The sequence below is a fragment of the Vanellus vanellus genome, assembly GCF_965231255.1.
Source record: "Vanellus vanellus genome assembly, chromosome: 3".
In the NCBI taxonomy this organism is placed as follows: Eukaryota; Metazoa; Chordata; class Aves; order Charadriiformes; family Charadriidae; genus Vanellus; species Vanellus vanellus.
In genome coordinates this window covers 30518759-30590847 of record NC_138907.1, presented here as the reverse complement: position 1 = coordinate 30590847, position 72089 = coordinate 30518759, and the positions used below count along the sequence as shown (strand labels likewise).

The window sequence follows — 72089 nt, the reverse complement described above, 5'->3', positions numbered from 1 at the left end:
AAGCTTCCATAGTATGAACAGGCTTTGCTGTTTTATATTCGAGGACCAGGCCTTCTCCCATTTTGGTTTTAATTAGTTTGGTATTGACAGCTTTACCGGCATTGCTAAAATTAGTGCTTAGTCTTATAATAGCTTCAGATGGAAGGCTAGGAACTATAGCTTTCAGGTCTATTGTCGATTCCTGCCCAAAATTGAGAACCATCATGAAGACTCTGTCTAACCCATCCAATTCCCTCACATACACAAAAACATTGCTGTCATTCCAGACGTAGCACATCCACCCCCGATGAAGGGGCAGCTCGTTGTTGCGAAGTAAAGTTAGCTCTCTGTACAAATTCAGGGTTGAGTTGGACCAGGTCATCTGGATCTGCAACAGTCAGGGTTAACAGGGTCATTTCTTTGCACTCAATGTAGGAACCATTACTTGCCCCCTCACACCCACACAGTCTGCTGAGAACACACCTATCAGAATGCCGGTTCGACAATTCTCTCTCTCCAAATTTGTCTGCAAATTCCACTCAAAATCTGCTTTTTCTCATGCACTTCCTCAGCACTAGCGGAGTGGCAGAGACAGAGGTTCTCGAGCAGAACAGAATCTCCCCAGCACTGACACCGTTTCTTCCTCCCACGGTGACCTTATAGTACTGTTTATTCAGGAGAAAGCCACAGCCATCCAAAGCTTGATACTCAACTTTTTTCATTGAGCTTAATCTACTGAAGGCACGGGGTTTGTTTTCTGTTTTATTTTCCCGGTCTTCGATTTATTTTTTTGTGTCTCCAGTTCTGATCAGCACTATAGATCAGCAAAATCAGTTTGATTCACTGCTCAACTGCCTTGAAAAAAGTTTGTATTTACTTATGCTAGAGATGGTCTATGTTAAGTTCTCGTTACAAGGCCAGTGCTTTCTATAGTAATAGAAGTGAAAAAAAGGCCAGATTTCCATTTAATATTAACATCCTTTTAATAATTTTAAAGAGCCATATTGCCACACCTACATTCTAATTGCCATTGCCTCGCTTAAATGAATATAGATGAAGTAGACCCCTTGCTTGTGCAAGGATTTCCTTTTCTCATAAAATTCGTTGGGATTCAGTGCCTTTTTGTTTTCCTCCCTCAGGTTTGTTCTTACTAGCTACGCTACCAATTCCCACTAAGCAAAAGAAGTCAGAGCAAAATAGATACATTAAAATAATCTTTAAGCCATTAGAGTTAGTCACACATACAGATACTTACTTCAACATTTACACTTTGGTAGTCAGAGTTAACGGGTAACCAGCTACTGTTGCCTTCAGTAAAACCAGCGTTAACTTTGCCGTCCCACTGCATGGGGGATTTCTCTGGAAAGGTCACCTAGAAAATAAAGTGGTGTCAGAGCCATTTACCAAGAAGTTACTTGTTTTGATTAGTACATTAAAAAGTTATCCCTTGAAGAGCACGTTCTCACATCTTCCAAACGATCACCGTTTCAGTATTGCTTTCTTCGGTTTAAGTTAGATTTTAATAAGGAGGGTGTAATGCAGCTCCAAATCTAAAGAGGAAATAAGAATCAAGACAGTTCCTGAAACGGAGGAGAATGGACAGTCTCATGGACACAGCATCACCAGGTAAAATGTGGAATTCCCAAATGACTCCACCAGAGTTGTCTCCCCTTGCAACACCAGATGGTTGGGTGAAAGTTTACGAATGACAGCTGGGATATTCTGATAAATGTCTAGACATGCAGTGAGTGCATACCTGAGGCGATGAGTCCTAAGAAGAGATGCTGTTAAAATAACAGTAAACAACTAGGAAATGCCGTTCAGTGTCTGTTCTTTTGTAACCATCACATCTTTCACCTTAGAACTCTTCAAGCTTACATTTGCAAGGGGTACAATTTGAACAGGATTATTTGCGTTAGAAAGATAAAATTATTTCCAAGTGCAAAAACTTCATTGAAAACCAGCTTTTAGCTGATTAAAAAGTGTCAACGTAGAAAGTCTGAAGTTCTCACTTTAAAGAACTCAGAAAAATTCAGAAAAAGCTTCCTCATTGTTATCGAGGAGCTTGCCAAAACATCTGACACTTAAATTTAATGATATAAGAGGGCATAAAATATTTTGCACATACTTTGAGTGTTTGTTTTCAGTGAAAACTGTTTTTCATATAAAGGGCACTTTTCAATACAATCTGTCAGAACCGCAGCTCAACAAAAGAAATTGTCACTTTGCTTTGTGACATTATAAATAATGGGTTTCTCCTTTTAGCGTGTTCTGAAAAGCAGGGGGAAAAAAATTTTCCTAAGTTTTCAACACTGGTAACACTCCCTTTCATCTTTACTTCTTTCAGCTTCTCCTGAAGCATTTCAAATGCTGGGGCTAAAAACGATATACACCCTGAGCAAATACTCTCCGTCTTTCTAAGACATCCGTTAATCAGGGGTTCTTCTGCTACAGACTGGATGAAGAGTGGTTTTGCAGTGTTACAAAGCCGTGAGCTGCAGGGCAGCCACTAAAAGAGAGTAAAAACCCTGCGGAGCCACGGGCAAGCCATTTTTCTGAAGAGTATCATTCTGTCAGCAGTCAGCAGCAGTGGGAAGAAAATGCTGGAGGTATTTTGAGCTAGGTGTTCCTCAGAGGAAATGAGATTTCCTTTTAAATCAGAGAATCATTTCCTCACATCTGAATCAGACAAACCCGGCGATGATCCTCTGCTTCTTCAAGCACCTCTTTCCCTTCAGTACAAGATAGCCAACGCCGCTGGTAACATCAGCAGAGGCTGTCTCACTCCCTAACAGAGGCTTTCCACAGTGAAAACAGCATCTGCCATAGGACCATGTTCTCATGGTACTCAAAAGTGGTCATAGAAGGCAGAGCTGAGCTGTTCCCTTTTGGGCACGACCTTTTCCAGTCACGCCCATACATCTTGGACAGCGAGACACAACAGAAGTCAGGTTTGGTCATAGAAGTGGCAAGAAATTACAGGGGCTGAACGTGAAAACTTTTAAGTTAGGCAGGTCAGCACAGTGCGAAAGGCACAGACACTTTCTTTTAATCCCCTGACCTTGAATAAACTTACTTCTGAAAAGTTGTGTAATCTAACACACACCACCATCCTGTCATGTCTGTCTTGTAGCTATGATCAAGTGAGCCAGGCACCTGGTTCCCAGGCTCGGGTACCTAAATCCTTTATAGAAAGGGGTCTAGAAGACAAATCAAAAAACCCTACACGACAAGCAAAAGCCACTTCTGCTTGCCACTAGGCAATACTAAGCAGGGGCTGGTCAGTACACCCACACCTTTCTGGAGATACCTTCTTCAGAGCTTGAGCACACCGTAGAGGGCTGTGGCTCAGCCGGGTGCCTGGGCATAGCGAGAGCAAAGCAGTCTGCAGGAGATGGCGACTGCAGCCACCGTCTCTCATGAACTCTGATTTCCTTTAAATAGCAACCAGGAAATAATGGACTTTGACAGAGCGATTAGGGTACTTCCGTGGAAGGAAGGAGATAGCGACTCGGTTCCTCTTGCCTCGGGTGACTGCAACACACCTCTCCTCGCCACTTGTGCAGGCCCAGTGTTGGCACTTGCTGCCCCTTCTGCTGGAGCGAAGCAAAGCAGCGCTGCGGCAAACCACGCAAGACTGCTCTGGCAGAGGACTGAAATCGGGGGGCCACGATTACAGTGCAGCAGTTCAGACACATATCAAGGCCCCCGTTCTGGTTTCTGGCCTGGCCACTTCCACCTGCCGTCCAATGGTTTTGCCATGGGGAACACTGAAAACCATCTACACAGCGATAAAGGCTGGGTTCGGTTAACTAAACAAGAGCTCGTGTATTTTTGCAATTTCTGTTACTTGGAGCTAAACAACGGGATCAGAGTGTATAAGGCCCTTCACTTACATTTTCTGAGGCAATGTTCTCCATGCCTATTTCTTCACCATAGTAAGTTACAGGAGTCCCAGGGAGGGTTAAAAGCAGCATGTTTATAACATTGACATACTCCTTCCCAATCCGAGATGAAATCCGAGCAGCGTTAGGGCTTCCAACCTGAAGAAACCATCATTCTGTTAAACACACATTAGACAATTCCATGTATATGTGAAATTGGTTAACTAATTTAACAAGGTAGTAGGTTGTTTGTTTTTTTCCCCTCCAGGCCTGTGAAGGCAATTATCTTTATCTTGGTGCCAGTGCAAACTTCAGACCCAAATAATTCAGCACACAGGAGCCCGTGCCAGCAGCACGAGGCAGAAGTGAGGACAGATGACAAACAGCAACTCTCCACGATTCCATTTCCCTCAGATTTCTGCCATTTTCTCTGCTGTGAGAGGGTGGTGCTCGGTTTGAAAAGACCTCTTGCACATCCCAAACATGCTTCCTAACTTAAAACCTTGCTGGTCTTTGCTAACTGCCCTCGGCTGCCTGTTCGGCTCCTCCGTGACCCTGGGAGGTTTCCAGAAACCATTGCACTGAGTCACTTTATGGCCAAAGATAATTGTACCAATCCCATCCTCACTGGTGGTTTAAGCCAATGCCCCATACTACATTGGAGACACCAAGGGAGAGGCATGATTGTAAATTCCTTTGTCACCCTCACATGGAGGCTGTAACTGTTATCACAAAATCACAATCACAGAATGGTCAGGGTTGGAAGGGACCTCTGGAGATCATCTAGTCCAACCCCCCTGACAGAGCAGGGTCACCTACAGCAGGTTGCACAGGAACGCGTCCAGGCGGGTTTTGAATGTCTCCAGAGTGGGAGACTCCACAACCTCTCTGGGCAGCCTGTTCCAGTGCTCTGCCACCCTCACAGTAAAGAAGTTCCTCCTCATGTTAAGATGGAACTTCCTATGTTCAAGTTTGTGCCTGTTACCTCTTGTCCTATCACTGGGCACCACTGAAAAAAGACTGCTCCCATCCCCCTGGCACCCTCCCTTTAAGTATCTATAAGCATTAATAAGATCCCCCCTCAACCTTCTTTTCTCTAGACTAGAAGGCCAGGAGAGGCAGCCGGCTGGCCAATGCCAACAACTATAACTACAGCAGCTGAGAGTTTCACTTGGGTATCTGCTACAGCTCAGCCATGGGCTCAGCCTGCTGCTGAGCCCACTGAAATCAGTGTTTGGGGGTGGGGAGAGGTTTCTATTACCTACAGGTTTCTATCACCTACAGGAACAAGCCCTTCCTATAAGAATCAGTCTAGAACTCTTACCGCCCAGTTTGGCCATTTTCCTGCAGGCATGTTTTTCATCCACAAGTTGACAGCTTCAAAAATACTGTTGCCCGATAGATTTTTCACGTTAATGAGGTTGAAATTGAAGGGAAAATCTGCTTCTTGGATAAAAGTTGTTCCATAATACATCATTGTTGCTTCAATGTCTTCCTTTTCATCACCATCGGAACCCATAAATCTACAAAGAAGTATACAGATACCTTTTCTGGCCGATTCTTGGTTTGCACAGAGCAGAAGGAAGCTAGGAATGGTGTTGGACATACATATAAAATAACACAGCATTAAGAATTATGTTTGCTTCCCTCCTCCCCATCAAAAAGGATTAACACAGAGAAACAGTATTTTGTAAAGCAGACAAGGAGAACTATTTCTTGTAGATTTTTCTCCAGAAATTTCCAAGAGTCAACGCACGTAAGTATCAGAATTAAGTCTTATCTTTCTGAATCCACATCCACACACTCCATTCCAGCAGTTTCCATGCTTTGCTTTACAGAAAATGGTCTGGGGGTCCCTCAAGTTGAACGTGGGCCCTCAATGTGTGCTTGCAGCAAAGGTGGCTAATGGTATCCTGGGCTGCATTAAGAGGAGTGTTGCCAGCAGGTTGAGGGAGGTGATCCTTCTCCTCTATTTAGTGCTGCTGAGGCCACACCTTGAGTGTGGTGTCCAGTTCTGGGCTCCCCAGCAGACTGAAGAGGAGGCTCAGGGGGATCTCATCAATGTATACAACTATCTGAAGGGAGGGCGTAAAGACAACGGAGGCAGGTTCTTTTCAGTGGTGCCCAGTGCCAGGACCAGAGGCCATGGGCACAAAATGAAACAGAGGAGATTCCCTCCGAACATCAGGAAATTTTTTCACTGTGAGGGTAACCAAGCCCTAGCACAGGTTTCCCAGGGAGGTTGTGGAGTCTCCGTTCTTGGAGATGTTCAAAAGCCATCTGGACAAATTCCTGGGCAACCAGCTCTAGGTCGCCCAGATGAGCTGGGGGGTTGGACCAGGCAGCCTCCAGAGGTCCCTTCCAAACTCAAATAGTCTGCAATTTTAACAATCTGTGTCTGACATGAACTGCACTATTAATACTATACAATAAGTCAGCCACAGGGCTGATTAATTACAGTGTCTCTGTGATCCAAATTGTTGCCCATTCTGCTTACTTTTTTATAGTTCATAGATACAGCAGAGCTACCAAGGCCAGTTTATTTCCTTTCCCTAGCACACTGGGGAAGAGATAGTATAGCCTGTGCACTGCTATTTACATCTGAGGAAGAAAGCTTTTCATGGCATATTATGTTATTAAAAAACATTTATTGCCAAGGTGACAAACATTAGAGAAAAAAAATCACCAGCTGTAATAATGATTACCTGTATCGGCCAGGTTCACTGCTGAACTGATTCATGGTTTGACGGAAGCTACGGATGATATCATGCATTCCAACTTGCGTGGTTGTGTAGTCATGGTAAAGCTGGGAATAGGCTGTGATACTTTCCTTAAAGAAGAATACAATATTCCCCGTTAGTTGGCCAATATTTTAGATTTCCGAACTCTCCAAATTCTTCCCATCCTTTTCTGAGATGTCCAGATAAATTTTATCTGAAATGAGTTTAGCATACCAGCACTAACAGCGTGGATCTGAACCGCACTTGGGGAACCCTGAAGATGTGATTGCAGAGCAATGATTACTTTGAATCCCGTCTTTCAAGAGGGAGAATCCACCAGCAGCACTAACCAACTGATCCCATCAGGAGCAGGGAGCACAGCAGGTGCTGTGGCCGCACACCAAGTTGGAAAGATGGACAACATTATTGTCCTAACTCACAAAGGCAATGACACCTGCAGAGCTGACCAGTTTTATGCGATCCCCATCTCCGCAGGGGAAGAGCATCTTAGTACTGACGCTATCTGGGAACGTCGCCCAGTTCACTGCCTCAGCAAAAGCAAACAGCATAAATACGAGGGTGCATGTGACTGGCCACCTCTCGCTGTGACACACCACCAGTATGAGGGGGTTTTGTTTTACTCCAATTCCTACTAGTGACATAGAAGAAATATGTGCTGCCACAGCATCCCAAGCGAGCAAGAGCTCTGAGCTTATGTCCTATAATGGGTTCCCCAAAGATAACCAATCAACTATTAAAATCACGAGACTGATCTTTTTAGAACATAAATTGAAAAGCAAATTATTTTAAACAAAATTCAAAGCAACTATGTCAGAAGAGAAATACAAAGGGTCTATGGACAATTCTCCTCCCACCCACAGGACTCCTGCCTGCAGGTATCTCACTGACGTACACCCTTAGCCCAGGGGCTTCTTTCTTGTGTGCGCTCCTTCTGCAGAGCGCCCAGGAGCCACCTGCCTTCCAAAGGACACAACTGACTCAGTCTTCCTAAAGCCACAATTAAGACCCAAAAGAACAGAAACATACACTCTTTCCCCAGCAGGAAACACAGGAAAAAAACAAAGACAGAACATATACATTACTGGATTTTGGGACTTGTTCACTTGAGGCTCATCCCGTAGATGTGTTGCTTCTAAAAGAAATTTAACAGCGCTGAAACTAAATCCATCGATTCCTTTGCCGAGCCAAAATTTGATAATATCCTAGATAAAGGTAAAAGTTGAGAATTCCAAGTAAGCCCACCCCATTCAAAACAGTACATACTTAAAGAGAAAACTCAACCTGTTACCATGTAATAATAGGTAACAATCTATTTCTTAATTTAACTTATAGTAAAATTTGAAGTACAAAGTGAATCATGTCGATCTAAGGTCAAACTAAAATTTAAATACAGCATTTTTTACTATTCCATCCAGTATAAAAAAGAAACAGACTGCACATGACCAAAGCCAAGGCATGCCTCACTAAAAGCCATTCCTAATCTCGTCCATCAAAACAATCGGGCTTGTGCTAAGCGCTGTTGCTGGTGAACACCCGTCACGGCAGCACACAACTAGAACACATTGATTCAAACATGCAAGTATATGTTGTTCTGCACAGACCTTTGGCCACCAATTTTCTATTTATACAACAGAGCTCTTAAAATGTTTTTCTATACTTAAAGGGGCCTTATAAGAAAGATGGGGCCAAACTTTTTAGTAGGGCCTGTTGTGATAGGACAAGGGGTAACGGCTTTAAACTAAAAGAGGGTAGATTTAGACTGGATATAAGGAAGAGACTTTTTTACAACGAAGGTGGTGAAACACTGGCACAGGTTGCCCAGAGAGGTGGTAGGTGCCCCATCCCTGGAAACATTCAAGGTCAGGTTGGATGGGACTCTGAGCAACCTGATCTAGTTGAAGGCATCCCTGTTTGTTGTAGGGGGCTGGACTAGATGACCTTTGAAGGTCCCTTCTCTTTCCTGATGTGAAATTTTTAATTTTATTTTCAGACTTATTTGTTAATTTGCAGGAACATAAAAAAATATTATCCAAGTTAACTGCTATTGATTTGTAATTTCACTATCAAATTCAGAGGTTATTCACTATTGATAAAATTATATCCTACTTCAGTAGCTATTACATTATTACAGTTTTAATTGCTCTCATTTTAACAAACAACTCCAAAGTTCAGCCCCTCCCGAGCGGTTTCTGCAAATGTTCTTTTAGACCAGGTAGTTTTCTTCATCTGAGGACAAAAACTTTTTTTTTTTTTTTTAAAAGACACTGCTGAATTGCCTTTCTTAAAATGTACGCACACTTGCCTGAATAGGCTGGAGTAGGATTAGTCCACACTCAAGCTTTACAGATTTTTGTTTGGCAAATAGAGACTGCACCTTACTGAGTTGTACTTTATCGTAGAGCCATCCCGAAAGCAGCAGCTCTCGCTATGGTGTCTGTCCAACACTGAATCCACCAAAAATAAATTCATGTTTATGCATGTGCTCACCACAAAAGCAACATCAGGTATCAGCAGCGCAGGTATCGAGCACTGACGCGGTGCTCACGGAGACTGATCTACTTTTGTTTATGCAAGAAAGCTACAAGGTGCTGGCTCCTACGTTTCATTGCTCTCGCTTGCCCTGTGTCTAAACCAAGGACCTGAGCTTCTCTGGAAGAGCTGGTTTGCCTCCTACTCGTTCCTTCTAACCTTCTGAAACAGGATTTTGAATTAAAATACTAGACAAAGATTAGCCTTTAACATGCTGGAGCAATTAAAGATGTTCATAAGTATTTACCAAAGGTTAATGTTATCAGGCCAAACTTGGTAGTTTTAATTTCATTTCTTTGCATAGGAAAAGCAGCATCTATTTGCTACTGGAGCTACAGTAACGTATCAGATACCATTCAAAAAAAAAAATTAGCCAGTACCATTGAAAAGTATGAGCAATGCCAGCGAAAAAAGGTGTGAGTGGAAATACGTGGCATTAAGGGAAGCACCAAGATGCAGAGAGGTTACGAGTGGAGTCCTTCAAGGATGAGTCTTGAGAGCAGCCTCATTTCTTGCTTTAGTTAACAAGCATGACCAGAAGCCTTTTGTTTCTTCATGCACATGCGGTACCCTCCATGAGGGGAGAGGGCCCAGAGACAGTGAGACCATGGCAGTAGAACTGGGCAGCTGTGAGGACTACTGCCAAAGAAATGCACCAAAATCCAACACTTAAGGACTAAGTCAAAACACTTGAGGCAGCTGTACTACCTGATGGGGTATAACTTAAGGAAGGGGGGAGAAAAAAGCAGCAATTGTCAGACTCCCCATGCTCCCTACGTTCAGGCTGACTTCCCCATATTTTAATTAATTCTACTTTGTCTGTTGGGAGGCGTGATGCAGACAGGCCTGAGGTTTCATCAGAGCACCACCTTGCCTGGCAAAGCACTCCCACAGTGACAGCTGTCCATCTGTCTCTCTCTCCTCTGAAGTCATCAGAGACGCAGACAGATCAAAACTCGCTGTCTCCCCGTCTCCACGAGCCCAGGCATTCCTTGTAATTCAAATCAGCATTGCCTCCCTTTCCTGAAAATGCAAACATCTCTCTGCTAAAACAAGGTGCCATCCCCACATTTGACTGGCTAATTAACAGCTCCTTGTATCAACAGAGATAAAAACCTCTCTCCACTTGGGCGACTCAGCTCTGTTTCAGCACAGGCTTCAGCGCAAGAGCTGCTTTACCTTCTACGTCAATCCTTCAATTAATTGTTGTCCTCGATACAACATCCAAACGCGCTAAGTGCCTTCATCCTTGACTCTTGATGGAGACCAGAGCTGAAAGCAGTTAACTGCTTGCAGACAGCGGTCACGTGTGATTATTTGACTACTAGCACCAACTCCAAAGAAAATAACAGCAATCTCAGGATGCAGAGGGAGAAGTACCTATGCCGCCGTAAAAGATTTTGCCCAGCCACCTTTTCTCTTAAATTTGTTTAATTCTGGCCATCTGCATTTGAGAAAAACCTCAGGCTGGAAGTGCTGTGAGGAATAAGTAGCAGCTAAACAAAGGGATGAAGAGTCTGTCTCTCACTTCAGGGAAAACTGGAAAAGCCTACCCTGTTTAATTTAGCTGAACAAAAGCTCAAAGGGGATGTTGTCAGAGCTGAAAAACAAATAAGCATAAACAAGGGTGGGAAAAGCTATTTCAGCTGAAGGGCAGGTTTGGGGTTTGGTTCAGAGAGCGCTAAGTGCGGACAGTTTGCGAATAAGGTTAGGCTGAAAAGTAGAGGGCTCCTGAAGCAAAGCAAAGCAAAGAAATTTTAGCGGGAAGAGAAAGCGAAAGGGAGGTCCTTTAAAACTGTAACAGCCTGTTCCAAAACCCCACCAGGATCTTGCCAGGCTCTTGTGAAAGTGGGGGACTTAAGCCAGTTAAAAAAAAAAAAAAAAAAAAAAAGCAACAGTCATACCTTCTTGAAATCCAGGGACTGCAACACCACCCACCGCCAGTACTTCCACTCAAGGACAATTTTATTTGGATTTTTTTTTTTGGTTGCTTGTTTGCTTTTAAATGAAAGACTTGAACAAAGTAGCTCTGATACTGGAAGTATCATAAGCAAAATTCAAGCTTTATCTTGTAAACTTAGTGTTTGTCTAGACACCTTTTTGTTTCAATAGTTTACATAAGCTGCAATCCTTGAATAACTTCCAACTAGACTGTAAACTGTGTAGCACAAATAATCAGAGAAATTAAGTGTAGAAATAGCCGCTTTGCCGTTGGCACAGCAGCAGTGGGTTACATACTTACGTGGATTTCTTGTTGGACAGCAAGGTTGCGAAAATTTAAGTCTGGCTGTTCTTTCCCAAATTGATGAAAATAACACTGCTTTCTCACATCATCGTACTGCCAGCTGGAATTCCCAAAGACGCTCACCTGCTCGTATAAGGGAGGGGATAATCAGAGCTCTTGATTTAACAAAACTTTAAGATGTAGTGCATTACAAGCATATAATAAAGCGCAAAACGCCTAATCAAGGTACTAAATTTTGAGTATATTTTGGTAGTTATGTTTCGCATTTCCTTCTGCTAGTTGTTCTCCCTTTAGTTGTGCTTCACAATATGCATTTCTTGTTCAATGTTCGGTTTCATTGTGGTTTGTGGGTTTGTTTTTTTTTGTTGTTGTTGTTGTTGGTTTTTTTAAGTGGACTTTCACAGGGAATTACTCAGAATAGAGTGGAAAAGATGGGTGGGAACATTTATTTTGGAATTGTTTTTCCTAAAGCTTATTAAAAATAGCTTTAGTTAACATAGCGCTTTCTGCAATCTGGTATTATCCCTTTGAAAGTGTTGACAGTCAGCATGTTAAAATGTTAACTTAATCATCTGTGTAATAAAAGATTCCAAAAGTTAAGATAGCTCTTAAGACTATGAGTTAAAAAAAACAACACTAGCTGGTCCAAAATATTAATTCCACCTTGAGTTTTCAGAGTATACAAGTTGCTAATAATGCACCTATCAGTTCAAATTTTCAATAAATATATTTGAAATGGGTGACCCACTCTTTGGCCTGATCGGCTTCCAGAATAAGGAAAAAAAAAAACAACCAAGAACACACTCTTCTGTTTCCTTCCCCACCAACTATGATTTCAGAGGAGCTGAGATGAAGTTTCTAGAGCAGAGTACCCAGACACAGAAGGGTTCACCATGTGAACAACTGGTGCACAACTATCCCTTTTTTGGTTTGCTGAATGAGTGAAGATTTAATGCTGAGGGAAAGAAAAGTCATCTTTTAAATTCTGCTTGAAGTAGGAACCTCTCCACCCTGAGCCGGTTTAAATCTCAATCTGCACTAACTCATTTAGTAACATCAGTTTGTACCTCTCAACAGTCATTTATAACCCAGTGTACATCGGGAAAGTTCTGTTACAGCCGCTTTTGCCATATGGAAACCTGCATCCAGCTTAGGATTTGCACGTGTCCCTTCCCGTGCTTACCCAGTTGTTTGGAGGAGCGACCGAACCAGCAGCCTGCGCGCAGTCGTGCCAGATGTAGTAGTCCGTGTACTTCCCAGTCCGATTGCGACTCAGCTGAAACCATCGGTGTTTGTCACTTGTGTGGTTTGGTATTAAATCCATTATCACCTTCAGCCCTTAAAAATCAAACCATTAAATTCAGTCTTTTAAGACAAAGCACACTTTTTTTTTTTCTTAATGCAGTATCAGAATCATTTGGGCTTCTCTTTTGCCAGACCTCTGGAAAGGAGGAAGGGCTCCTGCCAGAAGGGTTTAGGCTCAAGGGACTGGTGGTCCCATTACATTTGGAGTCAGCACAGCCCCGCTGGCTGCTGACATGGGAATGCACAAACACAAACAAAAAACCCCCCAGACTACTGATGCAGGTAGTCTAATGAGAGCCTGCAAGTAGCTGCAATGCATCTGGCTGGTCCTGTTCCCCTCTGCCCATTGCTGGGGAGGGAAACGAGGGGGAAGAACAATCAGAAGAGATTTCTGCTGTTATGAACCATTTCCAGTAACTCTGACTTCAACATCTGTCTCCCACCTCCCAGGTGGGACAGGCTCTTCACCACTCTAGCACCAGTGAACACGTTCTTCCTCAGCCTTCTTGGAGGCTAGACATTTTTTGATATTCCAAATGTTTTTGGGACTGGCAAACCATTTTCCATTCAGCCCAACAGCTGTAAGGGGAAATATCTGAGCAAACATCTGGTCTAAAGGCATAAACACACCAACCATGAATGCAATCGCAGGAAGGAAGTGTACGTTCCCTCCCAACCCTAAAATTGTTTTCCTGGTGTCCTGGTTCGAGGTAAAACAGGACCAATTTTGTTCAGTAACTTTACTTCTTAGCTGAGCCTCTTCTAACTACTGAAATTAACAGCACATTGTGCAGAAACTGTTTTTTTCTCAGTTGTAAGACCTATGTTTACAGTTGATGCCAAGGAACGGTATGCAGAGGCTCCTGCTTATACTTATTGCTGTAACACCCAAGGGCAGCTCACTTTGTCACTTGCCCCATTGGAGGGTCAGAAGCCGAAAAGCATAGGAGGAGTCCCACCTGTGGGGGAGTGGACAGGACAGGTGACCCAAAACTGACCAACAGGGTATTCCATCCCATCTGCCTCATGCTTAGTATAAAAGCTGAAGGATCAAAGGGTCACCCCCCTTTCTTCAGTGGCCAACATCCGAGGAGGACTCAGTCTGTTCATCTGTCTTTGATCCTGATCCTGAATCCAGACCCCGAATCCAGTTCCCGTCTATCACTGAGTCTGGTCTGGGACTTCCCCAGTGGCAGCCAGTGACGTGACTGTCATCCTGGCAGCTTGATATGTTTTTGTATAGATTTCATTATTTTCTTTTTATTTTATTATTAATATTTCATTAAAGTAGTTTAGTTCCAAACCACACCACCTGCTTTCTTCAGAAAGCAGCCATCAGTCAGAGAATTCAAAATCAAACAACTGCACCTCAGCCTTGATCTTGTTGGACTACTGATGCCCACAACCATAGGCATCAGGGAGCACAGGCAGTATGTCTGCCGTACCACCCATGAACATCCTCAGAAGGGACCATGACTTGCAGAGGATGCCTTGCAGAGCCCGACATGACTGTTGTAGCTCCCCGTGTCTTCGGTCTTGCTCCCAGCCCTACTGCAGGGCAGGAAACTGCAATCACAGAGCTTGCCTTGCTGTGGAGTGAACACGTACCCTTCACTGGCACCTCCACCTGCTTCTGCTCAACACCACCATGGGAGAATTGTCGGATGCACAAACTGAAATCTCAGATCATAACCTAGTGCTACAAGGTACACCTGTATAATATGAGCAAAATAGAGTTATTTTGCTTGGAATTGCAGCTTACCTCTATCATGTATGGCTGCAAGCAGATTCTCAAAATCACTCATTGATCCGAACATGGGATCAATGTCATAGAAGTCTTCAGCTCCATAGCCAAGGTCTTTTAAGGGGGACTTATAGAAAGAGGTGATCCAGATGGTTTTTATATTCAAATACGTGATATGGTCCAGTTTTTCTTGGATACCTGTTTAAAAGAAAAGAGCATTATCTGTTTAGAAAAGATAAAATATTTCTGTTGAAAAATGTTTGCCGTGGGCTCTCAGTCAAAGATGGTACACAGGTCCCTTTGATACATAACCATCCCCTGTTTTCACTGCTCTCAGGTAGCAGAGTAATCTTGACATTTCTTCAGGAAGAGCATGAGATCACAGATGGAAACCATTCAAAGCCACTTCTATAAGGATGTTAAAGCAGAAATTTAAAAAAAAAAAAAAAAAAATCAGATCAAAGCCAAGTTTTACTCTTTATTATAAAAAGATTTACACTTTCATTTAATAAATTTATCACTCGCTTCTGAAAACAAACTCTTATATTTTCCGTTGCTTTCCCATTTCAAGGAACATCAATTAATCCTCAGAACACCCAAAGGGAAGCACAATTTTGATCCCAGGTTTCCCTGCCATTAGGAAAAGTTTTTTTTTTTTTCTGTTGCTTGCCTTTTTTTTTTTTTTTTTTAGGACCACTTTACTCCCATCTCCCCTAGTTGTTTCGTGTTGTTGGTTTGTTTTTTTTTTGTGGTTTTGGTTCGGCTTTTTTTAAAAACCCAAATCTCTTCTATCTTCCTGACACGTTCCTACTAGCATGCAACTACAGAAACAGTTTCTTCTCTTCTCTTGCTGGTAGAGTATATCACAGCTAGTGCTTCTTGTTTAGAAGTTTATTGTCTGTTATAGTTTTGAGCCTTCCCCTTCTGAAACAGTCTCAGCCAAACTAATAAGTGGCATTGCCTCTTAGTATCGGGTACCCCTTTCTCAATACACTCACTAGAGCTCAAAAACACCCAGACCACGAACAAACAGCAACACACCTTTCTCTCCTCTTCCTCAGTTTTATTTTCCTCACTTTTCCTTATGGTGAAGCAGCCAACCTAATATAACAAAGTGCTCAGCAGTCCTCCTGATTGACCTCGGTTTTGTGGAGATATTTTATTCTGATGGCAGCTGTGCTGCTGCTCGCTCTCAGCCCCACCTCTAAACACCCATTCTAACTCCAGGCTTAGGTTTAACAACTTGAGCAAGAAGCTTCTAGATCTATTGATGACAATGTTACTTGCCATTCATAATTAGCCAACAACTTCCATTCCTCTCTCTAGTAGGGTGGCTTTCACTATCAGGAGATTTCTCTATATTTTTTAAAGTATACATACACATGTATGTACATACTTGGATACATGCACAAGCTACTTCCACACAGCTTTGCACGTACCCAGAATGGAAATTCACCCACCTTTCAGGTCCCCATTCCCATCCATGTTGCTGTCCTTGAAGGAACGAGGATAGATCTGATAAATAGGACTGGCCTGCCACCAGTCAAGGCACTTTGGAGAGAGAGCAATAATCGCAATCGTAGCGCACACAAGCGCAACAGCAGCTGCGATTATGAGCCAGAAGAGAATCTCCCTGGTCACTCTGTACCGGGCTTGGCTGGAAAACTTCAGCAAGACTTCCTTCGGCATTCCTGCATAGGGCTTCAACACCAGCTCCTCCATAGCCACTGAGTCCACATCAACAATGCATGTTTTTGGCATTTCTTCTTGGCTACTGTTATCAGTCTCCTTGTCATCAAAAGCCTCATTTTGAACAAATCCGTTGTTCTCCACACCTCCCTTCTCGCTCAGCTCCATAGGTAAGCTCTTAGCTTCCTCCTTGACCATTTTACTTCATGGGTCTTGTCCTGGAGGCTCTGGCCACAGCAAGGAAGCGTGCCAACACACCTTTGTTCAGTGAAATGAGAAGCAGAGTAATTAGCATCTGGGTTTATAATCAATCCCGACCAAGTGGTCAAAGTTCAAAGAGACAAAAAGGGCAAAGTGCTCCCACTCTTCTGCCTAGCAGGCATCTTCAGCAAGATAACAAAATGCTACAAGACAGTGCAGCTTTCCAGGGAGGCAAGGCTATCGCTCGTACCAGCCGAGCAGAGTTGCATTTACTGTTGCTCTCTCCAGTACACCAAATGTCTCTTCCTTTTGACAGCTAGGGGAAGAAAATGGGTTTTATTTACCAGTAAAAGATTTAGTAAATATGCAGCTTTCCAGACTGGTCACGGTCTCTCCTGCCTAAAGCACTCTGAACATTAATGAGTAATTTAAACATGGACAGCAAGAATGAGGTGTTGACAACTTCTGGCCTTTTAGGCAACAATACAAACTGAGAAGGAAAGATACAAAGGCTGGTTAAAAGCCCCCGAACCAACCCAACCCAGCCCACTCACAACTCTTAAGCAGTAGCCAGGATAAGGCACATACCAATCTTGCGATTCACAGCACGTGACAGGTTGCTACACCCAGTGCTATCCCCAGGTCAGGACAGGATAGCTCTGCACAGGCACAAGCAGGACTGAAAAGAGAAACCTACCACCCACTATTAAGAACCCTTTTTTATAAACAAACAAAAAACCAACAAAAAACCCACCAAAAAACCCCAATCAAAAGCAAACAATAAAATTTGTTTAAAGGAAACTGACCTTTCCCTTCTCCCTCCTTCCCCCCTTTCTACTACTCTAGCCAGGAAAAAGCATTGCCCAAATTCTGCACAAGTGTGCACAGATTTACACGTCTGTGTGCCCTAAGGCCCTGCTGCCCTGAAGCCAGCGAGGCCGCATCCCCAAGACACCCTCTCTAGCCAGTGCCCTCCGCCCAGGCATACCAAAGCAAACAAAGCAATATACATTTGCCAAGGAGCTGCCTTATCACGCGTAAAAGCAAACACCTGCCTGTGACCATAGGGTCACGGTCCCAGGAAAACTCCCATGGGCAACTGCAGTGGAGAAAAGGTTGGTTGTGGCCTCAAAAAAGTATTTATTATGTTTGCCTCAAACCATGAAAGAAGTTTTTATAAACTAATGACTGAAAAAAAAAAAATAATCCAGCATGCAGTATTCAAGTGATTCAAAAATGTGTTATTACTTCAGCAGCTGAGCTAAGAGGAGAGCTTTTTCTCTGACAGATTTCATACTTTTCTTCCCCTTCCTCACAGCAGAGCCTGGCAGCAACCTCAGCCTGCGCAGGGTCGGGTAGCTGAGATAGCGGCAGTAGTTTCAGTGCCTGGAATTCAGTATTGCCAGGAAATTATTTGAGACAATCTCCCCTCTAATGACTCTGCAGTCTTACAACCTACTGATACCATGATATTAAAAGTTTCCATGTAGGCACGGTATGCTCAGGGCATAAGCTTGTATTGGGCACATGGTTTGAATGTGTCAGTCTGTTCACTGTATACTTCATTCATCTTTTCCACAACACCAACAGCTTCCCCCGCCTCCGCGCTAAATCACTTCATTTCAATGACTTCATTCCAGATTAAAATAGCAAATGTGTAAATACAGAAAATTTTTAGATTGCATCATGTACACCTCAAGACCTTCGTATTCCCTGCCTCACAAATTTTAAACACGCCTGTGGTTTCCTTCCCAAAAGCTCCTCCAAGCACCCAAGTGCAGTGGGAAGCAAAGCGAGCTGGAGGCAAGAGCAAAGGACAACCAAAACACAGCCGCCTGCCCCGTGGACGCACGAGTCAGCTGAGTCAACGGGGCTCGGGATGGTCAGGCGCACAGAGAGGGCTCAGTGCCGGCGCCAGGAAAGTTCAGGAACAGACTCACAGCACCCTCAGTTGTGGGTTGTTGGGTTTTGTTTGTTTGGAGTTTTTCAGTTGTTTGTTTTGCCCCACCTCCCCCGACCTTAAGCACATTTCTAAATTATGTGGCTGCCACAATACAGAATCAGAGTTGAGAACATGCATCTACATATGAATAAACACATAGGCACAGAATAGCTATGTACATGCACCTCAGCAAAGTACATGAGCCTCCAAAAACCTTGTCACCCTCCACAAGAACAAAGCCAAGTCTCCCAGATGACAACACTGTGCAAAACCACCGCCTGTAAGATGAGTCTTGGCTCCTGCTGTGGTATTTAGAAAGAGAGGTAAGTAGTATGTAAAAAAAAAAAGTGAACTAGTACATTCACTGAAAAAAGTAAACTAGGAGTACTACTGACAAGCAAGCTGTACACTAGTTATCCAAGTAGACCTGTTGTTTTATCTGCTTATTGTTTATTTTTTAAAAAGCATTCTCAGCCATAGCATTGTGTCCAACAGGAGCAGCCACGACCCTGCTCATTCCAAGTCTTTCCTACCCTGCTCATCCCAAGTCCTTCCTACCAAGCTAAACGGGGACAACCTCCCTGCATTCGTAGAAAATACGAAGGATGTATTCATGCTGGAAGACAACTGCATGCCAAAACACCAAAGTGTTAACAGTGATATCTAATCAGATTTTAGTGCTTCTTTTTCCTTTCTCCATTTGTCTCTGTAACATCGTGCCTGACACATGAGCCCGCAGAGCCAAGGCCAGCTGGGCTGTCCTTTTGCTTGGTACCACATCGTGACTGCATCACGCACAACTTGCTGCAAGTCACAGTCAGTGTCTCTTTTGAAGAATGCAGCCCGAGTTCAAGGATCCTCCTGTTTACCACTTTGCAACATGGGCGTACAACGAGAGAAGGCGGGTGCCAGAGCATTTACATACTAGGGATGCAGATCGGCACTTCTGCAAGTCCCAGAAAGCACCTTTGGCACATCAGTGGGACACAGACATGTAATTTATCATAACAGATAGCTGCTCAATAGGCAATGCTACATGACCATGACTAAAGACGAAATTTTGCGCCTAATTCACCAGCATTTAACACAATTTAATCAACTCTTCTCCCTGACTGCTTGTTCCTGCCTTGCATTGCCCCCTGCCTCGTGTCAGGTGAAGTGTTTAGGCAGCTGTGCAGTAAACCAGATTGGGAACCAGATTTGCCTGAAAAAAAAAAAAAATTTCATTCTTCAAACAGCCCCATTCCTCATCTGGCTGGTGCCCATGAGACCACACCAATGCTTCCACCAGCCCAGCAGAGGGAGGAGGAGGAGGACTGGCAGGGAGAGAGGCCAGGACACAAAGCACAACTACTCAACTGAGCAACTCTTCTGTCAAATTGTAGCCTTTGTGGCTGCGTTTGTTACAGTACGGTGGTCTCTGTCCCTTAGAGAAAGTCAGGGAGTAGAAAGCAGTCTCACATCCACAAACGCTGCTGGAATAAAAAACAGGGAGAGGGTTTAAATTCTGTTAATGGCTTACCCATGATCACACATGAAACCTGCAGAGGATTGGGGACCTAACCCCACTTCACTCAAGTACTACTACCCAAAAAACTGCTGAAATTCTGGTTCCAAGTGAGTATTTCAGCACACCCCCCCCCCCCCATTTTTTTTTTTTTAAGGCCAGTACACTTAATGCTGATAATTGCTTGCATGGATGTGTGTGCTTGATCTAAAGATACAGGGTGATTACCCTTAGGATGCATACTTCTTGAAGGTCAATTCAGTGTTTTGGTAGTCAGAAGCTGCCGCCGCTTTCCATACACACCGTTTTGGCAATGGTTACTTTCCCTTATTCAGGTGCCTGCCAGGGCACAGCAGCCAAGGCCAGCTCTGCGAACCCTGCTGTGTGGGAACGGTGTCTTCAAAAGAGCCCCTCTTTTCCTAACATAATCCCCAAGTAACATTAAAGGCTTATTTATACCTTAAGTAGGACAGATCGTGTCTTAATTGCCAAGCGTCCAGCTGAAAAGAGGAGTATGCTGCTGTGGCAGACAAATGCAGTGAGCAGGAACCAGAGGCCATGTATCGATAAATCCGTGTGCACTACCTCAACCTCCCTCCAGTGGCTACAGGGAGGGCATGTAAAGATGCAGGGACACAATTATTTTTAAGGTTTAAACAGAACATAAACCATCCTGGAAACAACCAGGTCGCTGTCTTGATGAACGTAATGTTTTTACAGCCAGACTGACCACGCTTCCAGCCAGAGGTCAATCGTATTTCAGATCAACTCCACATTGCTACGCAAGAAGAGCTGCGGCACAAGCAGGTACCAGCAGAGCACAGGTACACTTAAGCTGGACATCTGGACCTTGAATACTAAAAATTCTTCTAGAAAACCTGGCAAGAAAATAAAGCCAAGGACCTTAAAACAGGTCTGGACGATAACGTACCACAGACCCTGGAGAACAAGCCCAAGAATCTGGTACCTCCTCCTGTATGTTTTTTCCTCATAGGCTAAAAATAAAAACCACCCCGGTATTTTGTTTTTATTACAGACCTCCTTTTTTCTTTCCCCCCCCCCTCTCCTCGACTTGAGGAGTTGCTTGCCTTAAAATTACTCGATAAAGGGAAAATGTAAACTTCATCTTAAGAGAGGCAGATCACCAACAATTCCCACTGAGCTTTAACTTTTTCCTTTTAAAATACATTTTATGTATGCAGGCATTGTGCTTCTGGCTTGCTCTCAAGCAATTCTGAAGCGGTTCCCTCCTGAGCGATTTTATAGTTTCGCAGGAGTAACTAGCCAATGCAACCGCGGTAGCGGAATCCACTGAAATGCGTTAAATAGTAAAGAAAACACTTCACATTCTGTGCCAGTTATTCTGTTTACCTCGAGGTTAGATAGGGAAACAAAACCAATCAGTATGTGGGCAGTAATAGCTGCTATCTCCACACAGATTGCCATGGTTATTTCTATAAGATGGAGGGGTTAATTTCCACAAGTATTTCTTATATATAATTATTTAGATGCACGGGCTGACTAAGTAGTCTGCTGTTTGATGCTATACAAATGCCAAGTAGCTTGCCAGTTACTTGATACCGTACATATTACACCGAAAACCACACAGAGGGGCGATTAAGCACCCTAATGTGCTAAGTGTAGGAAGATGTTTATTGTTAAGAAGTTCTCTTGCTTAATGCTTTTTCATTAAATGGTTTGTTACCACTGGAACTGGTCTGACACAATGCACTTCCCCTCTAAATATAACCCCCGTTATTTACAGAATCAGGGCCAGCTTTACACCCGTGTAAAGAGGCAAACACTGCGGTTGTCAGTTTTTCCTCAGTGGCTCCCACAAGACTGACGGATAAACTGACCTTTAAAGCTACGTTTCATTCAGCACTAAAAGTCCTCCCTTGCCGCAGAGGGCAGCCGTCAGGAGAGAGATTGCTCTCGAGGAACAAGTTTCTGCTGCGGTGCCTTTTACCCTGGGGATCCCTGAGCCTGCATGAGGTTTCTGCCATCCGCCTCAAGTCCTGGGAAGGTGGAAAAATGTAATTGCGTGGGACACTGTGACATGGTTTGGTGGGTTTTTTTGGTTTGTTTTTTTTTTTTTTTTTTTTTTAATGATCTTAGTCCACTAATGGACTATGCAATTAAAGGTTAATAGCACTATAAACGCTGCAATTAGCCCCTGCTTGGCTCACGTGCCATTTCAGGGGTAGGTTTCAGGGGAAGGAGGCATCTGGCCCCTGCCCGCCACGGCTGATCAGCATGGCTGGCTTCTCCTGTTATTTTTAATGAAAACAATTATCCTCCAATTCTTGCAGTTAGCATAGCTGCAAGAAGAGTAGCAGGCAGAGTTGACTTCTCCTGGATGCCCTCCCCTATAGAGCGTCAAACATTATACTGACGTGTATCTACAAAGAAACTTAAAGCTCTGGGTTTGTTGCCTCTCCAGGAGGAAGCTCACTCACATAACTGCACCCTTTTCAACCTACACCGTACCACTCTTCCCTTTACAGTTTATCTTCTAGGACAGAAATGTGATGGACAACAACTTTCAAAGAATTTTCTTTCCCAGCCTAGTCCTTAAAAGCTTTGCCAGTGAGAGACCCAGACCTCGGTTTTACCCTGGTATGAGCTGGGGATGCTCAGCACAGTATTAAACCCCGAAAGACTGCTGCTGAAGTTTTGATGGCTATACACTCAAGAGTGACTTGGTGTTACTGAAAGATCTCTGAAATGGGAAAGCCGTAATAGAGAGCACAGCTAGACAGCCCAACAGGAAGCCAAGCAGCGGCTCAAGAATAAGACATGGCATTGCACTGCATCACTACCACATCTACCCTTTGTGTTACTAAGAGACAGCATCCCATAGCAAACTACACCTATCCTTGCTAGAACTTATCCCTGACAACAATTTACATTCACTGCACAGTAACTGAGGAGCAAGCTTTGGTCTGTTGAGCACTAAGCACTTCCTCATGTGGAGAGACGAAAAGGATTTTCAGGGAAGAGCTGTCAGGCGAGGAATACCGTATTCTGCAGGGCTGACGCTGCATGACCACAACCACCACCATACTATACAAGCTGTACTGCTTTTCACAGTGCCTCAGTTTCCCCACCTGTAGGAATGACACACAAAGTATCGCACAGTTTATATATAGCACTCCACTAAGCCTCACCCGAGCTTAGAATAACAAGAGTAGTCCTCCCCTGTCTCTATCAGTGAATCTAGACAGGTCTCCCTGCAACTCATTTGCTTTTTTCATATGTATCAAATTGGTGATACCTACTCAGGTAGTGCTCCCCCCAAGATAATCTCCTGCTGAAAGAGCTCAGTTTAGATCAGAAATCTCATCATTGTATAGACAGTTTTGCTCTGTACTACCGAATTGCATCCTAAGGCTTTTACAACAGCCAGCTGTGACCAACAGTTAGCTGGCTCCAGCAACAGGAACCTGAGTGTGCAAAATTAACGTGAATACTGGAAGTGAAACCAAATAATTGGAAATACACATTTTGGTAAAACACACAAACAAAACCACATTTCTCCAACTGAGCTGGACTGACCTGGCACTCTGCACGGCAAGAGCTGGCACACGCAAGGTTCTACATTAAAGGAAGGAGCTCTCTGGCCAGGACAAACTAGAGCTCTGCATCAAACAAAAATTTCAAAACTATAAGAAGCCATTTCCAAAGATCTTGAGAAGTTAAGATTAAATTTCATATCAGCCTGAAAATACAATACTTAATACAAAGCTAAGTTTCAATCTGAAAACTGACTACGGTTTCCCTGGACAATTGTATTTACTTAGCCCAAGCCATATTGACTACCTCTCAACTACCACCTTTTTCTTTGGAACTGCCTCAAGAACTACTCATATAACATTTCCCATACTAAAGCTGCTATGAGATGAGTCTGCCTCTTCCTATGCTGGCTTGAAGAGACTCTTTGAAAGACAGTGATAAACAAATGTAGTCAAATCAGTTTTTTTTTTTCCAAAGGTTGGGGTTTGGTATTTGTCTTTTTTTTGGGGGGTGTATTTAGTTTTCTACTTATTGTTGGTGCCAGTTTTCCTACAGCAACAGGAATTTCAGTTGGGTCCTTACCACGGTATACACCATTTAGGATTATGAACTACAGTATAATCCCTTGTCTTGAAGTGAAACTAAGAAGCTTTTATCTGAGAACAGAGCAGTAACATTGTGTGTCATTTGAATGCACAAGTACTCCTAACATTTTGAAGTTTTGTTTCAGAATCACCTGGTGCTCAAGGATCCAGCTACCAGGGTGAAAGCAGTTTGGTGAAAGGTGAAGAAAGCATCGCCCACAGCAAATACCAGGCTTTCCATTTTGAACTGAATAAATCCACTGAATTGCGTGGGCTCTTCAGGTGCCATATCTCACATTATGAATCTGCATAAAATAGTTTCAGGCACCTAGCTCGGCTACACTAGTCAACTAGAGAAAAATGTAATCCCGCATTCAGCAAGTATTCACTTAGTGCATTTAAATCCCCTCCACTCCATCCCTCAAATAGTGGGGTGACAACTATCACACACCCCCATTCCCCCCCACCCCCCACGCCCCGCCCTGAGGGTAATTCAAGCAAATACCCGTCTTTCATTACATAGAATCATTTAGGTTGGAAAAGACCTTTAAGATCACGGATGCACTCCTTCATAGTTGTCATGCTTTTAGCTCTGCTGTGCTGTCCAAGAGTCCGTAGTACCAAGTACAGCGGGACTAACCCACTCAGAACAAAACCAGTCTGCATTTCAAAGACAGATCTTCCACATATTTCAGTAATGAGGCTAAACAGAAAGACAGACATACAACATCTGTAAGTCAGTGATAATACAATATCCATTTCATACATTTCTTTCCTCCTTTTCCTTAATTTCATCCAAACCCATTTAATGCAGTTCAAAGCATAGGGGCCACTAAGGCCATATTAGAATTTGTAGCTACAAGATATAACTTTTATTTTCTTTTAATTCAATTTACAGAAGCAACACTTGAAATACAGTAACCGCATATAAAAAAAGAAAGTTGCTGCAATTACTCACAAACTTGGATCTCTTTTCTTTTCCCCTCTAATAAGTTGAGTAGGAAGTTAAATGCAACAATTTTAATCTCTGAAGCAACAGTATGGAATGTGCTAAATGTTTTTAAGGTAAGGATGAGGAGTGAAGAGATGAACGTAAAATATATTTCACCATTTAAAAATTTGCCACCCAATACAATGAAAACAGGTGTCCATGACTAAAAGGAGAGACTGAGAACTTGTAAAAGCACCACACTTGTACTCACCTCACACATTGTTATCATTAACAGAGGATTTCCTACAACTGTATCCTTCCAAATTAAATGCAGATTTAGGAGAGCTGGAAAAAGTATTTTGGTTTGATTTCACACATTGTCTGCTTCCAAAATTGAAACATTATGATTTTTAAACACACTAGAAAAACACAGCTGCTTTACATACCCAGGCCAAAATCCGTATTGCACCATTAAACTTTGATGTGTTTATGAATTGAAGATGACTATTGGATAAAGCATCAAAAAAAAAATAAAAATCTCAGTGTATTCTCCAGTTTCTCCTAAAAAGAACAAATTAAATACTGTAGATTATTTGTCCAAGATTAAGCAGACCTCCACTTTTTTGCATGTGAGTAACCTGCAAAACCAAAAACAATATTCACAGGATGAATTTGATGGGAATCGTTTTAAGAAGTTTCTTTTTAAATAAAAAGGGAAGTATCTTTTCATTAATGCAATCACTTTAGCACGTACACATTTACTTCGATGTTTCCAACTAACTTCTACAAGTAGGATATTTACTAAACTACACATTCACCCTCAAAAAAAAAGCAGCTGAAACACATCAGTGGAGAGGGGTGTGTGTTTTCACCACAGCTTCTCTTTAGTACATTTTTATAAAGACAATTCAGTTTTTCCAAGGAGGAATTAATACTCTTGCAAGAAATATATCCAAACATTTTTGGGTACCCTTTCTAAGTTCTGGACTCAACTCCCAAAAGTAATGTTTTATCTTACAAGACACAGAACGTTCATTCTATGAACTTCTGTCCAATTTCTTTCATTTAAGCTCTGCAGCTCTTTCAAAGTGATAAAAGCAAATCTCATTTTGTCATTTTCTGACATAACTTTGCATAGAAGTTCTCAAAAAAACCCCAACCAATACTTGTTTGGAAACATTGTGTAACTGTACAACAGTATTCAGAAGCTGCCTGAAAAAGGACAGAAATCTCAGTGTTTCTGTATTACAGACCACATGAACTTCCAAGGAGATCTTAGGAATCGGATTGTTTCTTTCTAAAGGTCAAAAGGCAGGGTCCTTACAACACCAAACACTATGACAGCATAGCCTCAACTTTCCTACAACTCGCCTCAAACTCCAAAAGTCTGGGAAAGCAGAAAAAAACAGGGTAACAGTCATTTCCACAACAGACTTGACACAAAATGTGTGAAAATATTTCCAACACTACCATTTCAGTTAGTTGCCACAAGTCTTCAGAATGCATCTTCCTACTACACAGTGTTTTTCTTCCTTGTTTAGCAAGGGCAACTGCCTTCACAGAAAGATTACCTAACTGATGGAGAAAGGCAGTGGATCGGTCATTTCCCACCCCCCACAAATCATCCCCATGACCTGGATCCTTATCGGGCTTTGGCAAGTTTTAAAAGCGAGTGCTGAGGCAATGATTAATTGATGTTAACTCACAGTCGCTAATCGGAGTAACAGCACAGCAAAGCTTTTTCCGTTGGAAATTCCTAGTCAAGCTGCATATGGACAAATAAGGATAGCCAAGGACAGAAGCTGGAAGTACTCATCAAGGGAGAAGGAAGTTCTCAATAATCCAAATTAGTCTTTAAATTCAGGCATGGCAGCAAAGGAGAGCTTTAGGAAGGGTTTTGAAGAAGGAAAAATAAGGTATTTGGGGGAATATGATGTAAAGAGCAAAGCACAGCAGCACTGATTAAGCATGTAACAAAGCAAATGAAGGAAATGAGAGACAACCTCAAGCAGTGAACTAAACTCGAAAAGGAGGCACAGTCCTGCTAAAATGCAAAAGCTTCTTGTCTTTTGATCAACAGAGAAGCAGCTAGAAAGGAATATAAGAGTAGAAGCAAAGCACAGCCAAGTTAGATCTATACAGCAACAGTCCAAAGAAACACAAGGAGGAAAAGATCAGATCAGCACACAGAGAAAGAGGTTACAAAGACGCACGAGACCCCAGGTGGAGTTTCAACTCCATAAACAGCATACTCACCTGGATCATACTGCAAAAGTTCAGTGACTTCGGTACTTTCTTGTGGTTTTGACAAATTACCTTCACCTCTGGGAGCATCTCATGCAGTTGCTTACCTGCACCAGCGGAGCTACCTCCCTCTGACTTAATTTGAGTTAAAACACAGTTATAAAGAGCTAGAAGCAACACGCCTTCAGCAGACAATCCTTAAATCTAAAATTTGCTTTTCAGCCCAACAATACCCAAATTAGCTGACAGATTAAAAACTGCTTGGCACTGTGGCTTTTTTGCCAGAATAGAGACCTGATACCTAATGTTAGGCAGCACTGTTTTTTGCTTCGTCTTCCAGAAGTAAAAATTGCCCACTAAAGCTTAGTTCAATACTGTAACTAATCTCGAGATCCCCTTGGTTTTGATTTCCACTATGAACCTTTAGAGTGCCAAAGAAAAATGACTGTTTTCTGGGGCCAATTTTACTTTTTGTTTAAGATTTAAGCCAGTGATTATGGCTGACAGCGTAAGAAAGCTGACAGATGAAATGGCTGACTTAACTCCACTTCCTACACGATACCAAGAAGCAACCTAGCCACTAACACTAACCTATGATGTCTTAAAAGAATTGACACCTTACCTATTTTGAATGCAGTGTTTGTTTGGGTTGGTTTTTTCGCTCATTCACCTAAATGGCAACATCAGCATCAGATTCCAGGGCCGTGAAAAGTATGGATATTTTGGCCAAGTACTGCAAAGGTTTGCATGCACGCTCAAGTAAGCGCATGAAGATCCAGTCTATTAAGAGAAGACTTTCATTGCCATTAACCTCTCATATGAGCCTTTTGAGAAGGTCTGGATTATACCACTTATATTGCATCCATTTCTTTATTCTCTGTTCCGTTTAACATGTTAATGAGGATCCCTTAAAACAAATCTCTATTTTGTTCAAGATTATCAGAGAGCAGATTTGAGAACTGACCCGGACTACATTGTCTCTGTTACAAGAGAAGTCATAAAAATGAAGAGAAGAAAAGAATCAAGCTGAATTTGACATGTCAAAAAGACCCGAGGTGGAAGAGAGACTCCCCACTCTCAGCATTCTACAGAAGTACTTTTATGTTACCGGGTGGCAGTATAATTAAGAGAGCACAATTTTAAAACAAATGTTAAAATTGACAAGTTATGGCAAATGCATGAACAAGTTTTATCAAACATTCAGACTTCTCATGCTATGAATACGAAGTCAAAAAGCATTTTTATTTATTTTTTATTTCCAGGCTGCTGAAATCTGAACAGTATTTTGATTAAACAAAAAACATGATGAGAATTTGGAATCCAGTGGATGCATTAATGGAAAGTAGTCTTAATTGGGGTGGGGGGGGGTGGGGTGGGGAAGAGGTCTGGATTTACATTTTGTTGTAGCTGTGCAAGTTACGATCCTTCTCTTTGAAAAAAACCTATGTGCGTGCTTCACTTCTATACAATAAAAGCATAAAACATTTTATTTCAGGGAGACTATCCACATGATGTAAAAACCTACATGTATAAGCATTCATAAGATTGGAGCCCATGAAGTACAAGAACTCTCACCGGTGGAACAAAGTGATAAAATTGCAGTTCATGAGGAAAGCAGGCAAGGGTTGTGCTGTACAAGCAGATCCAACCAAAAAGTTCAAAGAACTTATAGAGCTTATAGACTCAAAAATCTACAGGTTGTTCATAAATAACCCCATTCCACAGTAACACTAAATATTCAGACAGGTTATTACCATGCAGTATCAATAACAGATGATTTTGTTCACCTCTCCCACCCAGCTAAACAACTTCATTAATAAGCTTAAAAAAAAAAAAAAAAAAAAAAAAAAAATCAGTAAAAGTTTTAACATCAGTGTTATGTTTGAGAAATGTATATCCAAAACACTGTACAAAAGTAAAACTTTACAGGTCTAACATCAGATCTTTAAAAAAAACTTGAAGAAATGAGTTGACTAAAAAGTCAAGTTTAATCTGGATTTTTAGACTTTAAACAAGCGCTCCTGCGTAGGTGGAATGAGTTTTATTCCAGCTGAACTTGGGATGGATTTGCCCTAGGAGCTCTAAATGGTGTTTGTACTCTTCTGTCTCCCAAAGAGAAACCCACTTGGAGACTTCTGGCTATAGAACAAACAAATCCATCACTAAGACTCCTCATAAATCCTATGTGATTATCTTTTTATATAGAATACTTGCATCTTCTTGATAAATCCTCTTCAAGAAAATATAAAGCATATCACACTGTTTTAGCAATCCTTTATTGAAGATAACAAGTTGGTTATGTTCACTGTATTGTATGAAACATCACAATATCATACTGGGAAGGTACTATCAGTACAGGGTTGGACCAGAGCGGACAGTCTGAACAATAAACCATTTTGCATTCTTCATTCCCTATCTTTTAACAACCCCAAAAAAACCAGTAAAGGGACAAATACCTGTTAACATCATCATTTAGAACACTTTAACTTACAAGGCTAAAATCTAATGAATAAATAAAATATACTGTGGCAATAATCCTCTCTAGACCAAAAAAAAATAATAAAATCAGATACACAGTGAATCAAAATGATTGGGAAAGCTGGCCTTCGGCACCAGTATGAAAGAGCATGTGTTTTTTTTTTACAGACTCACCATGGGGATAAAGTTACAGAAAAATACCATGAATTCCATTTCACACAAAACCAGTTGATGACTGTCATTAGCTTAAAACTACACACAAGGGCAATTACATCCTCGCTGAAACACAGTTTAAACAAATAGGAAAATGTTTACAAGGCATCCACAGCATGTAAATCATGTACAGATGGATACATTCATTGTTTCCCCTCCCCAATAGCTTTTATTTTAGATAAATACTTTACTCTTCCCCATTTTCAGCATTTACTGGACTCATTACATGCACAACTCAAAGAAGTCAGAAAAAAAGTCAAGGTTATTGCAAAAATAGAATTAAACTAAGAATCTTCAAGTACCTTACATGACAGCCACTCTGTACCATGCCCATTGCTTATAAAATGAAAGGTCATTGAACCCATGAAAATATCTCTAATATTTTCTTAATTTAAAATAGATAATTTTAAGTGTATTTATAGTAATCTCAAAGTGATAATTTGAACTTTGAAAATAATGCAAACAATTAAAATTATACCCATATTACACAAGACTTCTGTCTGTATCTTAAGCTGAAAAAAAAAAATCAAAAAACTATAGAAAACCACATATAGAACAAAAAATAATCACAATTTACATTATAATAAAGGCAAATTTTCAGCATTTTTTAAAAAACCTGCAGCTGTGAGAGATGTCAAAGCAAGTCACTACTAACTATAAATTCATCAGTTTGGTTTTAAAAGATTTTCTCTAGCAAGAGTTTAAGGGTGTGTTGTACACATGCGTAAAATTCTTACTGTTTTTAGATGCCTAGAATCTTCATATATTATTGCCAAATACATTTATCTTCAAGCAAGCAGTAGGCAACATATCACAATTTGGACACCGCAGGGTAACCTAACTGGTCTGGTAATACAGGTAAAACTGGAAATTAAAAAAAAAAAAAACCCAACCAAAAAACCAACACATCTGAGAGCATATTGCCCAATTGAAATTACTTTCAAGCCACAGAGCTGCAAAGCCTTCCAACTCGGTAAAGTGAAATAAGTAACATCTCAAACAATTACTCGTACTCCCTCATGCTTGTGTTGCACATTTCATTTAGCCACAGTGTATCTTCAGAGTACACCGACAATCCCATGCACCTCAGGTACATATACCGATCTGCTGAGAGAATCATTCCTTCCTTCCTTTTTAGGGCCAAAGTTCGTTACAGATGTAATCAGTATGCCTGACGCTGGTAAAAATACTGTAGTACAGGCAATGCTAAGAGTGGCAATATCAGAAAACACAAAAATGAACAATGATGGAAAATTCTAATATCTTTCTGCCCATTTCACAAAATGTTGGAAATCCACCAGAATTTTTCCCTTGTATTGAAGAAAACAGATTTAAAAGTTTTTTTTCCCCCTTTCAGAATCAAAAGCATTTTAGTAGATTTGTAAGGCTACCACGGATCTTCTAGATCTCCAGCACCCTACAGGAAAAGAAGAGGAGAAATATTACTACTCACCAATACAAATGAAAACACTTTGTTGCACTTTGGATTTAAGTGGCATAATTAAATAGAATACTAGCATAAGACAGATGATATTTTCCTTTTTCTCCATACCTGCCCACTTCCACACACAAACATTCTTTCTTCCTCAACTTCATGAGGGGATTTACTTTCATAAAACGTGAACCCAGTAAAGCTATTATAACTAAAGACTTAAAAACAAGTGTTATCTAAAATTGTACTAAATCATAGCTATCAATAGATACTACATCTATGGACTACAAAAAAAAAAAAAATAATCTATAAAATACTAAGGAACTCAGCTCTTCAGGTATTCCTGGTCCACAAGAAATCCCCGCAGGCTCTTTTTCATTAAGGCAGTGAAATTTGTACCTATTTTGAACAATGATATTTTTGTGCAAGCGTTATATTATAAACTGACCACTGACACAAGAATTCTAGATTTAACTTATTAGCAAATTAGTTACTACCACTGTAAATTCCCAGTATTATCACCGATCTACCCAAATGCATGTACATACATGTGTCGTACACCAAAACACACAAAAAAGATTTGGTAGAAGATAAACTTCGGTAGAATAGCCAGTTTATTCATTTACATGGCTGATGTTTAACCTGAGAAATGTTGCCCAAATAGAGGATTATGATGAATGTGCCAAACCCAAAATTACTCAAATATTTCTAGAAACTAACAAACATCATGAGTTCATACTAGAAACTATGAAAAGTTTCAAGTCATGTCAGAATGATAGCATTTCAAAGGAAGTTTATTACTTGCTCAAAAAAGTCAATATGCATACAGATATTATTCCACAGCATATTCTTTATTTTCACTTAAACACAAATTCTTAGAATTTGACACTAGGTACTAAGTCTAAGTACATTTTCATTTCTGGGTATATGTTATGCTACAACCTGGGAAGTAATACAGTCAACTAAGAAATAGATACTTATGACGAACAGTGGATACAATCTAAATTGGAAAAAATCAAACACATTTCATGAAGAATAAGTGACAACCTAAAATGTAATAGCTTTTGTAATTTAATTATAATATAAACTATACACAATTGAAATACAGACACACGGTATATGATGCTGGGGAAGAAAAAAAGACTGATGAATTTGTATCATTCAGTTAACTTGCACAAAAGATACAATTAAGATGTGAATTACTTTACAATTAGTAAACATATACCATCAACATTATTATTTAAGAGCGTATTTAAAATAAAAAGTTTTAAAATTTTTTTGCATTGTCATGTTAAGATTCCTATTATTGGTGTCACAAGATTTAAAAAAAAAAAAAAGAAAAAACAAAATCTCAAATGGGAAGTTAACTGCTCACTACACAATATCAGATGCAATTACTATAATATACCATAGTAGTTGAACTTGTAAGGAAAAAAGAGCTTTTGTATAAACAATCTGTACAAATAACTAAAGTAAAAACAAACAGACTTCTAGGATAGATGTGACAAATGTTGAGATATAAACAAAGGAAAATACGCCAAGTGAAGCGAAGCGTTAAATCCGCTACGGAAAACGTTATGTCTGTTTATCACTCATCTCATTCATCCCTGAATCTTCGTTTGAGCTCTGTATTTCAGCAAGGTGATTCCCAGATTCTGTGTGGGTGTCTGGTACGGGGTCACTGGGTCCAGCATGAGTATCTGAAGTAGATGCTGCAGCTGATTCAGCAGTGCACTCTTCTCCCTGCATCTTAGCTAGCCTGTAACTAGTCAGCATCTCTTCCAGAAGGTGGCGGTAGTTCCCCCTATGATTAATTCTCATTTGCCTGAGTGCTTCCACCAATTTTCCCTGCGTTCCACTTTCCTCGGCTTCGCCAGGGTCCTTTCGTTAAGATTCAAGACCCCAAAAAAATCAGTCGTTAAACTAAGATATTTTCTAACGACATTTTAAAAAGAAAAAAAAACACAACAATTTTTCTGACTGAGAAAACATCAGCTTTGCACTATTTGAATCTAACACACCTTATTAGCAACATACATATTAGAACAATATAATCCATGTTTGTCTATTTTATACAACATAATTTAAGAAATGACACCTATTACAACAGCATTTTTAATAATTTCAATTTATTTTGAGCTAGACAGTGTCAACACGGTACCTCCTCCCAATTAACTCCATCTTGGTTGAAATTGTTTTTCAATGAATATAGCTGGTGCTCCCCACAACTATGGTCAATTGTCAATGACAAATTTGAAAAGTTAAGCTTCTTTAGCCATCAGGTCAATACTTTTAACTGTCAATTTCTGCACAGCCAATAGCAACAGTCCTGTGAAAAACTTACTAAAGAGAATAGATAACACTACTGCTAGCAGTTTAATTAAGCATTGTATCAAAATAAATGCTCAAAGTGTTTTAGAAAACAATCCTTCTACACTAAAGACTAATCTTTGCATGCATGATGCTGCCCTGAAAGAAACACACAGCTACCTATCAGCACCAGGAATGGTGGTGTTTCAACAGTGTAAGACACTATTTTTGACAGATGTGCATATTGACTAGAAAAATTAACAGGTAGAACAGCTATTCAAAGTAAAATCTAGCACCTACAGCACAGAACCTGAGTAATAAGCACTGATTAAGGAATGGAGGTGTCCTCTGCAAACCACCTATTTGGCTACAAGCCTTCAGTTGAAAAAAGTTGCAGTTTTTTTGTTGGTGGGTTGGGGTTTTTTTTTGGCAATAGACTTGGGTATCTATTACAGTGCTGGGACTGACACTAGATATTTTAACTTTCAAGCGCTAAAGCGGTACTTCTGCTTTAAGGGAATAGTGCATTTTAAATTATTAATATCTAGCAAGTTATCAAGCTAGACAAACGGAACTGTATCTCTGGAAGCTGGCAGATTTTGCAATACATTAGAAGCAAAATCCAGACTGCCTTTTTCTCATGCTGACCTCATTTTATTGTCATCTAGTCCAAAAGCTTCACAAACTACAAGTATTGCAGTCACTCATTTGCAAGCTTAATAGCAGCATTAAGACAATATCTTGGGTTGAGTAGGATTTTGGATGCTGTAACGTTCCTGGAATAGAAGCCCCAAGACTAATAAACACAGTCTAAGTTAAAAAGAGGACAATTTAAACACAAAAATTAATGTTACTGCATATAATGCCATCCCTCTATGTTTAATTTGTTGCATAAATAGAGACATACTTCCACTGTGGTTTGCTGGTCTTAGTTTGAGATATTTTGACAGCCATGTACTAGCATTTTCACATTCAGATAGCTCTTCATGAGCCCAGTGAGGAGAAGCAAGTTAAAGGAGTTAGTTTTAATGTACGAAGTGGGATTATTTTAATGCCTCATGAGCACAAAGACAGCGAAAACTCAGGGCATCGAGGTGAGGCTACAGATGTATCCCATTTCTCAGGTTTTGACAAAAAAATTAAAATTATGTATTTATCTAGTTAATATTAAACAAGGCAGCATAACTGAAGAATTCCATTTTTTTAAAGTTCAGAGAACACCCAAGTTCCACAGTTCCTGCAGCCCATCAGTTTGACATTAGCAAACATGTACCCTGAATCTCCACATTTCACAATATTCAGATATTTAAAAACTCTTTTGGCAGACTGAAGTGAATACTTTTGCTCCCATGCAACACCGAAGAGTAAAAGCAATAAGCAATACAATAGCAGCTCTGAGACTCCTAAACAATTCAAATGCTAGTAGGACCCAAAGTAATAGTGCCATTGGTGTTTGATATTCAAACTCGCATCCTGCTTTGCTTTGCACCTTGTTTGATGGCGGGCTATTTTGTGCTTCCCTCCTCTCCCTCAGTGCTAGCAGACAAGAAAACCCTGAAACAGCAGGATACAAACTGCCTCTTTTATATACTATACACTATAATGCAGATTTCTCTTTTAATGATGTGTGGCTAGAACAGGTCCCTGAAAACTATGATTATTGTGCAAGTTAGCATTTGTCTTCCCTCATGTTCTAATTCAACTTAGTGCTACTGACCATAAAAACAAGAATAAATTTTTGCTAGCTATATTTAACATGAGTGTTCACAATTCTTACACGAGTTCTGCTCTGTTGAACTATGTATATAAACAGAGCTACTACATGTTGGGGACAGGATTTACAATGTTTAAGGGTGTAACAACTTTGCCTATTTACATTTTTAAAGTCACCTGCAGCAGCCCTTAATGACATATGATTTGATTTAGAAAAGTGCCAGAGTATAGTATTAGCAAAAGCAAGAGAGGAACATGATTGGTTTCAAACAAGATACTCAACTGTGGCTTTAAATAAATGCCACTGAAACTATTAACACAGGCACTGTAATTTTAATATTATTCCTTGTGTTTAAGTATACATATACACCCAAGTAGCTTAATTGGATACCAGCCTCCTAGTCTTAGGAACACATTAAAAAAAATGGTCAAAGTAGTAGAGCCATTAGCGAAAGAGTAATGCTTTAACATGTTAACTAGAACACAGACTCGGTGGTATTGTAACATGACAGTGGTAACAATTATTTAGCTATGAAGAAGTTCTTTTAAATTCCCTTTAAAGATCTGAAAGCACCAAGTGCCAATAGACAACAGATTATGATTTCACTTGCACTTGTAAAGGCACAAGCCACCACATTTATATTGGAAGTCCCTCTGCTGAAACACTGGCAAAGCTGCTCTTTGTGAGCCCAATGCAGGGCTCTCTCCAGCCCTGGATTTACAAAATATTTGTACCCTGCTGAGATGCCTAAAAGAAGAAACACTTACGACTGCTATATGCTGAAGCCACACTAGTGATCTGAATACTGCTGTAGTAAGGATTCTTTCACTCCTCAGTCTCTCACTCTGCACATCTCCTTATTTAGGAGTTGTTAAAGACTCTCAGAAAATACGCATGAAGAATTGGAAGAGGTTACTCTACAATCACTAACTTGGATGACAAAAAAATTCTAAGCACAGCACTAACTGAAATCTTTACAGTGCCAAGTAAAAAGAAAGGTAATCTAGAAAAAGATGCCACCTTGGTTTCGATTAATATACCTTCTAAGAACTTATCTGCAAAGCTATTATGATCCAGTTCACCGTAACTCAGGATAACTAGTTAAAGTTGTTCAACGCTAAAAAAGCATATTCTTTAGAAAGATGTCATATTCTCAATTGCGAAAGTTAATCTGGTTGGTTTGGGTTGTTTTTCTCATGTTTGTTTTTGTGGGTTTTGGTGGCTTTTAACAATTTTTACTCATATGCATTAGTATTTTAGCGATTAGTTACGTTATTGTTTTGTCAAGGTAAAAAAAAATGGTTCTAGCCTTATATGAAGTCATCAGATGAGGATGACTGCCACAGGCAGACCTTGCAGTTAGCAACAGCAGTATTCTCCATTACACCCACGCTCTAACAGACACACGTACACTGCTAGCTACACACAGGGAAAGATTCTCAAGCCCAAGTCAGTGCACCTTTGTGCTCTGCAGACTCAGCATCTGCGCCTGCAGCTTGTAATTCATACTTGCTTCATACTAGTTTAGAAAAGGAGCATTATTAGTTATATTTCAGTCTCACTTGGAAATGTCATCATTGGGATGTACTGTATGTTTCCTTCCTACCTTTGCTTCCTGTTTAAATGCGAGATGTGTAGCAACATTAACACAGCGAATAGATGTCGTGGTTTGGGTTGGGCTCCACATTGTGGAGAATGTGACGTTGAGTAACTGAACAGCTTCCTTCCCTTATACCCACCCTGTGCACTAGAGCATTCAGCTCAAAAGACTAAGAGATCATCACATATATACCTGGAACTGAGTAAAACTAGCAAGGAAGTCACGTTTTCATCACCTCAGAAATAAGGCCCACTAAATTCACCCACTTCAAGGACAGTAAGATAACAATTCCTCTTTGCTGGGAAAGTGCAAACAGGAATTGCATCCTTCGCTGAGTGGCACATCCTCCTCTCAAACTGCTCAGGGTCAGAATCACTTTGGATGGAAAGAAGAAAAAGTACTGACTGGCAAATGGCATCTTACCACAAGACCTAACTAAAATTTAATCCAGTGTGTTTAAAACACATCATCCAAACCATTACTGAGATTTGCAGTAAATACCAACAGAAGGCAAAGTTTACAAAGTAGACTGGAGTGTACTGCTTACGTATCATACTGAAGAAGCCAAACCAAAAGGACTCAAAACAACTATCCAGGGATTCCAATAGCAATAAAGGTCAAAGCTATTAATGGTAATAAGGGTTAAAGCTCTATCCTTTGAGTAACTTGCATATGCAGTTCCATAACCTCATTTTACTAAATTATAATGGAAGATGTACAAAAATTTCCTGGAAGTACCCAATAAACAAAAGGATGCTGTACTGTGTATTAGGACTTTAGGGAAGCTTGTGTGGCTATTGAAAAGTAAACTTGGACTTAGAAAAGACATACCATAAATGCAACTATGGCAATATGATATTTCTAGAAAGTTATCATTAGACAAACTTTTTTCCTTAAAAAAAAACAATCAACTTATAAAACCTATGCCGTGATCCACTTTAACCAATAACTTTACCCCAAAAGCAGGAACAAGATTATGGCCACATATGAAAAGTAGTAGCAGGCTGAGAGAGGTGCAGAGTTTCCTGAAGGACTAAAGAAGCTGAAAAGAGGAAAATTTTGTCTAGCTGTTTTTGGGGTGCTGTTGCACAATTAGTTGAAAATTAAATGAAAAATGCATACTATATCACTTTCAAGTTAAAAAGGAACAAATCCTAAAAAATAAAAAAGTCACAGATTTCTTCTCTATTTGTACTGTAACAGAATAGCAGCCTTCCAGCTCCAAAAGCTTTCTAACTTCAGAGAATAAACCAAATACAGGTATAGCAAGAGAAGAAGATGACAGTGGGAAAAAACACAATAATAATTGTGGCGAGACTGCACATTCACAATCTCAAGGCACACAATTGATCATTTCAAAGTATTTCAAACAAAAGTTGCTATCTCCCCAACACTATTCATTGTAATGACTACCTGAGGACCTTGTAGCCACCTCAGAAGGGAAAAAATATGATGAAGGATTAACTAGAAAACGAATCATACCTTCACAGATTAGTTCACATAAACTGTACAGGAAATAATACGTGTACAAGTAGCAATATTTATCACCAGCTCTTCAGTTTTCAAAAAAAATTGTTTTAAACAAGTTTAACTGCAACTGATATGAACATCAGTTACTCCTCTTTATACTAATATTAAAAACGACCTAATTGTTAGGTTGAGTGTTAGAGTAAACCATATTTCAACATACTATTTAAAATGCAACTTATTAGGAACTAGGCAGAAGAATGTAAGCCATTTTAGAAATCAGAACTGAAGTAAACTAAAATCACTTTACACTTTTAGATCACTGCACATGGGATATTTAAAGACAGTGTAAACTCTAAAAAAGTACTCAATATCAGCCTCGTTATCTTCTATATTCAGTGTACCAAGGCCTTCCACACTTACAGAAGACAATAGGAAGTGGGTTTGCCCCCTCTTCTACTAGTTTTCTGGACAGTAGAGATAATAGCTAGTTAACAAATATGGTGACCATAATTTTTGACAATAATAAACTAACTTATAAAAACCCTGCATTGTTGCCTCACAGGTCTGACTGAAAAAGCAGTAGCCAATTAAATGTTTAAAAAGTCTTTTAGAATTAGGTGTCAGTTTGCTGTCTTTCTGAGGATGAAGTTCTATATCAGATCCATCCAAAACAAGGTCAAGATGAACTGCGTGCTACGATGCATATTTTGTGTATATAATACTTTTTTTGGCAGTGATGTATGCTTTTGCTTAATGTATGACACTACTTTGACATTATTAACAAAGATTTGTAGCAATCAAAATGGGAACTTACCCCCTCATTCTCTCTGTGTGGATTCAGCCTACTATACACAGCTTCAATAATATTACGCCTAAAAAGAGAAGTTTGAAAAAAAATTAAGCACAAAAGGATTTCAAAACATTGAAAACTTAAATTTGAGCACAGTAATGGTTTCAAAGGGTTTAAGATGTTTTGCCTTTAACCTGCCTCTAAAAATAGATGAAGCCCACTCTCAGTGGGGATTTATCAGTAAGTCAGGATTTGTAAACGCTAAGCAAGGCAAAACGTTTTCTTACCTTACCCTCCCCACGGTGTACCCCTTTATATCTTTAGAAGTTCCCTCTGCACAGTCAGATTTTGCCAAGAGTACCATTTAAATCTGTATTTTACTTCTTATAACAAAATTCTTCAAGTTTCCTGGTTTTCTTGCCTTATTTCTGGATGTGGAACTTGAAGACAGTTGGGTTTTCCCCTATTTTTATTACATATACACAGTTTACTAATTGCCCATGAAATTTTGAAGTGTGGTACCCAGAGCATACAACCTCCCAGATATGTCCTCTAGTGTCTATTCACACAGTTGAAATGAAAACCTAAATGCCACTAGCTAGACTTTTTTTCTGGCAGTGCTATATTAAGCCACACCTTCACAGGCAGGCAAAATAAACACAAAAAGATTCGGAAAAAATAAACCTCAACATATAAACAGACTTCTGAGAGGAAGAAAGTTATGCTCCTACATCTTCAAATCATAGTAAGAACTGGGAAATGTTCAGACAAGTATAATACATATGATCGAAGTTACTGACAGCTTCAAGAAACAAAACTGTTACATGAACTAAGACTCACCAGTCTGGAAGCGGCCAAGACCTATAAAAATGATGTCTTACAGAAGCACTGACTGTTGGCTCTTTCAAACAAAGAGTACAAGGGCTTCAACTGAAGACAGCAGTAGGTGTCTCAAAAACAGAGTGATGGCTCTTGATGCAACAGAACTTTCTGCCCCAGAATACTGACGATGCTAAAAGTTTTATGAGGGTCTTTCTGAGCATATTTAACTTTATGGAAGAGAAATTCTAAATCACTAAGTACATAAACTACCTCAAGATCAGGAAGCACCTCAGCTGTAAGAAGTTGAAAATCAAAATAGTAGTAATAATAATAATAATAATAATAGGGGAAGTACTTTACATATTTTCCTAGTTTTATATTCTTCCCTAAGCATCTACTTTGAGTTATCTTGTGGACAAGACAGAGCTAGAATGATCCTTGGTCTGATCTAGTACGATGAGGTTCTTATGTTCACACCATGGAAACAAAAGTACATTCAAAACAGTAGAGTTTGGTTTTCAAATGCAATGTTTTAAGTATGTCGACTTCTAAGACAAAGCAATAAATCAGGTGATCTCAATATCTAGTGTCCAGCATCAGAATATTTTTCCAGTCACGATCCAGCATTTTACACAGCATCCATTAAAATACTCAGAACTCTGGGAGATGGTTTGCAGACCACTGAATACAAGGTACAGTGCATCTAATCTTAGGATGACCACTAACCTACAACACTGAAAAGGCATCATGCTATCATATGTTCAGAGGCAACATACGTTGATGATGAAATCAGCATTTATCTAGACATACCACACTAAGACAAGCAGAAGGCAGGCACAACAGGTACACCTGACAACTCAAAGCCTCAAGACACTGGTGTACATGCGATTTGTGCTTGTTCACACATGAAGGTTTTGGGCTGTGTCTGAATGCGCTCCAGGAAAGAAGTTCAGAATTAAATTGCTAGTGACACTTAAAAAAATTATTTCTGATACAAAAAGTTCAAAGAACACAACTCCAAGGGCACATCAGGTAAAATCAATGCTTTAAAAATTCTGGAAGGGTTGCATGGCTGAGCTAGCCTGGGGTCCATCAGCACTGACAAGAGATTTCCCTAGAGAAAAGAAACTGAATCTCTATGCAGATGATACAGGAAAGCGTTCTCTCCATTTAGTTCCACATCTAGTGGTAGTGGAATGGCACAATTCTGACCAATGACTGTACTACAGAGAGCAATGGTACCTCACATCAATGTAACAGAAAACACCTAAGACAGTCCAAGCACAGCTGCCATAGAAGCAGCAGATAGCCATTGCAGAGGGTTTAAATTAGACTTAAAACTCAAGCCTTCGGGAAACTTCTTATCTTTGCAATTCATTTTTCTTTCTTTTAATAGTGTATTTCTTCATACTTCCCTTTGAAGGGAGAATTCAGGAGCAAGATGTTGAGTGGAAGTACTAGCGCCCAAGTGACAGGGTGTTTCAGAACTTTTTTCTTCAGCAACAAGTGACCATTTTTTGGGCAGCATTTGATGTTACAGGGGGATCCGAGTCAAGCCAGGAACCAGTCTTTGAACAGTAAGATTTTAAAGGATAAAACACCATCAAGTGACCACAGCAGAGTTGACACCTTTAGATCTCATGTCTCAAAGGATGAGCCAGCATGAGCTTCTACACAAGTGAGATGCTTGAAGGAAGTATACAACGGTAGTAGAAGTAGAGCTACTTGAGAGGTTCTAAAGGTTGGCAAACGTAGTCTAGTCAAGGCAACATTGCATTGCATTGCATTTCTTCAGCTCAGACATACTAAAAACCAGGAGTGACTATAACTGGTGCTGAAATCAGGGATGTCAGCCACAGACAAGCTCTTTCCACAACCTCTTTAAGCCAGGTCTTGGAGCTCAAACAGAAAGACAAAGTGTGAATTCTTCATGCCCTAGTGACATCACAGGATAAGGACCCCAGGACAAAGAATATTCTCTTGTTAGGACAACAGCTTTTAAGTTTCACAGTATACGGGTTTGGGTTGTGTAGTCGTACTTTTTCAAAACTTCCATTCAGAAGCTCAATTCTGCAAGTAAAGGTAACTAAACGCATCACTGCCTGTCTTTGTCCTAAGTTTGAAGGCCAAGAAAAAGTTACTCAATACTACATGGTATTCTCTTAAAAGAAGTTGCAGGTACACCTCCTGAAGTCGGTTTTCTGTAACAGAGGACTTTAATAAAAGTCAAAATGGAAAGAAAGGCATCAAAAGGCAAATTCTGAACCTAAGCCCATCAAAAATGTAACCTGGGTCACAACAAATTAAAATAAAATCTATATGCAACAGTTATAGAATAATGAAGCAGTACATGATGCAGTTATTAATGAGCAAAACAGAACACACCAACTCATTCAGCAGTTGGAAGAATAGGCACACCACAACTTCTCTGAATGCCTGGAATGCACACAAGTGGAGAAAAAGGCCCAGAACTTACAGGTACTTTCAAGGCTAGAAAAAAATAATCATGGCAAACAGTGCTCATTAATAAGTACACGCAAAGAAAATAGATGCATACACAAATGCTCAGAAGACAGGACTTCATATTTTGAAAAATACAAAGATTCCAGAAGTAACATAACCTATGCCAGGGAGCAATAACAGGTTCCACTGTTTGGGGAATTCTAGTTTAACAATTGTTTATGCAATCCTAAATTCTGTTCATTAAAATCCTTAAATTATAGGTTGTTAGAACATCACCATGAGCCTCCCCAGAAAACCAGTGTAATTTCTGAATGTTTATTCCAATTAAGTTTTAAAATGCATACCCGAGCTCAATATTCTTGCTTATCTCACATTCAGTTTAAGACTAAACAAAGAAAAACAATTTTCTTATGAGAACTTTTGGTGAACAAACAAGCATTGACCCAAACTTATAATTGACACTAGGTGGTGGAAGGAACATGACATCAGGAAAACTGAGCTGGCATTTTGATAGCCAGTTACATTATTGATAGTTCTTAACAAATGTAAAACAATAAAAAGCTAAGAATAAATATTTCTTACTTTACTATTTCCATATGGCTGTTTTATAAACTAGTATGTTATGTATGAGAACATGACCAATCTCTTTCCTCTTACCATTCTGGAATGGCAACAATGACACAAACATTTATGTAGTGCAAAAGGTAAACTAGCCTAAAATATAAAAGTCAACCTTTTTCTTTAATTTGAGTATAGCTATAACAATAAGAAAGCTTTAAAACATTTAAACAAAAGTATGTTTCAGTGAACTAAACAGTTCAAGAAATTCCAGTACTGTACTCACTTGCCAGCTAAACCACCTCCTGGTGGTAAATTAGGGATATTCTCCGCAGTTAAAATACGAATAACATGAGCAAGATCAGGCATTCCTTCTTCACCCGATTTTTCCATAATTTCTAATTTAAAAACAGAAGAAGTCCTTAGATTACTGAATTAACACCACCCATTCCTTAAGACACCAGAATACAAGATACTATCACTTTTTAACAGAGACATTATGAAAAAGTTACTTATAACCAGGAAAACATTCTTTACATTTTAGGTAAACAGTCTTTGCATGATAGAACAAAGCTATTCAAATCCATAGCCTGCCTTTCCAATATGCTTCTAGCCATTCTCTCTCACAGAAACTCGGAAGCAGACTGTGAAGTGGATGAAATATCCTGGAGACAGCAGCCTGTTCCCTTTCAAAAAGATGACAGCTGGGAGTCTGTTTCCATTACCTTCCCATCGCATTGCAACACTTACTCAGAAGTTACATGACATAAAGCCAGTGCTTGCCAGGAATTCAGTCATACTTCATTGTGAGTAACACCTTGAATTCTCAAAGGCCTGAATCTCTGGGGCATAAACACTAAGACCATCATGCAATAAAGAGGCATATGTAATGGCCCATTATCACTCAAGTCGTCAAAACAGAACACAGAACTGACAATGAATAATTAATAATATGGTATTCTATTTTCAAAGCAGAAGTATCACACAAGTCCAGTGCTAGTAAGTTCTTCTGCCTTGGAAAAGAATTGCCTGAACTGAGGTAAATCTTCACATGTTCTTATTCATCAAAGATGCAGTAAGGCAAATGTGTAATAGCTGCATATCCCTTCACACAGGTGTAACACTACCAGCTTCCAGTCATCAGCCTCTAGTCATTCAGCTACTACCACGGCATAAAAAGGTTCACTAAGTTATCTACAAATTGTAGTTTTATGCATGTGTCACATTTTCAAGACAGACTTTTTTTTTTTTCTGAAAATCAACTAAATTAAGGAACGGAGTGCCATTTCCTGTAGGCATTGCTCTAGATAAAAATCCCTTCACTGAGCCACAAGACAGAAGAATTAAGAAGAATGTATCCTCTCAAATATCCTAAAAAACTTCAGTCAGTCTGTATCTTGGCTACTATCCAAAACCAAACAAAACACTTAAATATCTTACAATCAATTGATTATATTCTGAATGCCTGATTTGGAGCATGCAACTAAAGCCAGAAGCAGCTACAATCTGAATTTCTGAAGTTAGCAGAGAAGCTAACACCTACTTTAAACACTGCATCCCAAGTTTCCTGATATTTAAACTCCTCTTGATGTCTATCACCTATCTAGAAAGCAAGTGATATACAGGCTGCTCTCAGGACTACTAAAATCAAAGTGCTTGCAAGGTATTTGCTTACTCTATTATCAGGGGATTTGTAGGAAAGCCCCCCAAAAGTAGTTCTACTATGACAATAGTTTTATTACTCTCACAAATAACGCACTAGGCTTCTAAGCCTCAATTTCAAGTCAGCACCATACAATCTCTGCAATGAATAACCTAGGCACGCTACTACTAAAGTAATTAAATGTTCTTCCATGAAACTTTACGTATATTATCATACATCCATGCATTAAGAATGAATCAGGTCTAGCAAAGGAAATGACAGATGAATAGGTATGCTTGAATCCCAGGATTCTGATCACTTCTTACATACATATTCACACAAATCAGCCACATTGTGCCCTTTTGTGCAGTTCTACCTAGTTAGAAGTAGATTGTACCACTATAATATAATTTTGCTGAGTCACATCTGATAGGAAATGCATCTTAAGCATTTACTGCTTTTTACACCAAGAGCACATCTGGTTCTGTACATACTAGAAGTAGACAAACAGCAAGAATTAATAAGAAGAAAGGCTACAGAAATAAGCAATTGCTAAATATTAATGCAAGCACAAGATGTTTATATCTTCTCAACAGGGAATTAAAGCAATCACAGCTAAGGATTGCTGTATATTTCTTGGTACTGGAAACTTGCGTGACCTTTTTTCATTACATATCAGTTAGCAGATACACCCTGTGGATTTGTTTGACAAAGGCCAATAGAGAAAGAAACCAAACATTTTCAGAAACAGATTTAGGGGCATTTACAAGGTTTTCACCTTCATATCTATGATGTTAAGAATAACCCTGCAATTATATCTTTTGCCCTGAATGTGCGAAACAATTGCAGAAACTTCACATCTGCATCGTTATTCAGACACTTAAAGAATCATTTCCTGATATTATCATACATGGAAATCCATGAAAGTCCTTTACAAAGTCTACTGTTTTACTCCTAAAATACTTTTCACTAAAAGCCGAACAATTAACTCTGAGAAAAGCATTTTGACAATTCAGAAAATCTTATGTCAATTTTGTAGAATGCAAGCCCTCAACCACACAATCTTAACAAGTCTTCTATGTTCCAGTATCTCCTTTGATTTCCAGCTATAAGATTATGACAAATCAGTTTTATATACAGTATATACTCCACATACGTAAAATGCACCATCCAACTCGCTGTATTAACTGAGTATTCATCTACTATTAAGACTGTTTAAGCCTACATAGAACATGTTCCTGTGTATATGATTTGGGGGTTAGTGTGATTTGGGGTTTGTTTGCTTTGGTTTGACTACAAGTGTTACATGTTTAAGTATTAAACTGCTTTTGAACACAGATTTTTATTTTTCAAAACAAACAAAAGCTGCCTCAAACAATGCCTTTCTCTCCAAGCCAGAGCTTAAAACACTCAAGCACAGCAGTAAAAAAAACCCTGTTGTCTAAAAGGTTTGATGGGTTAGCCCAGTCAGCTTGAAATTTAAGGTCCACAAGAGAAGAGAAAAATATTCCATATTGAACAGTGTACATTCATTAAGAACAAATACCACTGATCAAACCAAGATTCCTTCAGAAGTCCCAAAGCATTTATATTAAATGCCAATGTTGTCCTGATTTAAATTAGTCACTTACTGAAAGACAAGAGTATCTAAGAACTTATAGTTTGTGTTTTTCACATCTCCATCTTTGCAGCTTAGTAGTTCTAAGACAAGCTGATTTTTCCCCAGCCACAGAATGTAAATATATTTATATTACAGGTATTAATAAAATTGTTATGGGCTATCAACCAACTGCATGTAATTGATGAGCTGTTAATTCTTTAACAGATAAAGAAACACTATTGCACACAATAATTTAATGTCAAAGTTCGTTATTTTTCTTTTAAAAGGAACAGTCATCATCTAGTCTGGTAGCTTAAACATTAGTAAATCTATTACAGATTCTCACTACGTACAATCACTCGCTGTAACTGAACATAGATTCTTGGACTTAGCTGCCTAGCTTACCACATTCAGAGCCTCAAAACACATCAGAACTACAAATAAACTATAACTAATATACTTCCCTGAAGAAGGCTATCCTAAGGTGTAAACTATATTTAGAGTGCATCTAAAGAAATACGTCTTTTGAAAAAAACTAGAAGAGATGATCAAATCCATATTATCAACATCACAACTTATCTACTAGGCTTTAAGTTTTTATAATTAAAGGCAGTTTAAATCTTTCAGGCACAGATCTTTTATGCACTGTTTTCCAGACTACACTTAGTCTAAAGATGAATGCCAAACCGATTATGGCAGTTCTCCTTTCCTAAACAAAAGGATGTTCCCACCTTCCAAAGCCTTTCCTTACTACTCCAACACCTGAGATCATACTCTCCCCCGTCCCTTTTTTTTCTTAAAGTTAAAAGTATTTCTGCTCACTACTTAAAGGTTTAAATTGGACTACTTCTTTAAAGTAATCCAGTATCTTTCCAAACAATTCTCCCCATGATGTTTATTAGTTTGAAACATTTTGTTAAAGCTTCTCTGCATCATTTCTGAACTAGTAAAACTCAAGGCACAAATATAAGGTAAATTGTCAAAATAACAATTTAATAGAATTTATTCTGAATGCAAAAAGCTGTTAGAAAAGAGGTAAATGTTTCAAGTTTTTCTGAAGTTTATTTCCTTTGTTTTCTCCACTTCTTGACAGATTTTCCTCAAATATGCTAACTCTCATTCCTTGCTAAATACTTGACATTTAAAGGCCTTGCACGCTATCCGATTAACAAAACACAATGACACAGGGAATACATTCAGGAAAAAAAAATAAATCAAGTCCAAGCTTTGAAGCAGCTTGTCTCTCTGCTAATTTCTCTGGAGCACTTAAGCTTAACAATTAAGGTACATTTGGAATGGCTCTGCATCAGTTCAGACTACAAATTCTCCACTTGTTTTTGGTGTGTGTAGCATTTTTCAAATATGACAATATAGCTAAAATACATTTCTGATAAGAAGTTATTTTGATACATTAAAGCAGTAACTCAATTATGCTACAACACTGCATTGTTACTAGCAACCAGTGCTTCCTACATCCGTCTCAGTTAATCCAGTCACTCTTATAAGTCACTTGACAGCTTCTCTATTAATCTTCTTAACATCCACTTATGAAAGCAATAAAAAACACTACAGTTCCATACATTTTTCACTTATTTGCTAATTGAGAGAGGAGCCACCAAGAAGCTGGGAATATTATTCGGAAACCGCTGTGTACACACCTGACTGCTGTCAGCAAAGGTAACTGCTTCTGGCTTTCTCCCAGAGCCTATTAACAGCTCATGTACTCTACTCAGACATAGGAAGATAATAGGTATTTATCTTAACTAGTGTCATCTAGGAAGCCTGGGAAGTAAGCCAAGTTCTGAAAAACGTGCCTAGAGTTAGCATTTGAAGTGACCATTAGCTCTCTTTAATCTCAGCAGAAACTACAAATATGCAATCCATTTCAATTTAGATATCATTTAAACAAGAGGGAAAAGACACCACACACACCACCAGTGCATTCAAGAACTTGTACTGTGGCCTGAAGGACTTCTTATATACATTTCTAAGTTAATGTTTGTTACATCAACTATCGAGATTACTGGGACACTGACGCAAACACAAATTTCTAAGTTTACCCAATTAGCTTAAGTAAGAGTGCAATAAAAAAAAAAGGTATCTAGACAAAGAACATGAGTGATTTTCACAGCTGTTTCACACAAATGAAAAGTTAAAAATAAGTTTGAGAATTTGACAGTAAAGTGGCAAAACTAACAGTTGTCCACAGCAACCAGGTTACAGTGGCAGCATATGCATTCCCACATCACTGTTGCATTTTACACTAAATTAGTGTTAAGAAGAGTTATGAATGGTTAGCTGTGGGATTTTTGCTGTTGCACACTTTCAGAAGATTCCTGATCCCCTTGAATCTACAGATTACTTCTCATTTATACCTACTGCTACTTACTTGGATATGAACTACTTTCTAATAAAAGCATGTCTAATCAGTCCTTTCAGTATCAATTACAGGATGTTAAAAAGCCAATAGGTGCCTCAGATATTCAAATAAACCAAAACCTACAAGAAAAACAGAAGTTGCGTCTATCTCACACGTGATACTGCTGGAGTCCCGCATTAGTTATTCTCACCAAATGGTTATGAGAAAGCAAATTAAGTATTTTATCTCTACAGACTATACACACCATGCCTGGGTGCCCAGAAAGTTTCTAGATCCATTTTGAGAGAATTTGGTCAGTCACACCTTCTTTCTTAAATAATGCCCAAGCTCAGACAGTAAGTGGTCAGAGCTATGGTTTAGGTCACTGAGACCTTGTTACAGTCTCAAAATGGTGGCTTCTTGCTGGTTCTGACCTGCAAAGTCCCAAACACCTTGGCACCCAAATTTAAAATTACTTTCATGGAACTCTGCTGAATAGTCCTGTGGACTGCCAATATTACACATTTTTTTTTTTTTTTTTTTTTTTTTTTTTTTTTTACATAGCTGTCGTTGGACCTTAGAACAGCCTTAACCAGTGAGAAAACATTTTGAACTAGAAGCAACAGTTTAAAAGACTGCTTCAAATGTCAGTTTTTCTGACATTGAGAATGCTGCAGAAAAGCAATAAATATACTTTTCACTCTTACTCAAGCTAACTTCCCTTTCACTGTTTCTGCTTAAGGGAAGAAGTTGCACTCAAGCTTTTGGATAAGTGAAGAGAGTTATAAAATCAGTGACTAAATGAAACTGGTTAAGAATTAAGTTTAGTCCTCCATGAAAGCTCTAGATGATTATATGGTTTTTATTCACACATACACAGACACTTGGTAAGCATCCATAATCCAAAGGGATGATTCAAGGCTCTTGTATTCATAGGTATTTTGATCATTCATATTCTGTTAAGTTTTCGCAGAAGTGCATTTAAAAAAGTTGTCAGTGTGAAAAGTAACTCACAGCTGTGTTAAACAGAAGCAGTTAAAAAAGCTTGGATAACTAGATAAATAAGCTGTCCCTTGATGAAAACCCAATACAACTTTTTCTTTTTGTGAAAAACTTTCACAAAAAAAGGGAGCAAGTATCATAAATATCCCTTTTAATAATATTTTATAAGCAAGACATTAACAATATCACAATTTACTTAGGTGATGTAACATTCTGCAAGGTCAGTGGTTGCATTTTGACCTGTAAAGACAGAAGTAAAAACCTAAAGCTCACATTAAGAAAATGCTTCTGGAATATCAGGATAAATTAACCACGTGGCTTCACACATTTTTCCTGCCACACAAAAATTCAGAGTTGTAACCAGGCCTGAATTTCACCCAACATACAGTGGCATCATGGCTTTCAGGGTTTTTGTTTTCATGCTTAAAAAGGTTATGCTAGCATTTCTAATGAACAAGACTGATTTCCTACCTTCAACCCGTGATTCCAAGTACTTATCCAACTCAGCATCTTTTTTCACTGCCTCATCTGAGACCTTAGGAGCATTTGAAAAACAAACTAGTACAATACTCATGTTATCACGACTCCCCTATATGACAAAGAAAAAAAGAAGAGTTAGAATCTTTAGTCTTATTTTTCACAGTTTCCTATTCTAGTCACAATATTACTTGTTCCAAATACAGTACTTAAGATGTAACTGGAAAAAAAGAAACCTTGCAATAAAACTGTATTTTAATTAATAAGAACCTCAGTCTCCCAACTAAACTACTCACTAGGATTAATTTTACTGATTTTTATTGTACATTCTTAGGCTTAAAGTTTAAAATATTTAATGGGACTCATTTACCTGCCAACCGTTTTAAAATAACATCAAGGAAACAGGTCAGAAATTAGACAGACAGTTGTTCAATGTTACCTTAAGCCAAGCTAAAAAACATCTCATGTTGCAAAATGAAATGCAGAATACTTATCTTAGACTACCAGAATAGCTAGCTCCAGTTGTTAATTTATTCCAGTTTGAGAGCATTCATGTGAGGCGTTACGTTCATTACGAATCTATTTATCAGAATGTGCCTGTGTTATATATAGCAACTTGAAGAAAATAAGTACAAAATATGAATTCATTTAGTATGGCCAAGCTGACCTCACAGACTATTGTGTGCTCAGAAACATAAGCCAACAGCTTCTTCAGATACTAAATTTAATGCCAGTTCTTCACTAGTAAACTCTGATACCACTTTCCAGCTCATATTTAATTTTCAAAATTATAATCCACAGTCAAATGTAAAAACACAATGTCTAACTCTCTTACAAGGAAATCCAATAGAACCATAATTTCAACACCTCGTTTGAAATAAATATTTTTTTGGGGGGGGGGGTGGGTGGGGGGGGGTGGGGTCGTGTGTGTGTGTGTAGAAATTTAAGTGCCATTACTCATTGCGTGTTGTTTCTGTGTAAACTCGACCTACCTGACAGCTCCTATCATCTATCACAACAACTCCTTCTCCTGCAGAAATTAAGTAGGAATCTGACATTACAATAAATTCCTTCACTCAGGAGTTACTCTACATTCCCTTTCGTACCAACCACATAGGGACACCTGTCTTTTACAGCAGTTACTATTATGTGGTACAATTCACATACTGAAGACAGAGGACAACGTTCTAATATCGTTACAAACTGCAGAGCTCCATGATTGGACTCTATTTTATGAAGATGAGGTCAGGGCTCAGTTTTACTGAAAGTATACTAGTGACCATCTTTTAATAAGGCTGGTCAAGTGCTTGGTCAGAGAAGACACGGCATTTAAACCAATCATACAATGTAAGGTATATGCTGGAATGTAATCCTATTTCTGAAAAAAATTACTTACCCTTTACTGTTAGAATTCTGAATTTCACTATTTTCCTCAAAATTGCATGTTTGGTCTGAGGCCTAACAAAGGAAGTCTATTTGCACTAGTAGGAGTTGGACTTTTCAGGGAATACTGGAAATGGTATACCTATGAAACATTTGTAGACCAACCTGTAGTTGCTCCAAACAAAAATCTGGGGAGTACAAACAAGCTAAGATGGAAAAGTTGTGCTTCCCCACCTAAGCTACAACAATAAGCTGAGGACATCACTTCAGGTGACAAACAAAGCATACCTTGAAAAGGAGATGGTGCAAACATTGGTTTTATGCAAAGGATATGAACATTGCCCGGCTTGAAAGAAAAAACAAAACAAAACAAAATACCTGGCACAGTATTTATTCGTTTTAAAAATTTTGTATTTGGAAACAAAGTTTAGAGCTGGAACTATGTGCGAGCATTATTTGAGAAAATAATAAACCTTTATTTTTGCAATCGCTATTGCCTCTCCAGGCACAAAGGATGAGGCTGTATATTCATCAGCAAGGATGTCAAATCAATACAGAAATTTGAGGGAAGGAAGAGGGAGAAGGGGAAGACTAGTTCAGGAATTGCTGTTAACACTGTACCCATCTAAACAGAAGATCATTTTAGAACAGCTGCTTGGAGAAAACAGTTACATACCTTATGTAAACAAGTGTCCACTACCCAATTGCACACTTTTTCCAGGTCATCTGATACTTCAAGTCTAGACTTAACAAATTCACAGAGCTCTTCATTGCTCATTACATCCCAGATTCCATCACAAGCCAAGATGATAAACTCATCTTCTTCTGCCCTTAAAATTTCACAAACCTCGGGCTCTGGAGAAACAAGTTGTTCTGTAGGGCCTTTACCATCAACACATTTATAGTCATAGTCCCCCAGAGCTCGAGAAACTGCCAATGAACCATTAACACGCTGAATCATTACACTGCCTCCTGCATTCTGGATTCGCTCTTTCTCCCTTGGGTTGCAAGGTTTGTGATCCTGTGTTGAAAAACAGACTTGTCCATTCCTATAGAGAACAGCACGTGAATCACCACAATTGATAAAGTATACATGCTCAGGTGAAATCATAACTCCCACTGCTGTTGAGCCACTTCTGTCCATCCCATTTCTGAGGTCTGAGAAATTGCGCATATACTCATCAATTTTCAAAAAGCCAGTTCTGATTCCACTCTTGACATTTTCCACTGAAGGTTCAAGAGCAGATCCAGGTTTTTCTGTCGCCCTAAAGTCTTCATTGTTAGTGATGTGTTCTAGTAAGTGCGTGGAGCAATAATTTGCAACACGAGATCCCGCGTGACCATCATAGACAGCGAAAAAGGACCAGTCCTCTAAGCCATGGGGAATACCTACAACAGCTGTGTGAGCATCTTCCATTTCCACTCTCCATCCCTGCATACTGCTGAGGCCATAACGCAAGCCATTCCCTGCACCATGAGCATTATGTTTTTCAGTTTTTGGTTTATCCAAAAATGCACCCATGTTTATGCAATATTGAATCTGGAAAACAGAGAAGAAAAGTCTTATTTATAAAACCACCACTCCATATAAGCGTTGATCTCCCTTTCCTGTGTTGTTTCTTTATAAAACAAGTGATAAAGCATGCGCGTGTTCTGAAGTCAACAACTATAAAGGGGGAAAAAAGTAATTAATAAGTGACATAAATGAAGCATGAACTACACACCTCCATTTGCATTTTTGGTTAGCTTTTTTGGTGGAGTGTTGTCTTTTAAAAAGCTACTTCGTCAAAATTAAAGGCTTTGCATATAAAGGCAGAGTAGTTCACATACCTTTGCAGCCCTGCTGATTTTGTCGTTTACTGCAGAAACTAATTCATGCTGGAAAAATAACAACCATATGACTCCTATTCTCTTTCCAGTTTTATAGTGGCATGAAGAAAAGCTAACACTTCATAAATAAGAACTGACTGGTCTCACTAGCTTTGCGTGTACTGTGCTACTTCTGTAGTCTTGTAAAGCATGGCAAAAGTGACACTTTGATCCAAGAAAATTTCTCATAGGATTCTCTTAATAAATTATAGTTAGTCCTTTGTAAAACACCATTTACATTTTTACCATCCCTAGAAGACGTTCATGTGTTTACAGGTGATTTCAAGTTCAAAGATGCATTGATCTTGATTTTAAAATTTATCCAGTTACACAAGATATGAGCTAAGGGAAGAAAATAATCCACAGAAAGTTAGAAGTTCTTCAGTATCTGCACACCTACTTCAAAAATAGGTGAGAAAGAACCATCTCCAGAAAATAAGCTTGCAGGTAAAACGTGAGTAATCTATGTTGAAGCTTTAGAGGACTTCTGACTTCCTCTCCTGTACTAGACTACCTTGCACTTTACAAAGTCAGCAGAGAATACATTCTTTAATCCATAGATCCCATAGTACTTTTCTGAGAACTTCAGAAATTCAGATACCACAACCTCTGATCATGCTAAAAATGACTACCCCATGAAACCCTCAGTGACTGGATGTGGAAATTATAGCAAACTTCATCAAAAAAGAATTTGTGAGAATTCTGCCATGACCGATCCTGAGCAGCCAGTCACTAGGTCTCTGACACACTAGTACCCACCCAGCCTGCAGTCATGATAATCTAATTCTGCCTTAACAGTTTGTTACCAGGTCAGAAAAAGAGGTTAAGAAATCCTTGTTTCTGCCATTCTCCTTGTGTAAACGTACTTTCAGCATACACAGCTTACTTTGACAGCAGAGATAAAAAGAATAGTATAATGCACTGAGGAAAAGATTACAGTTAGATTCTGCACCTCACCTCCCTTTTTCAAATAAACTTTAGCACTTTCCCTTAGATAATCCAAAATACTGCAGCAACTCCTTATCTGGTTTACTTTTTAGTTTAGTTTTACTGTCTGTCTTAATACCGGTTTAATGGCCTTTGATTCAGGTGCTACTAACATTATGCAAAAGGAGCAATGTGGTTCTGTAAGAGACTGAACATCATATGAGTTGATGTATTTTTTCTTTAAAAGAAAATTATCCGTCCTGATATGGACTAAAACACTAATGAGAGTCCAGGTTTAAAAATATTTGCAAGAGATTTCTTAAACATTAACTAAAAATTGAGATTTTGCATGGACAGTATGAATGCTAACACTGTGCAACTACCTCATCTAATTCGGCTCTGAGATACTACCATGATTTTTGATCACCTCTCATTTATTAGGGAACTCTACACTTGCATAGCAGTTAATTGCTTCTATGTACCAATCTTCTGCTATCGAGAAGTCTGATGTTCTTGTACTTAGTAAATTGTCTTAGTCGTAAAAAAAAAAAAAAAGGAATTGTGTGACACCAAAGAAAGCGTCTTGAGCCTTTTATGCTCTCCAAAATGGGCATTCCATGTACAAGGTACACATCCTCAGCTGCAGAGTCGATAGTAAAACCAAATTAAGAGAACGTGCTCAAAGGTTGATGCCAATTTGATTTTATTCCATATAAACACAAATACCTCTCAAACTGTATTTTATAAAGCAAAACCAGAAGTACCAATTTCACAGATAATGGCACATCTAATACAAAAAGACAAGTTACAGAATGACTTCAAACCCGTATCTAACCGTTTCAAAATACTTCCCGTACATTTAGCAACTTGAAAAGTCATTAAGCCCTTTCAAACACAAACTATCCATCCTAAACTTCACCCACCTTCCCAATCAGTTCAATTTTATGATATTTTCTAAAGAATTTCATGCACAAGAAACCACAAATATCTTTTTTTCTTTATCTCTGCAGTCACCATCCACTGGCCTCTAATTATATTACCTGGCATAGCAAATATGAAGATAAAATGACTATACAACGCGTAACATAAGGTTGTAAGCTTCACATTGTATGTAATTTGCAAGTGAAAGTAGTAAGTTACATTCTGCTCACAATTATTTGCGTCATTATTTTCCTTTCTGTATCTGAAAATAATGTTTGCAACACTGCAACTCAGTGGAAGCAACACAGCAATGGAAACGAGGTATTCATTACTTAGTGAGATACACAGCCAAAATGTTTTTCACAACCCTTTCTCTTGAAAGATCTGATTTTGCTTTGGGGAAAAACAAAAAACAAACAAACAACAACAACAAAAAAAAAAAAACCAAAAAAAACAACACAACCCAAAAAAGAATCAGTGTCAAATTTGTCATAAAAGCAAAACAAGGCAGTGCTACACACCACCAAACAAGTGCACTCTCAGTGGTCTCAGCCACTCATGTTTGCACTTAAGAGCTGAACAAGCTCCACACAGTTTAATAGTTCAAGTAACATTAGTAAAGGAGATTTGTGAAAGGATTTTAATAGCTGATGACCACTCATTCACAAGTTACACACAATATAAAACTATTTTAAAAGCACACAAAAACATTCTTACCAGTAAAATGTAATACATGACTGAAATGCTGCCAAAAATCACAAAAGTCCTCCAACACTGCAGACCTTATAAGATTCTTTTAGTTGAATTAAGGATGTCCTTATGTTCTTAAAAATCACAAGCATGGAAGAAATCATATGACTAAGTAAGGAAAAAGATCAAAACCTATCTAATTGCAAAAGCCTGTGAGTTCAGTACTGAGTATTGTGTTTTATATCTCTAAAATAAAAAACTGTTTAAAAAAAAACCAAACAAACACCAAAAGCACATGTTCCATGTCTTAGCTTTGCCTATTTCATAAGTAGCTTCACTTCCTACAGCACAGGAGTGAGAAACTGAAAAGAAAGATGACCCTATTCAAGATTATATTATTGATATTTTAAATAACCTACTTAATATTACAAATCTTGCAGAGATTGACTTGCAGTCAGTAAGAAAACAGTAAGTTTAGGCATCAACTAATGGCTGGACCTATAAAAGACACAAAGCACATAGAAATCTTTCTATTCCTGTGTATATTAGGTAGACTATATAAGGCAGTAACTGTTTTGAAGACAAGCTCACAAAGTCAAGCCATTTCACTGAGTGTGGAAGAAAAAGTGTTTTCACTGACTCATTGAAACTCAGGTTCTCAATCAAAATTATCAGTGATAGTAAGGCACAAAAAATTAAAATGGATGAACACCTGTTCTGTTAAAAATTTCATAACTTATAGCATTTAAAAAATACCAGGAAGTTACAAAAAACAACAAGGAAATGACATGGCATATAGGTGAGTACAGTATATTCCTATGAAGTGTTATGCAACGTAATTTGAACTTCAGATCTACAGTGCTGAAAACACACAACTATGACTAGCAGTAAACTCAGCTATGTACAAATTAAGTAAATCAGAGATATTTTAGTGAAATTTGTGGTATTATACCAAACTTTACTTTTTTAGCAAAGCAGATTTAAAAAAAAAAAAAAAAAAAACCACACCAAAACCCCCAAACAAAACACAACAAAATGCTACTTGTTTTCTCCAAAATGAACAGTTACAAAAAGAAAACAGTTCCACTGGAAAAACGGTATCCTGGTACTCACATCTAGTTCTGTCCCTCTTTTAACATCTCAGGCTAGATCAGCAAACTTGAGCACCTAAAAACAGGACTCAGCCAAAGTGACCGGCAAAAATCCAATGGAAGGCAAAGCCTATCATAGGTCTAACCCGGTGTTTCCATCTCTTATTTTAAGCACACTAGGCTAGATACAAATCAATCTTGACACAAGCACCTAGATTTAAGTCAGTTCAGAATACACAAGTTACAGAATTAATTTAAGTTTAAGTTACAGTTAATAGAATGATTCATGTTGGAAGAGACCTCTAGAGCTTATCTAGTCCGAACCCCTATTCAAAGTTCAATCAATATGATATTCAACACCAAAGATGGCTCAGGCTGTTCAGTTCCTTCTCAAGTTTTGAACACCTCCAAGGATGAAGATTCCATAGCCTCTGAGCAACCAGTTCATGTTTGACCATATTCATAATGAATACAGAACTCCCATAAAAACAAATTGCATCCTTTGCGTCTTAGTCTTTCATTACACATCTCTGGGAAGAGCATAGCTCTACCTTCTCTACACCCCCCCCATTACATAGTTGGAAGACCGCAACTGGATCCACCCCACCCAAGAAAACAATTTAAATTTCCTTCTGTTGCAAATATTTACCCCACATAAGATTATTAGATGAAACTTTCAAGACCTGCAAGATCACGTCTACTGTAACTCCCAAAACTTCCTTGGAAATGGAGGCCTTAGTTCTCACCCATGTTCCACAGACTATTCCCTAAAACAGTATATATTCATCAGATTAAGAATGGAAACCAAGGATTCCCTTCTTTCAGTAGTCTTCCCATCTCTGGGAAAAAGAAAAGAATAATAATAAGAATTTTTTTTAAAAACAATCACCTGGTATAAGTGCCAGTAATCACCAAGGCTCAAAAGGCATTTGGAAGGCCTTTAGACAAAGAAAATACTGCCCTTCCGCCCTCTCTGGCAATGGAAGAAACTGAATCTGAGCAATACGCTGCTAAAGCAGCGGCTCTAGCTACCACTCTACTGTACAATCTTCGTCTCTCGTTTTAAATCAATAGCTAAGCCACTTCCAAGAGAGTTCAGGGTTGTGGGTCTCTAACAACAGCTGACATCCCTTTCCCAAGCCAAAAACCTAACCCAAGGCTTACTTCTGTGAAGTCCTAACATACATTCTTCTCTGATATTTCCTACCTGATACAAATCCTACATGAGGTCCTCATCTCATATGCAATGAACGTAAGAAATAATTCAGGTTCAAGAAAATTAAGACATCTCACCTTTTGAAGGCTATGTATGGAAGCATGAAAACAAAAGCCATGTCCTCTGACACATAAGAAAAATTTGTGATAAGTATCCTTTTCACCACAGCTACACAGTTAAGACTTTGGTATTAGATCAACCATCAAGTACAGGGTCTTAAAATCAGGTCTGTGCATAAGTTTGATTTTGTCTGTTAAAAAGAAAAACAACCCACTGATTTTCTTTCAAGATCCACTTATGAACTGGCAAATGGTTCTTGCTCAGTTACTGATATCCATGATTTTCTACATCATGAAGGGTACTACAGCTACTTTAAATAAAAAGCATGTTCCTTTCCATACAGATTTATATTTAATAGGCAGAAATATTTACTTGCTGGTTGTCATAAAGATGGCCAAAATGTAATTAGATAATAAAGGTCTAAAAGCCACAACCGAAGTTTTTGTATGTATTACAAAATAATTTTCAGATCACGTTAGTTTCAAAGAGAACATCAGAACTACACTAATACCTTGATGGCCAACAGTCCCAAAGGCAATAACATATCTTTTCATATAATGAGAATGGTCTAACATCAATCTTTTGGGCTTAGGTCAGAAGAGTGTACTGTAAAATATCTCTTCCTCAGAAGGATTCACTCAACAGGCGAGTCATTTTTAATAAGTCTGTACTGTGGAAAAGAAACAGTGCCAGAGTTTCCTGTTACAAAAAACACGTGCTCCCGCTATAAAAAAAGACTGACGTTTCAACAGAGAAAATGCTGCAGTAGATATCAAAGATGTCAGTGAGAAATAAATAATCAAAATATATGTGACAAAAAATTTCAAAGCTTATTGAAAGTGCAGGAAGAAATAACTTTTCTAGTTTAAGTCAAAAATTCAAACTTAGCCTTGCTAGAAATCCCTCCGTCTTCATCTTACTCTCTCTCTAATGTGTATGTATGTGCATACATACATTGTACACATTACTTGTGTCTACACACACTGTAGGTAGCTTTGACATTCATAAAGATTCCCTGTACCCTTGAATTTACACAAAAATGAGTGACAGAATATTGCAAAAAATCTTTTACTAATCTTATGCTTACTTACAATATACTATCATTATACTATCACCATAGTTACTTTATACTATCTATTTCTACTATACATATACTAAATACACGTTCATTTGATGAGTGATACCAGCTTCAAAGACCTTGTGTTTTATATTTGTAATCCTAGAAAACTTGGGATTGCTTTTGACTTACTGACCTTAAAAATGCTGGCACTAAATAAGTTTACATTAGGCAAATAGTTATTGAATTTTTGAGCACGAGCTCTACTTGAAGCTTGGCTGTAACAGCTGCTCTAACTATATAGCTACAAGTACTGGCAGATTCAAAAAGTAATTATTGGAATCTAAGAGTGAGATCTGAATATTTTGCTTTCACTTAAAAATTGACTACATAAAAGGACAGTGATTATCATTTGTGTCCACTCACTATAGGGTTTATTTGTTTTGAGTTTGTTTTTTTTTTTAAATAATCTCTGGCCTTGGGAGTCACCATCAGGAAGGAAGGATCTCAGCTCACCAAGGATACTGACAAAGAAATTAAATTGAGTATCAATGTAAACCTTTAATATAGAGCCTAGTATAAAAAAAACTTTCCTTCCAGGATGACAAGAAAGAAGCCCAAGAGGCTTTTAAACAAGGAATTTCAAAAATTTTGTAAGTTATCCCCATCACCAGGAAAAATACATACCTAGGAGCTACAGCTGTATCTTTGAAATTAATTTCTGCATCTCTATTACTACAACAGTTTGGGTAAAAGAAACAATAGCAAAATACACACAACCACCCCACCACCACACTACTTCTAAACCAGCAAGTTAAAAATGTAATAAAGATTTGGGAATGTGCTTCGGGTACTTTAAACTGGTCAGGAGGTACAAAACAATCACAAGTGTAATTTAACACGGTGGATTCACATCTATTTTCAATGTCAATAGCAATACCTGAAAACATTATCGCTTCTGCTCTGCCTCAGCTACTCACCACTACATTGTGCCAGCAATTTCTTTTCTTTCAGAACTGCTGGCTGAGACATTTTTTGCCCTTACTCTTTGAATTGTTTCACTGAAGAGGTGCAAAGTTAGCTTTAGTATTTTGAAACTTTGACTTTGACTGCAGTGGGTTTAGAAGCCAGCAGCTTAGACAGCAGATTCAGTGGGGCAGTAACCTTCAACAAGGAAGACAGTGGGGGGAAAAATAGAAAGGAGCACCAGGAGCTAGATTAAGGGCTACAACCTTTTTAGCTATGTTGTTAACGCCAGAGAAACATGTATGCTCATGGCCTTTTCAAAGGTTCATTTCATACTCTCCTTTTTGCACCTTATTAAAACATGGACGAAGCTAGGTAACTGCAAAACTTCAAACTCATCTTATATGGCAACTGTCTGTCTCTCGTGGACAAGTTGCACACTTCTATGCCATGGCTTCTTATTTTTCTTTGGTAGGTGCAAAGTTAGAGATCACACCTCAGATATTTAAGATGTCAGAAAACTTTAAAGTGGACTCTGAATCTAGCTTTGCAATCACAGCATATAGTACAAAGCCATCAGTGCCCAGGTTGATGCATTTTTACAGTCACCAAGCCTTTATCATGCAGCTTCACCCTTAGGTAAATTGCAGAAGTCAATTTCACACAGTTCTGTGGCCAAATAAAAGCTTAAAAGAAATACGCAGTGTTCTTCCTAGTTAGCTACAGGTAATTCTGTGCTTACCAGACAACTAGCAGCCTTTAGTTCACTTTGGCACCACAGCTAAGGACTTACTAAAGAAGAGTCATTCTCAATAGGATACACACTACCATAGTCAATCTCTTCATTAATGTCACTCATCCTCTTTTTCCAGGTAAAAACTTCAGGTTTTCTTTAACAAGATTTCCTCTGAACACTATGAAGTCTGGGAAATTCAATCCCCTTCGTTATCTGCAAACAGTTTATCCGAGTTACAGATTAACCATACAAGAAGTGATACGCAAGACAGAAATACCCAGGCTGGTTCACCAAATACAACATCATTGGTCCCAGACACTGCAAAGCAAACACACTATTGCTTCTAGCACCTCCATGGGAGCAGAATGAAGGCTAAAGTCTGTAAGAAACAAGACAGCTCTGTGTAAGCCAGTATTCATGCTCTGGTACCTTTTTCTTGAAGTAGGAGTTTGGTGCACTGGCACCTGAGTGAAATGGGCCTACTTGATTAAACCAGGTATTACCTGTTCAAGCTGATTAACCCTGAAGAAATATTTTGCCCTTAACTCAAACTCTGCAACAAGGTGTGGCTTTAAGATACCACCTGAAAGACAGCACTGTACTTGTTTTTATCCCTACTGACCGTACTATGACAAGATTTATATCCCACAACATTAATTGAAATCCCTTTTGTTTGCCTGTATCCACTCATACTTCTTGTAGCCAATAAGCATGTTCTCATTTCTTTACTGGGCTATTCAAAAGAGATGCACTTGTGGCACTTGAATACTACAAAGCAATGCTCCTTCCCTAATAAAGTGTATAGCTATTTCTATGCAGAATATTTTTTTTTGTTCTCTAAATTCAACTAAGAGACCAACTATTTTGAGTTAAATTTAGTTTGCTCCTTTTCAATCATCAATCTAACCATCGCTTTCATTAAAGAAATAGCACCTAAGATTTTGAAGAAAGAGAGCCAGTGTTTAGCCAATACGTTATTGGTACTAAAACTGATGAATTTTTTTTGCTCATTAGTATAAAGCTGTTTGTCACTAAAAATGAGTTCTCCCTTTTTCTAAATTTAGGCATTTAAGACAAGTTTTCTTACCTTTTTTAACGTTTGCTTACCAAAAGCTTTAGGTGCATTTTTGTGAGAGTAGGGCAGCAGTGAATCACCAATTCACATGATCAATAAATTGTTCCTAAACTGGTCTGAAAGACCAGAATAAGTGTTCTGCAGCAGGTCAGCAGAAGCACAGCAAAACACTAAACCATTTATTTACATAATTGAGGGATGACCTGATGATTCACAGAAGTCTGAGGAAGTCAAACACAAGGGTTGGGCTAGATGAGCACTAGAGGTCCATTCCAACATTAATTAGTCTATGACTTGCACAGCGTAAGAAGAGTTGTGCCTTTTCCCAACCTGTTACATCACTGTAAATTAAGTATAAACATTCCAGGAGACAGAAAAAAAAAAAACCAACCCAAAACAAACACCAAAAAACAACTCCAAAACACATTTGAACCTTTCTTTCACTGTAGCACAAGAACTATTAATGCTACTTCCTTGGCACAACCTGTCAACTGACCTATGCATCACCCAACTTCACAATAAGACATATTTGACTGCTTCATATCAACAGTCCAGACTCTGCCATTGTTGACAAGTGCAACCTAAGGCAAGCAACTTGTTCTGTAAAAGACACCAAAATGTGAAATCAAGACTGAAAGCCCTTAACTTGATCATAATTCTGCAGATTTGGCATATGCAATAAACTATTTCATGGACAGTCTTCAAAACACTCCCTGTTTTAAAATAGAATTAAGTTATTCAGAAACATACAACTCAAAACATGCAGTCTCTGTGACAGGTATTTATGGTTGTGTAATCGGTGGTTTGGTTTTTGTTGTTTTTTTTTTTTTTTTTTAATATAGTTTTGTAGCTTTGAATTTATCTTTAAAAAAAAAGTCAGAGTAAGAACATTGACTTTCAGTTCCCTACACACGAGTTTAGAAGATAGCGATTGAGTAGTGGGACAAGAGTTACCTCCATCGTTGTCAGATAAAGTTATGATACAAAACCAGCAATCAAACAATTTTCACTGACCTGGGAGACAACATCAACCTTTACCCTTGAAAATGCAATTCAAGGGTTGAAGCTACAGTGGACTTGTAATAAAAATTTAGAGATTTTCTGTAACCAACTAAAAAAAAAAAAAAAAGGTAACTTCAGCAGTACTGCTGCTATTAGCACATTTAAGGAAATACAGAGCTTGAGGGGGAAAAAAGCCACACACAGATGGTAAGCTGATCTCAACACACGGTGGCAAAACTCTTCATGACTTTTACTGACTGACACTGTACATACAGTCTTTTGCATGAGAAAATACCTTCCTCAAAATCTGGGTCAGCACACATTTAGGTGTTGAAAAATTACATTTTTTTCCCAATTATTAACAGTGCTTTGTACTATAGCAGAGAGAAGCTATACTTTAAGCTACACTTCCTCCCTATTAAACATAAGATTAAGCAAAATTCAAATGCATTTAAAGAAAAGACACATGCTTTTATCCGATCTGTTCTGAAATTTCTGTTAAATTCTTGGTCAATTACAAGCTGCAAATTAAAACAGTCAAAGTAAAAGCGATTATACCTTCCCATAAATTTCCAAGCAGCAGTATTTTTTCTTACCTGTGATTGAAACCTTGTCAAGGTTCTAGTTCAGTGCTGAAAGAATTAGTTTACATTCCTGCTGCCAAGAAGCACACAACAGAATTACTTGCCAAACCTTGAGATAACAGTACAGGACACAACATCTGCTTTATTTTGATACTTCCTAGAAAGAAACAAAGAAAGTAGTTAGCTACTCCAGATGGTTTACAACAGATTTGTACATTAATTTTTTCATGAATACAACTTTTTCCTAAATAGAAGCGCTTGAACTACAGCTACGCCAGGATGTCAAAAGACCTTTCAGTACTGTCTGTAAACACCATAATACAGATTCATGCTAACAGATTTATTTTTTTCCCATTTCCTTCACCAGTACAGACTAGCACTTAAAAAGCCATCTAGCCTACTACCTGGCATTCAAGTCTCTAAATTCAGTAACAGAAGGAACAGCTTTTGCATGCCTACTAACATACCAGTGTTATTTGCTTAGCTTTATTCACCTGTTCAAGTGACAAGAGTATGCTCCTTAGGTGTTTGACAAGACTTAAACCCACCAAGTGCAGCATGTATAATTTGTAAGCTCTATTCTGTTTGCTCAGGTGTAAAACTGCACAAGAGTTCAAAACAAAAAGCAATAAGCTCCAGTTGCAAAAGTATTCCAGCTCTTCTGCAAGAAGAATCATTATGTTTCTTTAAAAGTATTTTCCATAAAATCAACCACAAATTCAGCTTAAAATGTAAATGTAGCAGATAACAAACAATTCAGATGTGTGTATCTACAAAAGCATCTAGGTATATACCCATTGTTTTGAACAGGAGCAAATGCCCAAATTCCTTCATGGATCAGGGACTAAATATTTAATCTTATAAACCACTATCTTACAAAAGTTACCATGACAGTACACTGGTAGAAGGAACTACTGCAGGAAGAATTCCGGGTAACAGCCAGCTTTGTCTGGGGCATGAGGGAAATACAAGCCTTATTGTAACACTGATGATTTTAAACTGATTACGGCACTCTGATGAGCTGAATGAGTGATAACAGGCACACACTGTAGATCTTAACTTTAAGCCCACTGATCGAAGAATGGAGCTATGACAACATTTCATTATGGCTTGCCTCTTCCAAACACTTAGTAGTGCTTTTCAACTCCCAGAACTTGTCACAAGCAAGAAAATGCTCAAAAGAATGAATCCTTTGCTACTTTTTGAAGAAGAATCATAAGGGTTCAGTAAGTTTTATGCCTGTAATATTACACTGCTGCATGCCCTGTATTTTCCCTGCCATTCTCTCTTCTTAGGCACCACAACAGGATAGATAGTTCAAGGCATTCAACTAAGCCAGAAAAAGTCAACTATTTTCTGCCACTTGAGCTCTCCAAACCAGCTTAGGAAATGCAGGATCAGACAAGTGCCAATGCCAGAAATGCAGAACCAGCAGCTGCTGTCGATTCAGATTTGCTCAGTATTGTCAAACTACACCTTAAGCAGCATTCACTAAATCATTAATGAACTCAAGTATTTTGAAAGAACTAGACAGCAAGTATCCTAAATCATTGTATTGGACTATATGGCAAAAGCCCTCCCCCAAAAGTTAAAAAGTTTATCAGCAAAAAAAATGTTTCCACATGCAAGAACCTCAGGAAAACAAAACAAAACAAAAAAGGCAGCACAGACTCAAAGTTGCACAAAATAGCTTAATTGCCTCTTCTTAAATACACCAGTGACTAGGGCATGAACACAGAATGCGTGACCAGAACGTAACTCCCTTCGAGCACTGTCTGCCACCTTCAGAAGATCCCCTTTACTATGAGGGTACAGGGTGCTTGTGTGATGACACGTTCAAGAGGCACAGTTCTTCTAAAAGCTACTGGAGTAGCATCAGAAGTGGCTGACTCACAAAAGCAGACCGGAAGACAAGCATCATGCTTGACCCCTCCCAAATTCTTCTACTCTACAGAGGATGCGAGAGCATTTGTTAGACAAGGGTGACTTTCAGCCCAGAGACAGGTTGCTTACGGTAGGTGTTTTGGGCTAAGAGCATCTCACCCCACAATATAGTCCTATTCACCCAAATTCTATCCACGTTAATTCTCAGAAGAAACAGGTATTTAGTGTCTCAAAACACAAATATCTTCAGATATGTACTCCACCACTGAACACTGTACAAAGAGGGGACATTACTCCTACTTACTTCTGCACAGTAGTGACTCTTATTTCTCCAAAGAAGCTACACAGTCTTTTTCCATAGGAAAAGATCCATGATACAGCCCCCAACAATTTGTGTGTAGAAAACACTCACACACAAACCCAAAAAATGTTTTATCCAGATTGCTAATCATAAATTACATCACAAGAATAAAGCTGAATGCTTCCTATTAGAGGCTTAATGAAATGGTAAGATGTATTAAGCATTTTATTTGGGGTCCTTAAATCTTTGCTGTATGTAAACACTTAATATTTGAGTAGAATTAAGTTAGTTCAGTAAACTTTTATAATTTTTTCTACTAAGATACCAGTACTCTACAGTAGAAAAGGTTTTAATTAAGCACAACTTAAATATTCCTCAGCTAAGAAAGAATTTGAATTTCACCATGTTTACAGTATTTTCTTCAAAACGGAAAGACTATGCAGGCAAAGCCATCATAAGTAAATCACTGCTAGAGACCTAAAACCAATATTCAATAGTAAGCACATAAAAAACATTATGCTGTCTAGAGGAATTTAAAGAACCCTACCATGCTACTTTACAGAAGGGTAGGCATCAAATGCTGGCCTTCCTGATGATTAAATACACACTTAATAATCTTGCTGGGAAAGCACTAATGATCATCAAGCTGAACCTTAATGTTTAAAACAAACAAAACCCATTGCAATATCCAGTCCTTTGGAAGTTTCCAGACTTTGCTCAGAGAAGCACAGAAAAACACTGGTTTTATTCTGCCCCACAACCAGCTACAACTCTGACCTTTTACAGATAACCAAATCATTGCTGCTTTAAAACAAGTAAACAAACAAACCAACCCACTCCCTGAACATCAACAGAAAGAGCTATAATCTGTCATAACTGACCTTGTGACATCACAATACCATCACTGCCAATATAATCCTCCAGAACTGTAAACTGGTTCACACAGAAGCTAGTAAATATTTTGCAGAAGTAAAAGATACTAGGAGGGAGAAGGAAAAGAGCAATAGTGTAAACTTACCACAGGTTAGCTAATATACTGCAACCTCCCAATTGCACGTTCCCAACATACGGTAAACCTCTCCTAAAAGAGGCATTCATTAGCTTATCGGATTTCTCAAATATAAGAGCACATACCAAGACAGCGCACTAGTTACACTTCAAGTTCACGCAGTAATTCTTCCTTAGTCTACATATATGACAAAGCCCAAACTGAAACAGGAGTTAATTTCTGTATAATTATTTGAGACAATGTACAACTTTCACCCTAAAGAGAAAGTTGTTCATCCTTTGTAATAAGAAGATAATGACTTCTCTCTGCATTTGCCAACTGGTTCTTTGTTCTATACAAAAACACTGTGACTCAACCAAGACTGGGCAAAGCCTTGATTTGTGTTTTTGTGGGTGTGGATTTTTTTTGTTTTGGTTTTTTTTTTTTTTTTTTTTTTTTTTTTCCCCCTTCAAGTGTGGAAGCTGCATTAAAATGTTCATTATTCCAACAGTTAAAGGAAGGACAATGGACAAAAGTTCAAAACTAAAAACTCTATGAGGTAATTTAAGTACTTCATCCTTTTTGAAGCAGTTGATCTAGTCTTATGGTTTTGTAAAAAGTGCAATGGTATCTTTCCACTGTGCTTTAGAATTAATACCTAGGGTTTCTTAAAAAGGTAAATGCCTTGAAATAAATTTACTTGAGGTTCTAGTGAAAATTTAGTTAAGTATTTCAAAGTTGCAGTTCAAACTTTTATTGCAAGTTAGTCATTCGAACGATTCGAGGCTGACTTTCCAAAAGGAACATACTATTAGACTAGTATTTTACAGTAGTCTAAAAGTTTGATAATACTATGAGCTTACCATTCTAATCAGGTCCATACTTTTAAATATTACCTCACAGATGGCAGACCTAAGTTACAGCTTTGGAAAGCTGCCGTTTGATACATCTAGAAAGCAGTTCCACAAGCTATTCTGAAACTTTTTTCCTGCAGACCTATCTTTAATACATATTTGTAAGGCACTTTAATTCCTAAATTCTCTTTTAGATAAGCTTTAGATCAGTAAATTCACATAACGGCTACGTAGATGTCTTGGCAGCAGTGATAGCTTAAGCAGTCACTCTCAGCTGCTCTCAGCTGCTCGTTCCTGTTTCCATGCTAATATCTGTTCCTCAGCCACATAGCATAGCTATCTGGTACAAGTACCTGCCTCAAGCAGAGACTGTTCATCCAGCTGATGAGTAACTCAAACTCTGTTGAATTATACAAGCAAAAGATGAAGGAACACCAAAAGCCAGCTTTACTAGAATTCAGAATGCACATATGCAATCCACATTTGCCTACTGGGAGATTGCTGGCAAGCACTTACTCCTCTGTTCTCCAGTAAGAGATCAGTTATGTTTAGCATAACTCAAGCACAGAAGTATGGAATCATCTCTCAATCAGTTGTGCTGGAGAGCTTTTCAAACATCCAGTTTCGGGAATGCTGGAGAGAAGTCATCTAACATGCTTCCGTAAAAATACCCAAGTACAAAACTTTCATTTTCAGTTACCTGATCTTTAGCTGAACTAAGGACAAGGGAGTATCTTCAGGAGTTAAAATGTACTGCATTTATGTGCGAGTGTTCTTCCACAATAAAAAAAAAACCCTCTTAGTTAAAACTACAAAGAAGGACTGTAAGCAAAGGACTTCTACTTTGAGCAAACATGTTTATAGGTGCTGCTAAGACTTTCTAGAGAAGATCTTGCAAAAGTCTAACTAGCTTTTATCATATCTTACATTGTGGCTCTAGTATAAGTAAAGTTATTGATATGCCTTCCATGGCAACCCAGGAGTCACAGATTGAGGAACATGAGTTCATATTCTGCATAGCTTTGTGTTTCTTTATTCTTAATGCAAAGGGCAAAGTCTGCAAACATCCATCTTCCTGATGCGGATGCAAAATTCCAGCTCAGACACACCAGTGATTTGCATGGGCAACATAATATCATGTTTACTATTACTGAAGTGCCTATCTTTTGAGCACATTTCTATAGTGTTTCCCCATGAGATAAACTTATCATCTTACTAGCTAGAACACCTAGGTAGCAACAGCTAATGAGTCAGTTTGCAACCATCTGTCCATTTTTTGCCTCTGTGAACATCTGGCCTTCAAATCAACATTTAAAAAAAAAAAAAAATAGTCAGTCCAGGTGGATTACTTAGATTTTGTAAATATCCATCTGCTTGAAACAAGCAGAAATCACAGCCTGAGCACTGGTTAAATGTTCTGAGAAAGAATCCACCACACCTGTCATCCAATAACATTACAGGGCGCATTTACTCAGAAGTCCTTTGGGTCAAAACAGCATGTCCGTAAACCATCCCTCACTTCACATGTAAGTGAAGTGTCTCATCTACTCTAGCTACTACAGCAGTATCCAGAGTTTGTCATTCCTTTCCCCAGGAAAAGAGCAACGTGTTAGCAAACTATGATATTATTCAAATTCAGAAGTAATCTTGCAAATAAAAACTTTCTCTGTTGATTGTGCAGTAGAAAGGGCTTAGCCTTTTCTTGCTAAGCCTTTAAAAAAAAAAAAAAAACCACATTTAAAGTGTAAGACCATAAAATACTCTTACAGAAGCAGTTGTCAGGAAAATCAGAGAAAGCAATAGATTTCAGATCAGTGAACTCTGTATGTGCATTTGGATAATAAACAAACTGCATTGTTACAGACTTCCAAACATTTTAGGACAAAGAGCTAAGAAACTGGACATAATTGTCTACTTTCATTGCTAAGACAGCAAAGGTGTCTAAGCTCTAAAATTTTAAGATGCTCTAGCTGTAGGATATAGTCAGGAAATTTGATAGTTTTTAAAGGATTAATAGCATTGTGAGTCTCTGGTACGAAATGCTCGCAAAGAGGAAGAGCAGATTCTTTGCAGAAGGCTATCTTGACTAATTCTTCTCTGTACAGTGTTCAGTGATTTACAAGCCAGCTAACAACTTTTGGGAGCTCTAGCTAATTTTTATCTGGGTGGAGAATCTCACCCTAGCATCTAGTGGCTAGCAATGCACTTAGAACAAGTTGGCTTTTGAATGAAGTCCTGCTACTACCACTGAAGCCATTAAGGAACTTTTTTTATCTTCAATGCCACATCTTATATTTCTGCTGCTCCTGACAGGAAAAAAAAGCTTAAACCTTGCTTCTACAACAAGTCTTTCTGTACAGATCCTGTATTTAGAGCAATTATCCCAGGCAGGATTCTCAAAGGCACAATATCATCCCATTTTGCCTATCAGGGGAATTAAACCATTACAATATATGCATGTCAACTAGTCACATTTTATATGTATAATACACACAACCCTAAGTGGGACCATGAGTATATCAAAAAATTTAGAAGGAATTTAAACTCCACAATGTGGAGTGAAAAACAAGCAAAAAGATCAAAAATACAGTATTTTAGATAGCACCAAGTACAGAAAATACAGTAAGAATTCCTTAACGTTCATATGTTTGACACTGACAGATACCAAGTTTTATCACGTTTATCCAGGATAGCAAGAGTGGTTTTTTATTTCTTTATATATGATACTGATGATTAGGGGAAGGACTTATCTCTCCAAGAAAGCAAGTAAGGTTCTTATTCTTCCCTCATCTTTTAATGGTAAGTCTTCAGATACAAATGAACTAAAATTGAGCCATCACAGCAGATTAAAAACTTGGATATTGCTGATGTACCTGTGCAGACAATTACAGAAGGCGTAAATTCTCTGCCACACTACTTAACCTCTTGGATCTATTTGTGGCTTTTTTAGCCATGTTACCACTTGCTAGGTTTATACACAAAAAGAGTTAAATTAAATGCAAAAAGAGGTCATTCAACACCATAATAAAATCACCAGCACATTCAAGTCAGTAACATAAGAACACCAGTACTACAAAGCTGCCAAATATTAACACTTACTATGCTACAGGCATTTTAATGTTTACTGCAAAGCACACGACTTGGAAAGAGATAATTCAAGCATCTGTTGTGTCAACTAACAGCCTACACACACACAATGTTCCAAAAGAACTAATTTAAATAATACAGGAACTGAAGCCTCCAAATAGAAATTGTTAAAATACATAGTTATTTTTAAACCTCAATTACAGTTTTAGAACATCTTTTTTTCCTTAGTCTCCTCCATGTAAAGAATTTTTTTTCTACCTATTAGCAAAGTTACGTCAGTAACAGTACTGTATTAGCATGAATAGAATCAGTACTTAGAAATGTGAAGATATCTTAAATTTTCTAAGTGGGTTTATTTGCTTAGAACGTAACTCCTTTACTGCTAACAGATTTATCTTCCTAAATCAACGCAGTTGAACTGATTTGGTTCATTTCAAATAAGGCATATCTCAAAGCACTTCAAGGCATTTATAAACAAATGCTTCAGAGAAGCAGCTGGCTCCCACATAATAAGTAATGATATACTGCCATAATATAACAGGACCAATATACCTGTAATCACCTGACACATACTATTCAATCCACGGTATGTTATAGAAAGTTAGGTTTCAGATCACATATGGCTTGTCAGACTACTTCAGAGAACACAGTACGCCCCCCTGCACTTTTATAGCATGCTCTACTTTTCCATCAGGCTTTTTCATAAAAAGCCTGAAGTCTAATTAAAAAATTTACTATCTCTAGGAACTGCAGAGCGAAGCAAATTTCCATTACCTTTTTTTCTGGCAGCAGTCTCCAGTATCGTTGCCTGGACACATGGAATCTTTTTCAGGTGTCTGCATTGAGGCTATCTGAATTGCTTCACTTGTCATCTAAACAGAGGAGTACTTGGCAAGAAGCAGCCATTTGGCAACTTGCAAGCTTAAATACTCAAAGTTTTTCCAATTAGTACTGCAACTTCAGTTTCACAATAAATCAGTTTGACTCGCTATTAATCAATACAATTTAAACTTTCTTGATTTGCAATATATATTTCAATGCTGAAGTTTCAAATACATCTATTGAGTAAAAACTGTTTTAATTTTGCCACTATGCAAGTATCACAATACGTGTCGAACTATACCTGCAAAAATTCAAAGAGCAATTTTATCAATAAGAATGTTAAAACTAACATGCAAGAAAACCATGCCAGTTTTCAAGAAATCAATATTAGCGAGGGTGCTTAAGGGCATTACAGGCAGTCAATGCAGTAATGATAGGTCTACATGGACTTGACAGCAAAAAGGATTCCAGGCAGCAAGCATGTTAATAATTCAACACTCATTTTATACTATTCATCAGGTCAGACATCAGCTGCAGGCAAATTTGGATAACACAGATTAAGACACCATCTCCAGCTCCACCAAAGGTTACTGCTCCTGTACACT

General features: G+C 38.7%; 2 protein-coding genes across 5 annotated transcripts in view; both read right to left on the bottom strand.

The window, feature by feature from the left end:
* The window catches only part of SLC3A1 (solute carrier family 3 member 1), a gene marked incomplete at its 5' end in the record, with an annotated part of 16412 nt that extends 98 nt beyond the window's left edge, over positions 1 to 16314 (bottom strand). Inside the window, 10 exons of the mRNA XM_082480953.1 lie at positions 1 to 367; positions 1235 to 1351; positions 3876 to 4022; positions 5188 to 5386; positions 6569 to 6693; positions 7687 to 7806; positions 11376 to 11501; positions 12562 to 12716; positions 14446 to 14625; positions 15888 to 16314. The exon at positions 1 to 367 is cut by the window's left edge and continues 98 nt beyond it. Of these exons, the coding sequence (XP_082337079.1) occupies positions 1 to 367; positions 1235 to 1351; positions 3876 to 4022; positions 5188 to 5386; positions 6569 to 6693; positions 7687 to 7806; positions 11376 to 11501; positions 12562 to 12716; positions 14446 to 14625; positions 15888 to 16314 (1963 nt within the window). The remainder of the gene's footprint in view (positions 368 to 1234; positions 1352 to 3875; positions 4023 to 5187; positions 5387 to 6568; positions 6694 to 7686; positions 7807 to 11375; positions 11502 to 12561; positions 12717 to 14445; positions 14626 to 15887) is intronic.
* Positions 16315 to 29298: 12984 nt separating this feature from the next.
* Positions 29299 to 71666, bottom strand: PPM1B (protein phosphatase, Mg2+/Mn2+ dependent 1B). 4 transcript variants are annotated; one of them, XM_082480614.1, is made up of 7 exons: positions 71437 to 71666; positions 63561 to 63705; positions 52031 to 52894; positions 49966 to 50083; positions 43178 to 43289; positions 39073 to 39130; positions 29299 to 31149 (listed from the first exon to the last, which is right to left on the bottom strand). In XM_082480614.1, exons 3-7 carry the CDS (start codon positions 52874 to 52876, stop codon positions 31120 to 31122), a joined length of 1164 nt encoding a protein of 387 aa, XP_082336740.1. In that variant the 5' UTR covers positions 52877 to 52894; positions 63561 to 63705; positions 71437 to 71666; the 3' UTR covers positions 29299 to 31119. The 4 variants fall into 4 exon arrangements, with proteins under 4 accessions (XP_082336740.1, XP_082336738.1, XP_082336739.1 ...); XM_082480612.1 differs by lacking the exon at positions 29299 to 31149 and adding an exon at positions 31215 to 33045; XM_082480613.1 differs by lacking the exon at positions 29299 to 31149 and adding an exon at positions 31215 to 33045 and having other exon boundaries at positions 49966 to 50029.
* Positions 71667 to 72089: the final 423 nt, after the last annotated feature.

Bases quoted from the DNA above. Each gene is read 5' to 3' on its own strand.
- PPM1B (XM_082480612.1), bottom strand. From the start codon at position 52,876: ATGGGTGCATTTTTGGATAAACCAAAAACTGAAAAACATAATGCTCAT. The intron at 43,290-49,965 runs GTAGGAAATCAG...TTTTTAAATTAG, and splicing joins CTTGGAATCACGGGTTGAAG to AAATTATGGAAAAATCGGGT. The intron at 39,131-43,177 runs GTGAGTACAGTA...TTCTCTTTTTAG, and splicing joins GGAGGTGGTTTAGCTGGCAA to GCGTAATATTATTGAAGCTG.